This window comes from Poecilia reticulata, chromosome 22 (assembly GCF_904066995.2).
Source record: "Poecilia reticulata chromosome 22, P_reticulata-male-v2, whole genome shotgun sequence".
NCBI classification, from domain to species: Eukaryota; Metazoa; Chordata; class Actinopteri; order Cyprinodontiformes; family Poeciliidae; genus Poecilia; species Poecilia reticulata.
This window is the reverse complement of record NC_088851.1, coordinates 5,087,379-5,153,907: the sequence shown is the minus strand read 5'-3', so window position 1 is coordinate 5,153,907 and position 66,529 is coordinate 5,087,379. Positions and strand designations below refer to the sequence as shown.

The following is a 66,529-nucleotide window of genomic DNA, read 5'->3' as shown; positions in this document are numbered from 1 at the left end:
AATACAACCAAACAAAAAAAAACAATTATCTTACACAAATAAATGAGTGAGGTTCCAAGTAATCAGTTCTATATTGACTTTTGTTACAACCGGCAATATTTGTTATTTTATAGTTTATTTTCTAGTAGAAAACTATGTAAAGAAAAAAAAATCATAATCTGAAATCATCTTAAACCTGTCAGAATTCAGACGGGAAATCGATCGATTAGAATTGGATCTTTGATCAGTTTTTTGTTTTTTCTTTTGATTCAGCCAAAGTTGCAGTTTTGTGTCCTGCAATGAGAGAGCTTTTATTTAGCTGCTGTTGTGTATTGGAGCCAGACAAGGAATACGCGGCGCGTTGCCCCAGAAGGCCTTCCTTTCATAGTCATGGCTGAGAGGAGAATTGGAGCCACAGGACGCTCACTAATGGCTCGGTGGGCTGTCCTTTTTCCTAACAATTCTCTCACCTTGAGCCTGAAGAATCAGCAGCAGCCATTCTGGTTCCTACATGCTAAGCGGAGACACATTCTGCCTCCTAACTGTGTTTGTTTTAAACATGAAAAATAAAAAAAATCACCAATCACGTTTTTTCAGAATCGACTAATGTAGAATCTCCAGCTTTCAAAATGTTCAAAAATAAAATTCATGCTTGATAAATAGTTTTCATTCTGATTTTTACTAACGGAAATCTGAAAAGTGCTTTGTGCTTTTGGATTAACCGTGGATTCCTCCACTTCCTGGTGTTACACCTTAAACAGTCCCCTCCTGCAGTCAGTTCTTTAAATCTCAGCACAAATAAATAAAGATAGTCAATGATATAAACAGAATATATGTATATATTTGTAAGCTAAAATGACCTAGTCAAAGTCAGACATACATCCACGTTAAAGTTTGTGGCACATCTGGAATCCAGTCTGAGCTTGAGATATTTCACAAGGACGTACAAGGCGATGGCCGACGCAAAAAAACAAACTTCCACAAAAGGTTGTGCAAAATATTAACTCATAACATCCTCCCAATAATATGAAAGACAAATTGTTTAAAAAAAAAAAAAAAAAACTTAAAAAACCTGAGGCCTTGCGAGTTTCTTCCTTTAAACTCTTGTGTATCTGAAAATAAGAATATGTATTTGTGGATTTTTATGCAACATTTCTATGATGTATCATTTAACACACATGATAACAGTGGAGGATTTGAGGACGTTCTCCCTGTGGGATGACAGAGGAGTGACAGCTGCAGTGTGGAGAAACTCGGTCGTAGTTCACAGGTGATTGATCGGAACAAAGGCATAAAGAAACGCCGTCATCATTATTATCTCTGGCCCTTTTCTCACCCTTCCGACACATTCAGCTATCACAGTGCTGAGCCTTTCCTGTCCCCTCACATCCATCACTAATGAGGTTTTTTCTTTTTTTTTTAAGGTCATTTGCATGAATCCAGAGAAACTGGCCTCTGGGCCTGAGTGGCTCGCTTCAGGTTCCTGCTGGGCCTCAGCCTCCACATCCGCTCTGAAGGGGAGTCCGGCAGAAAGCCACATATCCTCCGTCTGGCTGCAGTACGCATCCAGATACCGCAGCTGGCGCATGCTCGTGTGGTTCCCACTTTGTTTATTAAATTATCATAGTTTACAAAATCATGCAAAGTTGGCACATTTAATGCAACTTTTAGAGCAACTTTGCATTAAAAGTGTCATTATTTACCAAATGACACTTCAAGACAACAGTCATAAACATTCATAAAGACTTCTTTATGTTCATGACAGGTGTTATGTTATGTTTATGACAGTGTCATGTCAGTCTTATGCACACCCCTTCAAATAAAGTGTTACCGTTAAATCTAATCTTTAATTCACCTCATTTTCTCATTTAAGTTTTTGATATTTTAGCTTGTGTTGTCTACAACTTTCCCTTCCGTTATGCATATGAGTCTTCGTTTGTCGCGCCTCATATATGTGCGCAAAACTTTGTCAATATTCCGCTAATGCTGAAATTACACAGTTTTACCATTGGGGTGTTTCTGTTAAATAAGAAACAATGAAAATGACACGCGAGGAAGCTTGTTCACGCAATAAGTCATTAAAAAACATGCCGTGCCGTAATTCTGCTACTACTTCCTGTCATCGTCTTCTTCATTATTTCCACCAGTAGCAACATCCTGTTGTTAATCATATGATGCGAAAAAGTGTTTTCATTGCAGTTTTATGAGATGCACTAACTTCGATAGGGCTGAAAAACCACCTCATTGTAGTGCAACAAATTTTTATTCAAAAACATGAGGTTTTTTTTAAATTGCCGTGTTTCGCAAAAACGTTTTTTCACGCTCACTTGAGTTAATTTTTGCCTTTTCCAAAAGGAACAGGAGATGGAGGCAAACCCACTTTTTACTTATGTTAGTTCTTACTCAAGTTTTTCTCATTTGATGTAATTTATCATTTTCCCATGTCTGCTTGTTTTGTTTTAAACTATTTTAGAAGTATGTAAAATTTCTTTAAAAACTAAACTTTGCTTTTTAGTTATTGAATCGTCCAGCTATCCAACGGATGCTAACACAAACTGAAAACGTGACTGAGTGCGCCTGCCCTTCAAAGTAAAGCTTTGCAATTTTTCATAACAGAGCACATTTTTCATGTTTTTGTTCCTCATGTTTTGAACTTGACACTGTTTCTATGAATTCTGTCAAATCATTAAATACCAGCCTTGCATCTTTTTTTCTTGAAAGTTTTGTTACAAACATCTGAGATTTACAACAAAAGGAACTCCTCGGGATTTGTTAAAACATGTCCGAAGAGGCCAAGTCTAAGTGAAAACAAGTCTTAATAGGCAATCAGCATGCCAGTGAAGATCTATGAGATATTTTAACGCTCGCTGTTGTGATTTAAACACTGCGATGTCTTTTCATCTTCTGATTGTGAGGCTTAATTGTGGGATTGAAAAGAAGTCACATTCGAATGCTGGCTTTCTTTTCAGGGCTCCTTTCTTAATGAATAGTAGAAAGGCTAAGGCTCTTTCCTTAGTTTTAGAGATCTAAGGAAAGAGTTGTTTTTAAAAGCGGACAGATATTGATTGTTTTGCTGTTGTGATCTGGAATTACGAGATTCCAGGTTTCAGATATGTGGACTAAAGAGATAAATAAATCAACTCATTTCTTGACTGAAACTAGCCTGTTTCGCATATCACTGAGCAGATTGAGTGCTATTTTCATTTTAATGTAAAGCTCCATCCCCTCCCAGCACTGTACCTGACCCTTTAGGCTACTGTGTGAGCTGGGTGACCACTGCGTCCTCTGACTGTTTGCGTTAACAACTGACCACAACGATACCAACTTAATGAGGAATTAACTTTCTCAGTGAGCGGGAGGCAGGTCTGTCCTGGGAACGCTGCTGGAGCGTATTCAAGATGTCTGACACTTCAGCTGAAGTTAAAGCACTGAGCAGAAGAAAATGCTTAGTCACAAACAGTAAAAGTGGAACAATTTTATTAGCTATTCAATAGAGGAAAAATAAATAAAGAGTGGAAAATGGGAGTCTGAAATTGCTTAACACATTTTTTAAAGGGGCGGTGTTATATAAAATCGACTTGTTTGAGCTTTATGTCATGCTATCATGTAATTAATTTGTCAAAAACATACCTGGAATGTCACCTTGATTCTTTCATGCCTGTTTGAGAAAGTTTTTAATCTCCCATGGCAACCATACAGCTTTGCAAAGCGCCTGGGTGGACCTAGCTCCGCCTTTGAGGACGAAGCTCCTCCTCCGAGCTGCAATTTCCAAGCTTCTGAGCTTCTTCCTCACAGAGCATCGGCTCCTTCAGACTAGCCAGCAACTAGCAAACACATTATATTTTTCCAACGTTATAAGTGAAATAATCTACCAATGAAACTGTTTTTTTTTTTTTACATCACTATTAAGGAATTATTGACTTAAAATAAGCTAATATATCTTGATGAAAAGTTACTTATAAGTTAGCTTTGCCTTATTTTAAGTCTATTTAGACGTTTACATTAGAAATTAGACAAAAAAATATTTGGCTAGATTTTGTTTTTTCAGTGTTTACTTGGTCTTTATGCAGTGTTTCAGTGGTTGATGATGATGGGAAATTTTTTAGAGATGCATAAAAACAAACAACAAAGCATAAAAGCAGAACTACATCCAATGATGGTTCAGATTAAAGTATGGAATGGAGTGGCTGAATAAATTCAGACTCATTCAATGCAATGAAAAATGCACTGACAAAAAAAGAAAACAGGTGATCCAACCTTTTAAAGAAAATTTGTTAATCAAATTACGTTTATCCAAGTGAATATTTCAAGTTTATTAAGTGGTCATATTAAAAAAATATAGTAAAATTAAGTTTGACAAAGTTAATTCCATTACATGTAACAAATTAGCTCCATTTTTTAAGTGCTCTATTCTGTTTTTTCAGTGTGCATGTTTGAATTCTCGCTTCAGTCTCCAGATGCTTGAACCTACTATAGAGACTGGAACCGATCTCAAAACTTAAGTCACGAGTGCCGATACAGACACCAGCCACACTTTTCAGATATTTACTGTAAAACGTTTGGAAAATGACAGACCGTTTTGCGTCCATGTACTCTGTGTGTTGCACACACATAAAATGAGCTTTAAACATGATAAACAAGGACAAATTCAAGGAGTTTGAATATTTTTGCACTCCTGCAAAAATATTCTCCTGAATTTTGAACCTGGAAAGATTTTATGGATCCTCGAGAAGAAAAACCAAACAAAAAAATCTTGTTTAAAAAAAAAACTTAGAAGATTTTGAGGTTGTAGTCCTGTAAAGCGGGCCCCTGCAGGGGGGCCACTTCCCAGGTGCTTTGAGGGCTCTGTGGAGACCCCCCCCCCCTCCATCCCGTTTTCCTCGGTTTAATGGAGGTGAGAATTGGCGGGTTGGACTTTAACACTTGACCTCTGTTTACACTTCCTGTGGGTGTCGGAGCTTTTTGTCCATAAAGCGCAGCTCGCGAGGCTCAGCCGCATTGAAAGGAGACAGAGAGTGGCGTAGCAACCTGGCGCTGAGCGCTGAATGCACCGCCGCTCCTGGCCTCTGGTTACTGGAAGAGGCCATTTCCTCTCTTCACATTCTCTGTTTGCTTATATTGCGGCCACACTTCCTCGACCCCCCAGGCCTTTTACTGGAGCAGACCAGAGGTTCTGTTAGCTTCTGTCTGGTTTTAACTGGGCTTTAATGGATCTTATAAGCACTGGTTTTCACAAATAAAGGAACTGAGAATCTGATTTCAGAAGCTTATTTTAAACTTTTTTTTAATTTTATTATTTTTTAATATTTATATCTGCTGAAGAAAATGTATTATGTGTAAGGAACCAGTCATTTAATCTCTGCTGTCAGATTTTAAAATGTTACAATTCAAAACATTTTTTAAAATAAAGTGAATGGATAAGTAGGTTTTCTTCTAAGTTATGTTGACATTTGTGAGAAATGCTATTAAAAAAAGCTCTACATTTTATTTTAATTTAAGTTTATTTATGTTTATGTCTGTACTGTGTGAGCTCTGGAAATCAAAGTCAAAACTTTTGTCTGGATACACAATGTTGCCCTATAAAGCTGATTTCTTTTTCTGAAAATGGAAGTTTTCCAACAACAAAAATCAGGAAAATATATATATTACTGGTTCTTTTAGTTACTATTTTGTGGAAATTTACTACAGTTATTCCACTTAAAAAAACTGAAAAATGACAAAATACAGACACGAACTTACCAGTTTTAGACCGTTTTAGACAGTTTACAGAGGAGTGGCCACTTCCTGGTTGATTTTGGTAGCTAATGTGCTAGCTGTAGCCTTTTCTTAGTTGCTAAGAAACCACACATCAATTTGAAATAATCCTGTTGAAAGGGTTTTTATTTTGATTAAGAAAATGATCTGTGTTCTAGGTAGAACAGTATTCAGATAAAACATTGTCATCCTTATCTGGAAATCATTTCCTGTTTATAAAGTCACGGCTACAAGAGGCAGTGCTAGTGATTATTGAATCTTTCTTTAGCTTTTTCCAGCCTGTGTACTTATTGATGCTTCTCTTGGCAGGTACTCAGTAGTTAAATATATATTTAGTCTCAGCTGGAAATCCCTGGTTAAATAAATAACAATGGTTTTACTTTTTTAATTGCGTTTCTGCGATGGAGTTGTGCAGCTGCAGCAGTCTGCAGTGTCTTTCTCACAGCATAATAAAGAAGCTGCATGGAGGCATAATGAGCTGCTTCAGAGGACACAGGCTCAGGCAGGAATGGGATTCTTAGGTGACAGGGTTGCATGCTGGGACTTGCAGGCTACAGTAGGTCGTCTCTTCCCTAGTATGGACATATATATACATATACTGTATACTTCTGATCATTATAACGACCAGTCATGTTTGGACATGAGCCGAGAAAGTTCTCTTCAAGCGGCCTGTGGTCTCCGTAAACTCATATGCACAGAATGTATGATGACTTTCGAGTTGAATTTTCACAGTGAGAGAAAGAGAGAATATCAAGTAAAAGTTCATAGAAAGGTATTGCTGGTAAGGTTGGACACTCCTATTCATTTTATGGTATTTTGACTTCAATTTGGAAGGATGAGATGTCAGCCAAAAATACAACAACTTAGATTCGGCCATTACATGTAAAAATGATTTATATGTCATAAAAACAAAGAAATAGTACTTTGGATAGAAACTTTTATTGTTAAGTCTGACCTTTCTTGATATTAGTTACGGGTTTTGATATTTTAATAATGAAATCTGGACCGGTCTTCTGTATAGAAACTCTAGATCCTTCTGGTATCTTGGTTGCCTCTTGCGACCTAAAACCTCACGCTTGCCTACAGACTTTTTGTAAGATTTTGTGGGATTAAAGTCTGAAGACAGGCTAGCTAGGCCATTCCATGACCTCAGTGAGTGTCTTCTTGATTGCCTTGGGTAGGAAGACATGTCCTCAACCTATCTTTGGCTAATGGAAGTAAGACTTTTCTCCGAAACTGACGGAACATTGAAGGGAGATGAGAATCGAGTGGTATTGAGCAGAAGACTGATGCTGTTACCTTCCCACAAAGTTTCCTGCTAATGGTCTTGGAGCCTTTTCTACCCTTCTGCCCCTGAATGTAACATAGGAAAGACCAGGCCTACGCTGACAGAGGTTGGACAGAAAGAGCTGGACGCATAGCCAAGAATAAACGGGAGGAACTGTGTTTGTTTATTTGATCGATTGCACGCAATAGACACCCAGTCAACACAAGACCATCAGAAAGATGCTTGTTAAGAAAGTCCCAACAGTTTATGAAATTTTTTTGCTTTGTTTTGAAAATGGAAAGAAGAAAAAAGAAAAGAAGAGCACACCTAAATGATTTAGTGAAGATGTTGAACTAAAAACCAAACTCTTTGGCTTTGTATTTTTGCCAACCTGCAGCAAAGAAGTCACAAACATTTAGAACATTTTTGCAACATTTACAAGAAATGTTTGTCAATGAAAGTCTGCTATTGTGCGTATGGCTAGGGAGCCAGATACTTTTTTAAACGCTGATGGATTGCACAATTTAAATTTTACAATACTTTTTGTTTCTGGGCTTTCAGGTGAGATCCTTTCTCTCTCTCTCTGTTTCCACTTTCAAATCTAAAAATCCTTGTTATTGTTTGCAACTGGGAAAACGTACAAAACCAGCGTTGAATCAAATGTTTAGTTCCTTTACGTAATTCACTCCTGTGTTTTCTGTCTCATGGAATTACACCAGCAAGTTCTTTTTTATTTTATTGGCTTAAAATCTGTTTCTTAATTGTCCACATTGTACGTTCATGTTCACGCAGCTTTGAAGTCTGTGTTCCGGCCTCCATTCAGTCGTGTAACGACAGAGCTCCAGGACCGCCGGTTTACAGTGGCCCGGCGCGACCGTGGCGATTTGCATCTGCCCGCGTGAATCTGACACGGACGACAATGAGGGCAGATCAAAGCGGCCGTCTCCCTGGAGAAATGCCAAACAAAGACACATATGCTGACTTTGTGGGCCATGATGGACTGAGTGCAATAATTAACGTGGGCAGCCCATCTAAAGGCACGTTACACCTCACTTTCCTGTCTTTTAAGCTATGCAAAGAGAGAGGGACACAATGGTTAATTTAGTGTGTTTACGAGAGCTCGGCTGACGCTTCAAACAAGACCACACACAGGATGGCAGGGAGACCCCAGACCAGGTGAACGACTGACCGCTGCCATCTGGTGGAAGGAACGGTTGGAGCAATTTAAAGGGGCGGTATTGTGTAAAATCGACTTTCTTGAGATTTACTTTGTTATAATGTTATTTCCTCATCAAAAACATACCCACAGTGTTGTCTTGATTCTTTCAAGCTTGTCTGAGAAACCCTTTAATCTCTCATGGCAACCATTCAGCTGTGCAAAACGCCTGGTTGGACCTAGCTCCACCTCCAAGATGCTAGGCGTACAATGATAAAAAAAAGAAATGTTAAGGGGTTATTAGAGGATTGCTGTTATCATGACTTCCTGAAGGTGGAGCTTCAGAAATATTGGGAGTTTTTAAAGAGACATTCTATTTCAAGGCGTTACAGTGGGAAGTCAAAATTCTTTAAAGTCATATTAGACATTTATAGCATTTTAAAATAGAATCCAAAGTTAACATGGTTACGTGATTATGCTCTAAAATGACCCCATGTGTTTGGAAAACAAATACTACTGTCCCTTTAAGTGATAAAAATTTTAACGGATGCCTCGCATTTCTTAGCCAACTGTATCTATGGAATTTGTTCCAACAGGGCTGGCCCAAGGCAAAGCAAACTAAGCAGGAGACACAGTGACACAAGTAGTGAACTTTATAAGAGCCAAACGTCTGAATCACCGCCTGTTTAAGTCTTTTCTGGAGGAGTGTTGGTCGGAACATGCAGACATGCCGGATCACACCGAGGTGAGATGGTTAAGCCGAGGAAAAGTACTGCACAGGTTTATCGAGCTGCGGGAGGAAATATGTCAGTTTCTGGAAAGCAAAATTAAAACCACAGCAGAGCTCCGGGAGCAGAAGTTTTTGTGTGAGCTGGTTCTGTGTGACATCTCAGGCCATCTCGATGCGCTGAACCTGCAGCTTCAGGGGCGGAAACGCATCATCACAGAGACTCGTACGCTGCAGTGAGAGCTTTTAAAAGTAAACTGTGTCTGTTGGAAAATCAGATGCTACACGGAAACCTTGGCCATTTTCCCTGCTGCCAAACCATAAAAACGCAGCTCTCTAACGCCGTGCTCCTGTGCACACAGTTCGCTGAAAAATTCGGTGCACTCTGCGCTGAGTTTAGCCGGTGAATTGCCGACTTTGACGTGGAAAACGCATCAACCAGCCTCCGAATGGACCTGATTGAACTCCAGTCTATATTTTCATTCACAAGCAATTCTATGTTGTTAGTAGGGAACATACACATGAAAAAAACTTAAATATGTCTATAGTTGGAGGACTCATTTCTGGCTCCTACTCTTATCTACAGATAAAACTCACGTGACATGGCGTTCGAGCTTCAGCCTGTCACGTGATACGCTCTGGGATTCACCTTGCTGACATCAGCTGCCTTGGGCCTACGCAGCATACACGGTGACGTGGTTAGATAAGTAAACCGTCCTATGACGTCACAGAGGCTGTTGTATATACATACGGAAGATCTCCAACTTCCTTCACCAAATGAGAGCCACAGGTACATTGGATATTTAAGAACATTTTGCCAGTAAATGTCTGAGAGAATGAGTTTGTTTTTCAGAGCTACAAACTGGATTGGAGCTGGGCTAGGGCTCCCCAATGTCAGTCAACCATAACTGAAAGTTAGCTATCAGGTAGGGACCATCAGGGACAACTGGACTCTGCAGAAAACCGGATTACTTGCCTCTCACCTTAACGGCTCCATAATGGGACTGGTGGAGAAAACCAGTAGATTTTGTACAGGAGTGCCGTTGTCTGCAATAGAGCTTGTGAGATCACTACATTTACCAACTGAGGTAAAGTCAACTTCAACACAAACTGAACACGATGAGTTTCGGTATGGCAGTATGCCGTTACTTCCGTTGCCAGACTTCGGGGCAGTGAGATCCAGAAGTCCACAGCTACACCGTCTGGATTCACCAACACATGACAGACCAAGTCGAAGTGTAACAATAAATGATGCTGTGGAGATAATTCCACCCTCTGGTGAAAGAAATGTATTTAAAATTATTAAAACACAAGGCAATGTCGCTTGGTAATGATATCAGAGCAAGTATGTGGATGTGTTGACTCATTATCTGTTGTTGTAGAACGTAATGACCCAAAATCATCATCTTCCTCTTGTACACACAGAAACTGTTTTCTCAAATCTCCAAGATAGTTGAAATTTACATAAAAAATTATTTTTAGTGATATTAAACTGAGTTCTCGTTTGGATAAAAGAGCATAATCAATTTGAATTTAATCAAATCTGGTTATTTTCTGTTCTCATGACTTTTCAAGCTTCATTGTTCATTGAAAAGTCAACACATGAACCAATGATTTGTCCTTTTTGTGCTCTTAGCTAAGAGCACTTAGCACAAATGGAAGTAAAGATCATATTTTTTGTGCTTTTTGACTGCGTCACCGTTCAGTAGCGACGCACCATTAGCCTAGCCATTGCCTTCCCTTCCTGTTCCTGTGAAACAAAATCTCGCTTACAGCACAGTCTGGGCTTTCTCTCTTTCACTCGGATTGTCTCCAGTAGATTATATACTGGGCCAATCAGCAAACAGAAGGAGAAGTGAATGATGACGATTTTCTGCGCTGTTTTTCAATTGTAGCCTGCCTTTGAAGCGGAGGAAGTGAACGAAGCCGTTCAGTTCGTGTGCCACGCTTCCAAATATTCAATTAACATTACCAGCCTCCTCGTTCGGCTCAGTACTTCTCTGTTCTCAGTTTGCTTACAATGCAGGCCATTTCTGTAAAGCTCCATAACATGAAACTAACACACTAAAGCAGCAACTGGGCAAAATGTTAAACTCCAACAAAGTCCATGCCTTAAGGAAACAATCGTTTCTCAAAAGCCTAGAGACCAGACCCTCCGTACGAAGTAAAGCGTTATCAGGATAACGCATCGTCAAAATTATCAATAAGTAGACGCAATGTGCAAGTGATAAGAATGCTCTTTATTCACGTTTCAGCTGTGATTGGGATTCAGATTAATCTTAAGGTAACAGAAAACAGATTACAGGAAAAAAAATACAGTTACATCTTCTCTATGATTTTATCTATGACTGACTCTTAAAAAGTAGTTTTTATGCTACAGAAATTTTATTTAGATCTACCTCTTGTTAGCATGTTCTGTACTGATATGCTCCGGTTTGAGTGGACATGTCCAGTCTGCTAATATCAAATGGGCTTTATGGGGTCACCAAAGGCACCAAGGTGTGGGACCAGACAAACGTAGCCTGAAGACACCTTATGATGGATAATAACTTTGGACCTCTCAGATTCTGGTTCTGGTCTGCTCTGCATCCCCAGAACCAAACAAGGAGAAGCAGCACTCAGCTTCTATGCACAACAAATTTGGAACAAACTTCCAGAAAACTGTAAAACAGCTGAAACACTGAGTGCCTTTAAATCTTGACTAAAAACCCACCTGTTTAGAGTTATATTTGAAACGTCATCAATTACGAATTTAGTGATGGCACTTGACTTAATGTAATATTTTGATCGTTGATTCTATGTTACATGACTGTGTTTTTGTGTTTGTTATGATGTAAAGCACTTTGAAATGCCTTGCTTCTGAAATGTGCTGTACAAATAAAATTTGATTTGATGAGGCTTTAAACCGTATTAATATTAATGTTGCACATAATTTTATCAACAACTGCATTCCTAATGTCCACAACGGATGGTTTCTGGGTGAAAGCGAGAGCTTCAACCTCTTTTGGTTATAAGCTTATAAATCACACCAGTGCTTTCTCTGTTATGACATGCCTACAGTGGGAAGGTGTCAGTCTTATCTTATATATCACTTTTTACTTTAACTCCCACTCATGTCCTGCAGATTTTTTCAGTTTTTTTTTTCTTTTTTCTTTTGGACTGATATGATACAGCTGTCATGGTGGAAGGGACTGATCTGCAGTTGAAGAATAGAGAAAAGAACAAGGAGAACGAAAGTGAACCAGTCACATTGTTTAAAGGGTTTCAGTAGATCTTCTTGTCATATTGCTTAGAATGTGAGGGCTTACCAGTATTTCTCAAGACCCTTGCCAAAAATTTTTAAAAAATCTGATTTTTTTCATACTGTGCATAAATTCTACATGCCTAATGGGTGTAGAATTAGGCATCGAGATCTCAACCTGAACAACATCAAAATGGACTCTGTACGTTTTTGTTTCAGCTAATGAAATAGGGAGCTAATGCGTTATAATGATCTCACATTTCATTTTTTTTTGTTTTGCTTTGTTTTCAACTTCTACTCTAACATAATTTTGAAGCAACCATCTGCTCATGGTCTTTAACATAACTTACAGTTGGCATTTTTTTTATATATTCATTCCTGTTTCTTTTCTTGTACCTCTTACTTGTTCTGAGTGTTTTAACAAAGTTGGTTTCAATATGAGGTTTTGAGACATATTGCTGAATATCTGTACAAACTAGTAGATATTTAGAGATGACAGAGAATTGCTAATGTGTTTGGACCAAAATTAAAGTTTTGACCAGAAAAGGGGATTTCTAGAAACTTTATGAGTGTGCCTGTGTGGAATAGAGATGAATTATAAACAATGTATTCAAGAGATGCTGCGACCTTAAACAGGCTGATCATGCTCAAAAACTTTTCTGTGTGGCTGAATATGAACAGTAGGTCAAAACTGAACTATTTATTCTTTTCAATTATTTATTTAGCGGCGCTTCAGGCAAAAGTTTGAGTCGAACGCAGAAATCTTTATTCTGTGAAGGCTACTGGAAGCTAGCTGCTAATATTCCTTTGCTAGCTAGCTTTTTTTTCTATCAAGGAAGCCGACTAATGCAAGTTTGTCACTAGTTGGCTGTATGAAGTTCATATATTTCAATACCTGTCAAGTCTCCCATTTTGGCCGGGAAGCTAACGTTTTTCTTTTACCCCCCTCTACCGCTGTGCTCCCGTATTAATAATTTCCTGGAAATATCTCATATTGTGCCCCCTACCGCCTCCATGTTACTTGCGCCACCCCCACCTCCTGTTAGTCTCTCTCCCTCCTCGCTCTTACTTTAGTCTCTTCCTCCTTTCTGACAGTAGCACAGGATGGCGACATTTCCTGTATCCTGAAGTCCAAAACTTGACAGGTATGAATTTCTGTAGAGAGATAAGTCTTAATTTCCATTAAAATCTCTTACATTTGAGTTGGTGAAAAGTGCAGAAACCCAGTCAAGTCACCTTTGATTCGGGCATCTACATAGTGCTTAGTTTGAATCTTCTTCTTCTTTGAAATTAGTTTACTTTTAATCCCATTACTGCTGGGATTCAGAAAAAAAGATGAAAAAACGACGTTGAGGAAGCTAAATGTACAATTCAGAAGATACGAATTGTAGGGAATACCACGGAGAGGTCCAATGTGTCGATAAAACGGAAAATTAAGGCAAACCTAGAAAAGCAGACGCATCATTAAGTGAGAAATGCCTACAGCTGGACAGAGTTGAGGCAGAAAAAGAGAAGCTAGGCCAAGACAGCTTTGCTTTGAAGAGAAAAAATGTTCTCATTACTTAGAAGTTGACAGGAATTGGCAGGTTGTCCAGAAACTAAAATAGACTAAGGACGCAACAAAGAAGTTGAAGCAGATTGTGTCTTCGAGGAGAAAGGAACTTTCTAAAATCCTGAGTGAGGTTGACATGCTCCTTAAATCAAACGAAAAAGTCAGGCTCTCAGAGGAGAAGAACCTGACGAAGGAAGAGTGAGGAGACCCCTGTCAACGAAGAGAGCCAGGAACAAACAGAGTTAACAAAGAGCTGTTCATAGAGTCAGGCATACTATTTCGGACAATGTACAAATCAGGAAAGCTCAGGTGCTGGCTGCCACCTGGGATCTTTTGATTTCTCTGTATGTAGACACCAGGGTAATATTGCCTGGTGTCACCTAAAAGTTCCAGGAGGAACCAGCAAGTCAGCACCTAGTAGGTTGTGCTGTAGCCTGGCGAACACAAACAACCGCTGGCCAGAAGAAGACTTGGGTGAAGAATTCATCAATTGCACCCTGCATCGGTCTTCAGCATTGTAAAACTGAATGAGCTATGACTATATAAATATATTACTAATGATACTTTATATAAAGTTTTGGTTCAACAAATTGTGTTTAATTTTGTAATGGAAAAAAAACCCTCACCAGCAGCTTTTTCCACAAGCTTTGGATAAATATCGTTATTGGTATCTGTTATTGGCCAAATGAGTCTCTCTCTCTTCGAGAGGCTTCGCCATCATGCTTAACTCACAGGCAGAAGGGAGCACGCTGCCCGATACAAATAATGATTCGTAAAACATTTTATGAAGCTTCGAGGCAGACAAATATTTCTATATGAATTTTAATAATCGAGGTACTCAAATCATTTCAGAAATCATTACTCAATTAAACAGTATCAGCATTTTCATCCGTTTTTGAGGAATGAGTTTTTGTTGTTTTTTTTACATAATACATTAATAAATTGTAATTTTACTAGAAGTCACGTTATTTCTGGAAATCTATCACTAAGCAAAAAACCCATTTTTATTCTAATTCTATGTTCGTCTCAGCTCCAGTGGGTTGACTTCATGACAGACTCACTCAGGTTCACCATATTTATTCTAGTAAAAGAGGAAATCAAGTTGGTGGCTAACATCAACCCAGCAGCTTCTGCATGTAGACATTGAATAAAGTACGATAAATAAGCTAAAAGCAGCAGCTTCCAGTGAGCTGTTGGCAGGAGTTAACAATTGTAAAATTAAGCACAGCTAAAATGCACAGCATCAATAATGTAAGATAATAATATAAGAATAATAATGTAATAATATAATGTAAGAAACATAATACAAAACAGCAAAATTACTCATGAAACACTTTATATGATTAACTTAGTCTAAAGTATGTTAAAATACAGAGGTGGGACTCGAGGCACATGACTTGAACTCGAGTCAGACTCCAGTCATAAAAATTAAGACTTGAGACTTGACTTGAAAAAATGTTCAAAGACACCAATGACTTGGGACTTGAGTTGAAACTGTTTACTTGAAAAGACTTGATATTTTAGTCAAAAGTTTGAAACACGTATTATTTATAAAGTGGCCCCATCACTCAGTCGTATAAACGGGCGCAGACCGCCCCTCTTGTTTTTCCACACTCCGTATGTATGTGTGCGTAGGCTGCAGCACAGCCAATCAAATTAATAGAATTTTTTTTTTTTTTTAAACGGGGGTGGGAACGAGAGACGAACAATTCTCGTAGCGAGTAATTTCTTTTGGGTACATCATCAGTTATGGAGTATCTAACTATAAAAACGGAGTGCAACCTGCAAGAAGAGGATCTCAGATGGAGATTCAGCTTCAATAATGTTAAGTTCGGCATGTGAAGTTGCACAAAGAACGGTAAGCGGTACTTTTACTATGAGATAGCTAACTTTAGCTAACGTCGTGTTAACAACAACTCTGGGCTACGTTGGTGATACCGCTTAGCTTTCACGTGAATGCCATGTTTAGTCCTGCTGTGTATATCCGCATCTGACAGTAGCATTTCCCATTTTCTCAAATCCAAAACTTGACAGGTATGGGGTGTATTTGAAGACATCTATGTTGGGAAATTATATTGACAAAATAGATTGTTTACTGCAGTCAGTGCATTAAGTTGACTGTTTTTCAGTTATAACTCTTCAAATGGTGGCGTGATGGTCACATGTTGCACAGAACCCATTTCTAAGTGGTATAAATTTACTGGGAAAACAAATCAAAATCCAGTCATTTTGCTATCCTTAAGAAATTTCTGTAAAAATAAAAATAAATCTACAATTGTATGGACCCTGAACATAACACCAAGTGATTTTGGGTCTTATTTGTGATTCTGACCAGCTTGATTCACGCAACATGTTTTTTATCAATACTGAGATGTGAAATTGGCTGTAGATTTAACCTCACTTGGACTGACAGATATTTATTTTACCATCGCATCCAAATTCAAAACCACTGCTTTATTTGCAATGAGTGCATTATGTGTTTGATTTTAAAAAGAACTTACAGCTTATTATTTACATTTAGCATAATCGGAACATTGTTTAAAAAAAACGACTTGGAAGGACTTGAAATTACAAACTCCCAACTTGAGACTTGACTCAACTTTTGCCTGACTTGACTTGAGACTTTACGTGACCGTCTTTACTTGAGACTTGACTCAGACTTTAGGACAAAGACTTGAGACTTGCAAAACACTGACTTGGTCCCACCTCTGTTAAAATGTAATACTTGTGAAGAAAACACTGAGCTGATCCCACTGGTTGACCCCAGACAGTGAACTGTGACTGGGGGAATAGTCACAGCATACTTCAGCATTCCTGTTTTGTACATTGTGATAAAAATGTGTCCAACTCTGTGACTAGCTCTTTGGAGAATCATTTGTTCCAGGCTCTCTTAGTTGGCAGGGATCTCCTGTTTTTGTCTCCTCTTCCTTCGTCAGGTTCTCCTCTGAGAGCCTGACGTTTTTGTTTGATTTAAGGAACATGTCAACCTCACTCAGGATTTTAGAAAGTTCCTTTCTCCTTGAAGACGCGTCCTGCTTCAACTTCTTTCTTGCGTCCTTAGTCTGTTTCAGTTTCTGGATTTCCCGTTGAAGGTTATCTACCAATTTCTGCCAACTTATCAATCAGAGAAATGTATTTCTTCAAAGAGAGGTTGTCTTGGCCTAGCCTCTTGTTTTCTGGCTTCACTCTAGGCATTTCTCTCTCATTCACATTGTGGATGTGCAATATTGTGATGTTGTAGTATGGAGTGAAAATTCTATTTATGTGGAAAGAATTCTGCCAGATGATCAGCCCGGGTGAAACAGAGGCCTTTCTAAATGACATGGGCATAGTTGATTGAATTACTTTTCGCTCGGGCCACTCTATTAAGAATTTTAGTCTTTCGTGGAGAACATGAATCATTCTTAAGACAAATTCGAGACGCAGTGGCTGTTGACACATTAAATCAATACGCGAGATCTTGAAGTTGGTTTCAATCTGAGACGCATAAGTATCATAATAAATTGCTCAAATTTGGAGAGAGCTGACAACGATGACATGCTGATGTATGGTTCACAAAGCTGAAAATTTTGCATTAAAGCTGAAACGCTGGACAGTCCAGTGTAAAACGTAAGTTTTCTAATTCTGGAAGGTTTCTGGAGTAAATTCAGTCACTGAGACTTTCTCCTTAAGGTTGCTGATTTCAGTTGTGTAGCCTTTCACAGCTTTGTGAGGTCGACTACGGTTAGAGCCGTCTGCAAATATTTAGTTATTAAAAATTAGGTTCAGAAAAAAAAAAGTATTTCCTACCTTTGAATCGTAGCTCGAGCTAAAAATGACGAGTTGCAATGGAATGCATTGAGCTGCAACATGCTGCCACCTGCTGGTAGTCCGACTTTACTACGCATCTTTCAATGAAAAAAAATGATAAAATGGCAACAAACTTAAATTTATAAAAGCCCACGAATCAAAACAAACAATAGAAATGTTTAAGAACATAAACATAATTCAGTCTTAATTCATGACTAGAAAGATTCATTTAATTGTTTTTTTAATATAATAATAATTGTGTTTGCCCTGGTGTGTTTTATAATACATTACTGTGTGTAATATTTCGTCCACGTGGGGGCAGTGTTGGAAATAGTAATTTCTCCTACCTAGACCTTTAAACTCGATCAAATTAACCAAACAGTCATGATTTTAGACTGGTGAAAAAAAATAACTATGTGGACATTAACAATAACAATCTGAAAAAGCTGTACTGAAAAGTGTATATCGTGCGCAAAAGTGCACTTTTACAAATACAAAGTACAAATAGATGAATATTGTAGTAACTTATAGACTTGATAAACTGTTCCAAAAAAAACCCACACACAAAATAAAACAATAAATGCATCCTATTACGTGTAACAAGTAAAAACTATTATCCACAAAGTAACAAACCCTGTTCATTCAGAAATACAATTCAAAACATTATTCAGTCGATCAAACAAATTCCTTTCTTCAGAAGAGGGCGCTGGCCCCAAAAAGGTTGAGAAACACTGATCTAGATGAAATAGAATGATTTGGATTTGCTTGTGTTGCTCAAGAGACATCTGCCAACCTAGTGAAAAACTACAGAGAGAGACTATGGTCAGTTGTAGTTCTGTTTTTTTGGTGGGTTTTTTATGTATTGTTTGTATTGTGGCAACCTTTATTCTTTTTAAAATTGTGACTTGATATTTTCTTGTCAATAAATATTTGTTATCATTATTATTGTTAATTTGTCTGTATTGTTTTGTAACATATTGTATTTATACTGTACTTTGAGGCACTACAGATGAAAATGACATTTAAAGCTAACTCTGGCTTACTACAGTATGTGACTTGCATTGTAAATTTTGAAATAAATAACCATCAGCGACATTATTGACCATTACCATCAGCGACATTATTGACCATTACCATCAGCGACATTATTGACCATTAAATATAAAGAGGTGTGACAGTTTTGGCCTTGTCATTCTTCAGTTTTCTAGTTACAATTAAGAATGTCAATAAAAATCTACCAAATCAACTTTGTGGAGATTTTGGTCTTTGTACTTTAGGAAGCAGTACAAATAAAAACAGTTTTCATGATGATTAGCTTCATGGAAACATTCAGAGTTTTGTGTGATTTCATCAGGGGGGGCTAATAATTTAGACCACTGACTGTGCGACTCACAATTTTGAACGTGTTTGAATACTAATAACTCTGGAGAGTTTTGAACCAATACAAGTTACAACAACATGCAATTTCCCTTTAACAAAGTATTTTGAATTGAATTGTTCTGATTAGAGAAGATCTAAAATAAACTCTTCTGGACACAAGTTCTTGTTTCAAAAAATCCACTGAGAAACAAAAAAAAACACGTCACTAAAAGTCCAAAATAAACATTAAATGCAATGAAAATGCGTTTTAACTTTTGACTGCAACCGTTTTGTTCTTCATATTTATTAAAAAAAGACACAAACAGCTAGAAAGTCCGCCACAGTGGCTCTCAGAAATAAGAGAGCCACCATGATTGCTGGAGACTCGGAGCCTGAGTCATCAGCAATCTGCATAGATAAAGAACTGCTTATGTAAGGCTTTTAAACCACTGAGTGGACTTTCAGCTTCAATCACCAATCAACACATTAGCGCAAAAGCACCAGGCCCTGCCCCGCTGTTGTAAACTTACTGTCCCGTGAGACTGAAAGCGGTTTCTGTTTGTTTACCCTTCAGAGGAGATTAGATTGTGTTCACGTGTTTGAAACTGTGACCCCTTTCAACAACAGAGACGGCAACGGAAATAATACGAAACTGCATTGCTTAAAAATTGTTGTATTTTAATCTGTTTTTTTTGTTTTGTACAAGAAAGACCCAGAAACTGGAAGATTGTGTTCATTCCCTTTTAAAAGTTAACATTAATTTTGCCGCACATTTATTGAAGAAAACAGCGTAATCTCCATTGAAAAGTGATAAAATGCTCATTTCCCCTTGTTTCTTCACAGCGTCTTTTATAAAACACACCCACGACCCTTTTTAAGATTCCTCATTTCACTCCATTAACATTAACCTCCTCCTACTCCGGCTCCTTTTAACTAACCCCCAACAAAATTCCGGCCTCCCGTCTTCGTCCCCTGCTTGTCTTTTGTCTCTTCTTCTGCAGCATTCCTCTCCAGAGGAAGGAGTTCCTTCTCTCTGCTGAAACCCATCTGTCGGCCTGGCCTGTGAGCAGACGTTTGGTCTGCCCGTTTGGTGCTGTCCTGGGGCTGACAGCACCAATACAACTACATTTAGGGAATGAAACAATGAAATTGGTGTAAGAATGTCCATAGACTTTATTTGGATTGATTTTGATCAATATTTTTCCTTAAAATAAATCCTACATAGTCAGTAAACATTACCGACTGATCATTAAGCGAATGATTTCACAAGAAAGCAGGCATACCGTCAGAGCGGCGGGTCTGTGTCTTACATATGGCAAACTTTTTCTGCATGAGATGAGATCAAAATTGTATTGACAGCTATATTTTTTGCATGACTTTTAATTCTTTGTGTCACATCTGCGTCATAGCAGCATTTCGGGGCAGTGTAAGCTTTTCTTTTGTTTATTTTCTTTCTTTTAAATGTGTTCCAGAGCAAGGTCCAGAGTCGCATATTCATGAAAAATACCTCCTTAGTGAAAACACTGCTGTCAGCCCAACTATAGAATGGTAAAAACCAGCACCTTGTTCTACGCTTTTGTGCAAAACAGAGAAATGACTAGATTGCTTGCTGAAGGCGTGGATTCCGCTGAAGTTTTCGACGACGGGATTTGATTTTGCTAATGTTTGGCCGTGACGTGTAATGTGCTAGCTCAGTTGTGAAGGAAGCTATGCTACGAAATTAACAGGAAATTGTGTGTGCTGTTAATAACCCAACTCCTGTGTAGTGCTACGACACCAGCAAAAAAATAAATGTCTTAAACATTCGCTAAAACTACAACGATAAGAAGACTATAATCCCAAAACAGTGAAGAAACTCGACATCGTTCACAATCCCAAATGGATTAGTAAAGCTAGAGGAACTGCGTAGGTAGGCAACATTCAGGCTAGCCTGAATGCTAACCTGACCTATAATGCTAATCACATAATTCATAACAACAAAATGGTGGATTACATGTTGGTCTTGTAATGTATTAGTTTTATAATCCATCGTAATATGAAAACAAAGCTTGAGTTTGAGTGTAAGACAAGTCAGTAAAGTTTGATATTTTTAAAGGGAAAATCAAATATTTTCTGTTTTTGCACCTTAGGTGTAACTTAAGCCCAAGTCTAAAACCAACCAAAAGAACCTAAAAAGGCACATTTCGGAATGTTTTGTTAAAAATAATCTGGATACATCTGTCAAGTGGGTCTTCTGATAACTTAAGTGGGAAAGTTACCATAAACACATTTCTGTCTTAGTGTTTTTCTTGCACTCCGTGCTTCAGTTCACACTGGGAGCTTTAGAGACAAACCTCTGATTGAAAAGCAGCAACAGTTCCTGTGTAATCATTACAGAAACCACGTGTGGCTCCAGAGTTGTGGTTATTGGGAGGAGCCGCTTGTTTAGCCAGAAACATTCTCACACCAACCTCTCTGTAAATCCACAACATGCATCTGCGTACAGGCTAAACAGACAAGATCCAACGTGTTACAATAGACCTTTTCCTCCACTGCTAAATTGTTTGTGACTGACTTACATTTGCTACAAACAACTTTTAAAAAATGTAAAGTTAAGGCTATAAAAAAAAGAGAACTAACTCAGAAGTAAGTATCTGTCATGTGAAGAAACTATTATTATATCATTTGTGTTTCTACTTTCAACTGAGTAAAACTGTAATAGTTGAACCAGTTTGGGTCTTACCAGTTTGCTACTCGTACTACAAAAATTAAACAAGTTTGACTCATATTACATAGCAAGAGGATGAGGCATCTAGAAGTCTCTACTAGTTTCTCATTTTAACTCATAGAAAGTCTGGACAAAAGTGCCAACGGTTGCTAAGGACAATTAAGAGTTTTTGAACTGGCATGGGAAAATATTGAACTAGTTAGACCAAATGTCTTGGTGTAGCTACAGACTAATACATAAAAATAAAGACAGAGGAATTGAATTTTTACTCAAGCGGCTTGCCGTACTGCCCCATATATTCTGGCCCAGCTAGGACCTTTTCCCCTTAAGACCTACAGTACATCTGGCCTGGTGTCGAGCCTTTGGAGATTGACTGTCGTATCTCTGATTTCCTTGCATGTGATGGTCAGGAGCTTTGTAATGTAGCTGATGTCTTGTTGATCAACCGATTGAGGTGGTGCCGATGTTAATGCTGCTGCTGCACCAACACATTTCCATGTAAGCTGAGTGCAAACGGTCATTCAAGTGACCAATCAGGACCTCATCGACAGTTTATTCCTTCACAGTTTACCAGTCAGTTGTTTCAAAAGGCAACCTAACCCTCAATAAAAACGCTTTCTTTAAAAAAAAAATCTCAGATTTGTAGGAATCAGGGACAGATTTAAAAGTTGTGAAACACAAACCCTTGAGGCCTGGAGTTGGAGAAACCTGCTCTCATTGGGTTTATTGACACTGGATGTTTATACCTAAAAGTCAGATTTCCCAGGCTTAATGTGAGAACTTAACTTGAGCCAGTACAAAGAGTCGGCTGTTGACATGTGAATATGATAATACTGCTCCACTCCCTGTAGTCTCAAAGCTAATTACTGCTGTAAACTTCAGTGATTAAATCAACTCCGGCAGGAATGATTCATGAACTTCTAAAATCCTTTCACACAATAAAAGTTCTGCTGACGATTGATTTTTACAAAACTGAACACAAATGGCAGTTCCAACATATGAAGGCACATGAAATAAAAAAATATATATATGGCAAACAGCAACAGTAAAACTGCTGGGTTAGGTAGCATAACATAATGACTTTAAGATAGAAGACGTGAAACTAGCTGTATTTATTTTGCTAAGAAGTTCTACTATCAGCAGCAAACTAATTAAAGCAACATATCTCTACGCTGTTCGACCTGCTTGTGCAAAAACTCTTGTATTTATTTACCTATTTATTTATATGCACATAGTCTCTTACTTAAGAAACCTGTGTATCCACGGAGACGACAGTGCTACACTGTGGATTAAAATGAGTTGAAACTGAGAAACATAATCCTGTAATTTAGCTTCGCCCGTCTTAATTCCAACTCTGATGAGGTTTTGTGTCCCTGCTTCACCACAGCATGATGTCTTTCACATTACGCTTCCTGGTAAATACTTTTAAGACGAAAATATCTCTAAACAATGCCTGGAACGGTTCATGTCCGGGCAACATTTTGTTGATTGTTGTTTCAAAGTGAAGGATTTTGTCAGGAGACCCACTGAGAAGGATATAATAATAATGTATAGCATTCATGCATCTATCCCTGCTTGTCCATGCATGTTCCTGTCTGCAGCAGTCGTTGGCTGGGAGACGGAAACATAACGTAGCTCCAGTTTTGAGGAGGTTTTCTCCGTTACGGCGTCGCCTTCTCATTCCCCACCTTTTGTTTCCTCTTTTCACATGTGGGATGTGGATCCTGAGTCACATGCTCTTACTTCGGCATGGATCTTTATTCAACTTTATTTACATCTACCAAGCCAATAACATGTTCAAGAACGAGTGTTCTAACTCACAGCCAGACGTTGGCAGAATTTATTGGGATTACTAATTCAAACAGCAATGGATTAAGGCGTTAGGTTTGGAATTTTGCCTGTCGTCTCTTTTAGAAATGTAAATGCATTATAGAGGCACAAATGAGAAAGTTATCTTCCTGAGAAATATTTATGGCATTACTCATGTCAACCGTGCAAGAGAAGTTGCAGAATCACATCTAAGAGTTTCCCACAAACCTCAGGCAGAATACCCTTTGAACTAATAACCTCTGTCTGGTTTTGTTTTTTGGACAGCTTACATAGTCTGGTTGAACTGGTTACATGTGAGCATTTCTGTAAATCACTTCTACAATTTTCTGTTCTTTGGACATACACGGTGTCCATCTCAAACCCTATTTCTACAGTTGTAATAAAAAAGTGGAGCTTAATTCACCACAATAAAGAACACTGACGCTTAGACTAGAGCAGAGCACAACACAACACTGGATGCACAAATAAATTTTAAATGAATCTGATAAACACAAAAAAGAAACAACTGCATAGTTCATTAAATAAAAAAAAACCTTTATCCTGGAATAATATAACCTTACTTTATCTGAATTGAGCAAGTCTTAAGAAAGCAAAGCCTAGAGTAGCCCAGCCTAGTAAGGCAGGATTGTGGAACAGAAGTGCTCAGAGATATTTATGGAACTGGAATGGTGACAACAACTATTTAGTCTTTGCGCTGGCGGCCATTTAGGACTCAGACAATGAAGTCACAATGCAGACACTAACAGTGTCTTTCAATTGATGATGCAAAATGTCCATCGTTTTTTTTTATACAACTACATTAGAAACACAATCACTCCATTTAAAAAATACACACATTCTTGTTTGTTTTATTATGTCCGCAAGTTATTACTTAAAAAAATAATTCAAAGAAAGTTTAGTCAAACAATTTTTATATACCCTAAATTTCCATTTCAATTTCCACAAGATTCTAACAAAAGTTTCACAAAAGAACATTAAAAAAAACATTGCGTCACATCCTCATCCGGTGGGAGAACAACAGGAAAGAGGCGTTTTGGGCTCCAATTGGCTAACTGGATGTTACAGCGTTTCTGATTGGATGAAACTTTGCCGCTTCTGCAGTTCTATTTTGAACATAAATACGAGCAGCCACAAGCTTTCTCAGAGAACAGGGGGCTGTCAGAGAGATAACACTGTGTCGTTCATCTCTCTGGCACAGGTAGTAATTATGTGGCTCTAGATATTTTTTACAAGGCCGAATGAACGTTTTTGTCTGCGCGGAGCCACCGGGTCACCTACCACCGGTGTTTCGGAGACGCATTTTTGAAAATGTGTTCTTAAATTCACGCTAGCTGGCTGGTTAGCTTCCGGGATAGCGTGTACTTAGGAGTGTTTTTACTCATTGGCATCGTCTGGTCTCAAAGCTCAGGCTAAAATTTACCCCCAAACTGTTATCTCCGGGATTTATCCAGGTTAAGAAGCAGGGAAGATGGAGCCCCGTTTCGGCAGTGCTAACCCGCAAAGCGTCGCTTTCAAAAGCAGGCCCGATGGGATCCCCGGGCTTTCCTCGCTTAATCTGCCCGACGTCAGCGGAAGGAGTTCGCACTGCAGGAATCTGTTCTCCCCCGGACCAGCGACTGTGTTGTCTCCGGTCACCAATTTGGCTCTGGACATGAACAATTTAGCAGGCCTTGGAAGGTACCATTTATTTATTTATTTATTTTATATAGTTACAAAATCATTTTAAAAAAATATGCAGAATATAGATTTGTCTTTGTTTGACTCCCTCACACTCTCAGCCAATCTGATACCCCGAAAAGGAGAAAGCATCCCCCCCTGGAGAAGGTTCCATCTTTCGCCTCAGACGTCTCATCTGATGCTGGTGAGCTTTTTTTATTGATAGTATTAGATCTTATGCCTCGGGGTCTGATGTTAATTCATTGCTGCTAATTTCATCCCCTTGCTTCATGAACAGCAGCTCATTTTATGTTGCGTTTTTGAGCTTTCTGAATAAATTTGAGATTCCCATCTTCCCAGGCCTTGGCTTAGATCTTCCTAGTCCTGTGGATGGGGAAGTGGAAGACGCGTAAGTTTCTTTTTTTTTGTTTTTGTTTTTTTCCTGTCCTCCTGTCTGTCCTAATCAGTAGTCTGTTACTGCTTCCCCCCCCCTCCCTCCCCCCACTTCTCTAACCATGTGCTTGGGTTCAGTTTAGCAAAGCTTAATTTTTAATTTATAGGATTATTGTTCCACTAATCTGACTGCAGTTGGAGTCTTGTCGGCATAGCAACTTTATTTTCAGAGATAAAATAAATCGGAATCACCAAATTTTTTCTCACCTTGACTGGGTCTGTCTTAAATATATATATAAATTTTTCTATATAAAAAATGAGTGTTTTTTTGTTCATAGATGATCAAAACACTAACGACTAACGGCATGTGTCTATGAGAATATAACTCATAAGAGTGGAAATGACTTCTTTTGTTTTTTTATTTTGGCAGTAGTACCTTTGAAGATTTTTTACCATTAACTCAAACATGTCTATTTTTTTATCTCCAGATTTTAATTCAACTCTTGCATGATAAAAAAACGTTGTGATTCCTAAATTTTAGTGTATTGAATTTTTTTATTTCTTTTGACCAGAGAAGCTGATTTTAAATTTTTTTTTAATCTTCTGTAGTTTTATTTCTGGTAGACAAAACGTCCTGACAGTGGTCGATTCTTATAATTCTTGATGACACATTGTTGGTATTTGGCAAAAAGCCATATTTGGACTGTATTATCGGTGCGTAAACCCAAACACGGCTCTCTGTGGCGCGTGTCTGCTTCATTGTTATCTCGAGCAGTTGGCTGATCTTGGGTGGCCTCCTGACTCTGTTTGAGACATCTGCTGCTCTCTGATGGAAGTTCTTCACAGCAGCTAAGAGGCTGGGTGCTAAAGGCCTCATTGACCTCCTTTCCCAGCTGTTGGGTTGGTAGGAAACCTCCAGGATTGGGGAGGAGGGTGTTCTCTGCTCTAATGTTTGAACGGGGTGTCCAAAGTGTGATTCTGAAAGGATTTTGTTTGGCCTCTCACCGCAGGACAAGAATGACTTAAAAAAAAATTAAACTTTGGTCCACAAATTAAACAATTTAAGCAGCGGTATGTAATGTTTATTAAAAAAAAAAAACATTTGTTAAAATTATGTTGTGACAGTTTTAGACAAATAATCTGAATAAAATCAAGCTCCTCTCCACCTTCTCCCTGTGCTCCAAGTATTAGCTTCAGAAATACACCGCTCAGTTAGAAACAACCAATCAGAGTTCAGGGGAGGGTCTTGATGCTGTCAATGACTCTGGTGCTCCCACTTGCTCTCTATGTAGCAGCTGGTTCACCACGAATGCTAAAGCTAGTTAGCGTAGCCAGCACTGATGACTGTAAGGCCATGTTTGCTTTTCCACCATTAGCACATCTGGTTGGAGTCGTGTTGCTGCCCCCCACATTCAGGAGGATGATTGGCAGTGCCAAGACCCTCCTCCTGACTGATTAGTTGTTTTTGACTGTGAACTCTGCATTTTTACAGAATGCAATAGTAGCACTGAAATTTTTTTATTTTTATTTTCTTCACATATTTCACACCATACTCTCGCAACATGGTGACAGTTTTAATAAAAATGAAATGTGGAAAAAACCTTTTAAAGGCAATTAATTGCCTAATTAATTGCAATTCCCAGGCCTTGGCTTGGGGGCATTCCCAAGCCAAGGGAAGGCCCTTATAGATATGGCCTTCCAAACCATATGAATATGGTTTATCCATAAAGCCCATGGTTTATCCAAACCATAAAGCCCTCCTTTATGGTTTGAATTTTTTATAAACTGCTAAACGGTTCCTTTAAACCAGCATTAAACCCATCTGTTTAGAGTTGCTTTTGAACCATAATAACATTGACTAACACATTTGATGTGTGTTGATGGTTTTTGATGATGGCACTTGACAAAATATGTATGTTTCTCAAATTGGTGGCTGCAGGATGGGTTTTTTATTACCGTTTTAGTGTGCTTAAAAAAACTAGATTTAACAATATGCGGATTAAAAAAAATTTAACATCTAGAATAAAATTTTTTAAAATGAACCTTTATGGTCTGCCAGTAGTTTAATTTCTCCAGTTCTGGCAGTAGGGCATTAGGTTTGAGCACCGCTGTGTTGGAGAGCCGACACCCATCCCCGTTGGGTTTTGGCACACTCTTCAGCCGTGGTGTTTCAGTAAGTGAATGAAAGAAGAGGGGGTGTTTGTCTGTTTTTTTTTTTTTTTTTTTGCGTCTGTGCTACAGAAATGAGGGCGACCCCTATAGAACAACTGCTTTCCCGTCCTCTAGAGCTGGATGAATGGGACACGCTCCCCCCATCAGCTAACAAAGAGCTCCTCCAGCTACAGGCTGAGCAGCACTGGCAGCTGCTAGATTAGCTGATCTCTGCATCACTTCTCCTGCTCCCCCCTCCAAAACCCTCTCCTCTCTCTCAGCTGCACTCTTGGCTCTCAGCTCTGCTTGTTTAGCATACAGGTGGGCATTATTCCAACACAAAGCACCACCTCTTACCTCTATGATTCACTCAACTTCCTCAAATCTCCCCGACGCTTCAGAGGTTGAGCAGGTGTGGTGGTCCTTTTGATCGGCGGCAACCAATCCAGACGCAGGATTTCCTTTTTAATTACAGCGGAAAATCTTGTTGAACGCCTGACGGTTTTCTTTTTGTGTTGCTGCAGATTTGAAAAATCCATTCAGCAGTCACGGCGAGTTTTCAACGAGTAAGTTTTTGTGTTTGTTTCAGTCATGTGTTTGTTTATTGCAATTTTGAATGGGTGCAAGATCTGATTTTCCATTTTTTGTTTTTCTTTAAAAACCAAAATCAAATTTTTTTTTCTCCGCCCATCCAGCCCGAATTACAAATAGGACTGTTCCAGAAATTGTGATGAATAATAATTAAAAAAAAATCTAAAATATGACAACCAAAAACGATAAAAGAGAAATGAGGAAAACATGCAACAGAAACTGTAAATAAAATGGATTTTGTCTCTAAACAAAATCCCTTCAAAAAAATATTAAGAATGGAAATTGAGCTAATTTTAATTTATTCATGCTAAATGACTAGTAGTTTATTGCAAAAGCCTTGGTCATGTATAACAAAGTCTTAGGATTTTTCAGGCTTGTTTCCCTGCTGAATTGCATCAATTAAATTAAGTAAATTAAGCCATTTACAGTAAATTTGGAGCTATATGGGGTATCTACATGTAAAAGTAGGGAATTGTTGACTAAATATGATCTGTATTAATTCAAATTCCATTTTTTCCCCTTTATAGGAAGATGCCAATTAGAAGAATCAACTCATTGCCAGTAAGTTTCTTTTTTTTTCCATCACTGTGTATTTTGACTAATTTCTCTTGCATTGCTATTAAATGAAATGTTAATATCTAAAACAATAAAGATTTTAATTTATTTATGTAAGATAAAATGAAAAGATATAACAGTAAAGCAGAACAATACTTTAAAGGGGCAGTATTATGTAAAATTGACAGCATGTTCTAAAAACATACCTGGAATGTTGCTTTGTTTCATGCATGTTTGAGAAATAATTTGATCTCGCATGGCAACCATTCAGCTGTTCAAATCGGCTGGTTGGACCTTCACAGTGTGACGTCGCCACTCGGCTCCTTCAGATTAGCAAGCAGCAATTGGCAAACACCTGGTTAAACTGAGCATGTAAAGTTTTTATAGAAGTGTTGCATGTTATTGTTTCCATCCTGAAATTTCACTCGCGCAAACAGTGCTGGACGATTCTTTTACATGCCATCCAGAACTGTGGTAGAACAGTTTCATTAACAAAATAATTAGTTTGGGGTTGGGGTTAGTTTTGTTTTCAAGCTCAATGTTTATTTTGCAATTATTAAAGTTTTTTTTCTGAATCAAAACACCAAATTCTGCCGCACATCTAGGATGTGTTCACTGCAGCCTGAAGTGACCCAATTCCGATTTTTTTTGCCGGGCCGTTCACACTGCCAGTAAATGCGACCTGTATGCGTTCTGCAGTGTAAACGGGCAAACGACCTGAAAGTGTCCCGCATGCGCACTAGAGGGCGCAATAGCGTCAGCGTTCTCACAGTTCTGCCAACCGCCATAAAAAGAAGAAGAGCTCAGTGTTTGCGGAAGTAAACATGGAGGCTAACGGTGGAGCTTATCTTACATATTTGAAGTTGTTGTCCGGCCGGAGCAGCATATTAACAACTTAATCCTCATATAGTCCGTCATGGTTGTTGTTTTTCTTCCCGCTTGCGCGTATCAGGACGCAGAATAGTGAGATTTGTTGAGAATCAGTGACGTTCAGTTCGGATGAATGCGACCTGAACGTTAGGTCGCATTTGAATCGGATACGTATCGGATATGGGTCACATTCGAAAAAGAATCCGACCTGTGCTGTTCACACTGCCATGTAAAGATCGGATACAGGTCGCATTACATCAAAAAAATCGGAATTGGGTCACTTCAGGCTGCAGTGTGAACGCACCCCTACATATTAAAGTTGTCAGAGTCAAGCTAGCATAACTAACCTACTTCCCTCTCCCTCGCTATTTTTTAATTCAATCTTTTTCCTGACCTTGTTATCTAGTTGCTGGAGTTGGTAGCAAAGCACTGTGTCCCTTTTTCATTTGTCACACGTAACACTAAGATTTAGCGTGTTGTGCTGACAACATGACGGCTAAAACTAATTGTAGCCGTCACTGCAGAGCAGTTTTATGCTAGGGGGGCGTTGCGTTGCAGCATGTCTGTAGAAACTACTTAACAAAGCACTGATAAAAGTGACAAAGGATTAATGGAAGCCATGTTGTGATGACTTCCTGAAGGTGGAGTTTCAGAAAGAACAGGAGCTTCTTAAAGAAACGGTCCCACTGTCAAGGCATTAAATTAGGAAGTCAAAATTTCTTTGAAGTCATATTTGATATGTATAGCATTTTTATAAAAACTAAAGATAACATAGTTACTTGATTGGAACAATAAAGCGGCTCTATGTGTTTGGGAAACGCATAATACTGCCCATTTAAGTGGGGTTTCCATCAGTGTTTGGCTAACTGGTTCCCATTACAGCCCCAGCTCCTTGGCTTCAGTCCGGCTCTGAAAGGACAGGAGACGGATTCCAATCGCTACGGAATATTTGGCCAGCAGCCTCAACAAATGAAGCCCTCCGTCTCTCAGTTTGACAACAAGGAGAACATGCCAGAGGTCGGTGGATCATTTCTCCCTCCAAAGCATCTAGAAATACTGTTACCATGGCGATAGCATTGCATCTTTCAGGTTAAATTTGACTCCATTTCATTTAGAATCTCCAAAGTCATTGTTTAAATCTTCTCTGCTTCAAGTGGATTAATGTGGATAAAGACTATAATACCCAGGCTATTAGCTGAAACACATGGATATCGCTGTGAATAGAACTCGCTTCTCTTTTACAGATGCCTTTGGTAGATATTCCTCAAATTTAAAATGTGTTATTCTTTTCTCTCCTCTTGTTTTTTTTTTTTTACTCTTAGGAGTTCTTTGAATTCAAGAAACCATCCAAGCCCGCGTCTCGGTGTCGCGGGCGCTCCTTCAACGGAGGACATTTAAAGGACGCCTTCGCCGCCCGTCCTAGCTCTGCTCCAGCTCTCATGGTGAGAAAATGTTCGAAGAATCCGTCCACGTTTGTTCTGGAGCTTTTAGAAAGAAACAATTTGTCGTCTTTTTTGTTTCTCATTCGCAGATCTCTTCTCCTCCGCCGATCCAGCAGCTTGAATACGATTCAAGCCCCATTTTCCTGAGGCGCTCCTCCCTGACCTCCTCTCTGAACGACGACGAAGACGACGGCTTTTTGGACGTACTCGATGACGACATGGTGGTAAGATGCCGTTCAAACGTAAATGCATTTAGATTTTTTTCTCTTTTTATGAAATGAATAAGGATTTCATGAAGGGTTTCTTGCAGGATGACTCTGGGATGCCAACAGGAATGGCGAGCTTGCTCACTGCACCGCTTATGGCTGACAATACAGGAGAGGACTCTGTAAGTTATTAAAATATGCACCAGTGTCGACAAAGAGATGTGAAATGAAGACTGGTTTTTGGAAATGATCCGTTTCTCCCTAGCCCATCGTCCGGTGTCGGCCACGGAACCTGTTTCGCTCTCCCTCCATGCCCAGCCCGGTGTCCCGCCCCGCCATGAAGCGTCCCGACTGCCCTGCAGATGAAAACACTCCTGTGAGGGTGAAGAGGCGGCGGAGCGTCGCAGGAACACCTTTCACCAAGCTGGACCAAAGTCCAGAATCTCCAAGAAAGGTGAGTCGCTGTGCCTAAAGGGGAAGAACCGTAAACTATGAAAAACCTTTCAAGTTTTTCATAGTTTCTATAGTTTCCCGATGCCCACCATATGCAAGAACTTTAGTTGCTCGCAAGTTATTCTGAGCTTCAGCAGAATTTGAGTGTAAAAATGTTTAATGTATTCTGTCCTGGTGCTGTAAAGATGTTTTGGGTAACATTTTTCAGTCTGTTTTCTATTGATGTTAGCAAATGCTATGATGTCACCACATTTGCTGTGGAACTGTTAAACAAGGTCATGACTTCCAGCTAATTTAGTTTTGTGAATCCTCCACTTTCCTCACTGTAATTTTTGTAGTTCAGTTGTGCTGAAGTTGCAAGTGGACAAGTCACAATGTTTGGTTCAGTGTGTAATAATCCACAGCATCAGAGCCTCTTCAAAGTGTTCTGGCTGAGTTTTATTTTTCGGAGTAATGTACCCAAATCCTTTTCCATTCTACTTCCAGAATTGTTCGCTGCTCCAGCGGTCCAAGTCCTTCTGTCACACAGAGATCGAGAAGCTTCTGGACAAGTCGGACGGCTCCAGTGAGCTGATCGGAGACTTCACTAAGGTTAGAGACTGAAGCCCCTCTGCTCTCGTTGTTGTTTAAAGAAGGAAACAACTTTTCCAATCCAATTACTTTTTGTCTTTTTAAGCCTTTCGTTCTTCCAACGGTGGATGGAAAACATCAAGACCTCAAGTACATTACCTCAGAAATGGTGAGTACTCTCATCCTGCCTAACATCTCCATGTACTCGTTGCATGGATACATTTTGTTTTCATAACTTTATTGGCCTTTCTGTCGACTTGTAGATGGTGGCAGCTCTCACCGGCCAGTTTGATCACCTCGTAGATCAGGTCATCGTCATAGACTGCCGCTACCCCTACGAGTTTGAAGGTGGACACATCAAAGTAAGTCAACCCATTGAACAGAATAAATAAATGAACTTTCTCTTCAGTTTTAACCTGATGAGGTAGAAACATGTATAAAGGTGATTTCTTTGCATTCTGAGCTGTCCCTGTTCCGTCTCAGGGGGCTTTGAACCTCCACCAAGAAGACCAAGTGGAGGATTTCCTCCTCAAGACCCCCATCATCCCCTCCTGCCCAGAGAAGCGAGTCGTCATCGTCTTCCACTGCGAGTTCTCGTCGGAGCGCGGCCCTCGAATGTGCCGCTTCGTCAGGGAACGGGACCGCGCCGTCAACGTGTATCCCAATCTCCACTACCCCGAACTTTACATCCTCAAGGGCGGATACAAAGACTTCTTCCCTTTTTTCCAGGTAGTTCAGCTACAGATTCTCTTCATGCTGATGACATGGAGTTCTAGGCCAAAACATTTCCTGATTCTTCATTCCTGTAGTCTCAACTTAATGTATTTAAAATTAAGGTCTTACAATGTTTTTATCAAAGGGTAAAAAAAGCTCACCGTTTAATGTTTCAAGGTCTTAAATTTTGTCTTTACGACTGGTTTAATCTTGTTTATATATTTTTTTTCTCATGAGAATTTAATGTCGGGTAAAAGTTTAGGTTTCACTCTTACATCTTCATTTTGTTCAAGACGGCTAACGCTAACTAGCTTTTTTTGTGTGTCCATGGCTTATCGCCAGTTACCTGGACAAAGTTTGTATTTTTATCATAATTTACAACAGCCGTACTTATCAATTTTACTTAGCGGTACGTTCAGAGGTTAAAGCTGAGGTGTGTGTTTGTTTAAATGTGTGTTCTTGTCCCGGCAAGACCCAGTGTGAGCCCCAGTCCTACCGGCCGATGCACCACGAAGACTTCAAGGACGACCTGAGGAAATGCCGCCTGAAAAGTCGAACCTGGGCCGGAGAGCGCAGCAAGCGGGACATGTACTGCCGCCTGAAGAAATGGTGACGAGCGCCTCCTCTCATCCTCCATCCCAACCTGCCTCTTAGTATAAATGGACTCAGCAGGACCTCCCCATGCAGCCCACCGCCTCAGCCCACCCACTAGAAAGGCCTTTTTTGGATAACACCAACAGAAAGGGGCTTTTTCTTTTATTTCCCCCAATTTGTTTTTTTAATTTTTAGCAAATCCACCAAGTTTTGTTTACGTATTTATGCTACATTTCCAGATGGGGAAAGACTTGAAAGGAAAGAAGCTTCCTCCTTCACAAAATGCTGAAGTTCTGCAAAGTGACTGTTTTAAGAAAACCACTTGGACCTATAGCCCATGTTTACCTGTTGTTGTTTTTCTTTTTCTTTTCATGTACATGTATAGAAAAATTTGATTGATCTGAAGCACAAATCAGTTACTTTGCAATAATACAACTGAACCAAATGATAAATCACGTCTTTTATTATTTTCTGTCATTTTAAGCACTTAATTTAACACCATGAGGTGCGTTTTTTTATACTCCTTTGTAATGCACATTGTTTTTATGGTTTGGCCCTGTTTTTCTTTTCTTTTTTTCTTTTTTTTCATATTGTCATTGTAGCATCTTGTCCAGAATTTCCAAAAATGCTAATTGGATTTTGTAATGGCATGCAAAAAAGATGAAGTCAGATATTTTCTCTCCTCTCCTTCCTGACCAATTGCAATACTTGTTCATTTTTCTCAGTGAAAATACCAAAGCAAACCAAACTACCTGTTTTACTGCACTGTTCAAGTTTTTTCTTATGCTGCAGGTCGGCAAGGTGAAAAGATCTTTGATTTGTATCTTTTTTTTTTTTTTTCTTCTTTTTTTTTTTGTCTTTGCTGTGACTCCTCAATTTTCAAAGATAAAACGGTCTTGCCCCGTTTCTGAACCTGTGAGTGTCAGTCGGGTGGCTTCAGTATTTTGGTGCAGGCTTGTGGTGGAGCTGCTGAAATAAAGATCCTATATGAATTCAGATGGGTTGTATTGAAGCCTTTCTGTAAAATGTGGAAACGGGACTTGATATTCACAACTCTGGTTAGGTCTCATGCATTCTAGGATATCGGCTTTTTAAATTTTTATTTCATTAATGCATCATAATTTTAAAGATGGACTAGTTTTTTTTTTTTCTTTAATTTCCCCCTTTTGTTTTAAGCAATTCATATTAAAGTGATAAATTTTTTTTGGTATTTTATCCCCCAACCTGGCTGCTCAGTGGCGCAGTTGGTAGAGCTGTTGCCTTGCAGCAAGAAGGTTCTGGGTTTGATTCCCAGCCCCGATCTTTCTGCATGGAGTTTGCATGTTCTCCCTGTGCATGGTGGTTTTCTCCGGGTTCTCCGGTTTCCTCCCACAGTCCAAAAACATGACTGTCAGGTTAATTGGCCTCTCCAAATTAACCCTAGGTGTGAGTGTGTGTGTGTGTTTGTGCGCATGGTTGTGTGTCCTGTGTGTCTCTGTGTTGCCCTGCGAGGGACTGGCGACCTGTCCAGGTGACCCCGCCTCTCGCCCGGAACATTAGCTGGAGATGGGAACCAGCAACCCTCCTGACCCCACTAAGGGACAAGGGTGTAAAGAAAATGGATGGATATCCCCCAACCTGCTCAGTTTGGGATTTCTCCAGTTGAATTTCAATTGGCGAACAGAAGGAAGTCCTGAATGACGACGTTGTGTTTATATATTATTTTTGTCTGCCTGTGGTTTTAGCAATGGCAGCAGGGGGAATGAACGAAGCAGTTCAGTCCATGTGTTTTTTTTTTTCCGTTTCGTTTTTGTGAAAGCCCAGACCCAGTGTGAACCCCGATGCACCGATGGCCTCAGTCCTATCGGTGCATCGGCCGATGGGACTGGGACCGTCCTCAAGGACGACCTGAGGAAATTTCGCCTGAAGTTGCACCTGGGCCGGAGAGCACAGCAAGCGGGGGCATGTACTGCCGTCTCGAGACATGGTGATGACTTCCTCTAAAATGTGGAATCAGGTGTAACCCAGTGTTAAAAACACAAGTAAGAATGAATAAATATTAATTTCATATCTTATTCTACAATAGGATGGCATCAGTTGCCAACAGCTATTGGTTGCTTCTGCTTACAACCTGCAAAATTAGATGGAGAAACTTAGAAATCAAAGGTTTTTGCTATGGACGGATTGAAACTTGCATCATGTAGCATCAGTCAGGTGTTTTTTTTGTGGTGCCATAATAAAAAAAAAATCTGCATTTTGTGGCAAAAGGTTTGGACTCCCTGAAACAGGGTGTATGTATGAACACATTGACATTAAAGAAAGTCACCAAAACATTCAAACTTGTATGACGGATTCTTGTTTTTGAAAAATAATTGCAGTTATTTTCCACAAAAGAACAAAAACACATATAAAAGTCACACTGTGAGGAGTGTATGTAAACTGATCACCGATGTAAAAGATAGGTTTGTGAATTATTTACAGTGTGAATGCTAGTAGCTGCTTCCCACAGCTAAAAGCTTTCATGATTCAGAAACCTTCAGGAAAAATGTTTCTTTAATAGAGGAAACTAAATTCTTTCCGTAGGATAAAAACCAGTTCAGATTCAAATTACCTTCAGGTTTTTTTGTTTTCACCACAGGTTTCTCTGGACGGCTCCATAAACCTGCAGAGCGAGCTTTCGGTACGCAGAGACACTTGTGTCCATGTTTGAACTCTAATGGCACATCTGCTCCTTTGTTTGCTCCTCTCCTCTGCTTGGCGGGACCTGCTGGTTTTCCTGCTCACATAGCTGCTCTTATTTTTTTTCAAATTTTCCCTCCAGCAGCCAGGCGTGGGGAGTGGCCTCTTTGCTTCGGCACGTGTTCGCTCCCTCCTCCAACACACACACACACACACACACATTCCTTTCTTTGGAGGCAGACTCCGGCTGCATGACGGGCCTTGACAAGAGTTTTAACAGTTCTCTGGAAAAGAAAAAAAGAAAAAGAAAGAAATAAATACTCAGAGCTACTACGTGTCGTTGGAAACGTGACCCATCCGTTGCAAAAACACAGAATCTTTCAAAGTGTTTTTTGGTCCACTTTCTATCTTAGTGCACCTGAAATGAGACAAAAGCTTTTCAGCAAGACCAGAGCTTGTTTTAAGTCAATCATTTAAAAAATGTACTACTTCCACTGGCAGATTATTTCATCTATAATATTGGAAAAATGTCATAAGTAAAACAATTTGCCAGTGGATTGAGTATTTTTCAACATTATGGAATTATTGACTTTAGAACAAGTTACCTTTAAATTAGTTTTGTCTTATTTCAAGTGTACTAAGATATTTGCCCTAGAAATGAGATAAAAATACTTAACTTACATAAGTTTTTTTGTTTTTCCAGTGGAGAGCAAGTGTTAGAAAAACACATAGTGAGGCCTAATTGTCTAATCAAACAAGAACTGATCAAAACAGCACACAGTCACTCATTACAAGAAAAAATATCAAAACATATACAAATAAATCGACCCAATGAAGTAAATAAGTTTTTAAAGACACATTAAATTCTCCAATGGATGAAAATGCTTCAAGCTCAGTGGAGGATTATTACTTTGAAATCAATTAATTTGAGCAAATTCTGATCAATTCTGGCATTTTTAAAGGGAAAGCCAGTACAGTTTTGTACATAAAAACAACCCAGTGTAGTTTCTGATCAGGTTTGACAATATGCAGCTTGACTGCAGCCATAAAAAGCTTCTAGTAAAACCCAAAGCTGGACCACTCTCCCTATAAAAAATGACAAAGTTTACTTGAATTGGCTGTTTTACTGGCACTGGCTTGACTTAAAACACTTTTAACATTTTTGATAAAGTTGAGGTGAGCGTATTTCTTGGTCTATCACAAGAAGTTCTGGTGTGTTTTGGACCATTGTCCTGTGTCAACCAGCTAGCGGCTAAGTTAGGGTGAAAAATTTAGAGCACCTGATGACCCACAGCATGATTCTATCACCCACATACTTTGCTGTTGGAAGCCTTATTGTAGTTCCTCAAAACTTACTTTATCATTTTAGGCACAAAGCTTAACCTAGCCGTTGTCTTCCTATGTAATTCTGCTTGATTCTCATCTCCCTTCAGTATAACGTCTGGGATTTCTCCCATTGAGAAATGGAATTTCTCCAACATTTCTCCAGTTGAATTTCAACCAGACCAATCAGTGAACAGAAAGAGAAGTTGTGAACTGTGATATTGTTTTGTTGCACTGTTTTATTATTGTACTCTGCATATAGGCTTGAGACAATTTTTGTTGTTGTTGTTCGCTGGATTGGAAGCGTGGCCAACACGAAGACGTTCAGGCCGCACTGGCCACGCTTCCAATCACTGAGCAAATAAAGTTGTAGTAAGAGGGATGTATTGCTCACACAGGAAGTGAGCATTTCAAACATCATGGCCAAACGTTAGCGATGAGGTCAAATCAAATCCAGCCATTTAAAACCTCCACGGCTCCAGCAAGCAATCACTTCTCAGTAGTAGAGGGTTTGATTTTTAGTTACCTGGATTTGTATCATGGATTTGTTATTTAATGTATATGTTAATTTTAAATTTTTTGACATTAGCAGAATATCAACATGCATATTTGTGATGGAAATGCAGCTAATGACCTGATGTCTGTTCTTAAATGTGTTTAAATTAGCTGTGATGTGTTGCTTCTTGGGATATATCATCCTATTTAAAGTTGTCACAAAGGTTCTATTCAATTGATTCTGTATGTTGTCACCCTTCTGAAATAATGGCCTTAGTCTTTTTTTTTGTGCCAAATTATAATTTAGGGGAATTTTTTTTTTACTTTTGTCAAAAATGACTGATGCAATTATTTTAGGAAGGTGATGATATACATGTATGTAGAACAGAAGCTGTCCTTTGCATGTATATCTGCACTTTGAGGTCCCACAGAAAAAACTGAAATGATGCAAGGCTGAACCTGGCACCAAACGTCCTCAGCCTTTCTGCGACCTGTAACCACCGTGTTGCTGAGGCGTTGACAGTAAACTGACAAACCAACCAGTAAATCAACCAGCCTTGCAACCCGACCAGCAGAGCATGCAGCCCATGCAGCCCATGCATGGGTGTGGCCCGTGGGTGTGTGGGAATGAACTTTGCTTCTGAGGGTTTTTCAGGAACCGCCACTTTCTGCACATCGTCTCTTTTGCGATTGACGATATCGTCACATGCCGAGGATGTTTTTATTCCACCTTGTCAAGAATGCACACAGCAGACCAAAAAAAAAAAAAAAAAAAAACAGTCGTCCGCCCGTCGTGCTGTTTCAAACTGGCGCGCCTCGTCCTCATTGGTCCGGCCCTTCCCTTCACCACATCCTGTTCTTCTTACTCAGCTGGTGTGGTTCATCACATGGAAATGTGACTCACAGTTCAAAACAATGAAACTGGTTCCGTGTTTTTTCTTGTGGGAGCCAGACACACAGACTGCACAGCTCTCACGCTTGTTGCCTTTGCAAGTCGATGAGACCCCAGATTGAGGAGCGGATCACGTCAAACAGCTGAAGCCGGGTCAGGCAGAGCGACTGGACTTCACTTTCACATTGAATGTTCAGGGAAATATCTGGTTCATTATTAGCTGCAGTGATTGTCTTTTAAGCTGAGGGAAAATGTGCATGATTACCCAGAAGGTGTCAGAGATGCTCTTCACCCACGCATGTTCTGTTTCATGCAACATGACGATGCGGCTTCTTAAGAGCGGCGATTGTGATTGAAGCCCAAATGGTGGTTTGCCAAAACCCATGTGTTTGAGTTTTCGTCCCAAACCATGTGACAATCAAGAAGATTGTTTTGCCACATTACAGCAAAATGTAATTTTTTTGGCAACTTGTAAAATGTCAGGTGTTGTAAATTAACACTACGCCTCTCTGAACACAACACATACGGTGAGACATGGTATAGGTAGCACATAGGCTGACACCGTACATCAAAGTCACATGACCCTACTTTTATTACATGGAATAAAGTCATTTTTTAAAAGACATTTCAAATTAGCTGCGGTCCTCACTACTAAACAATAATAATTTTTTCTGAATTGAATACATGTATTGTCCTGTTCCAGTCTGGGTGAATGAGACACAAGTAAACCACCAGGAACACAACATCCTCAGGACTTCTGCATTTCAGTGGTTGTGGGTTCGTCAGGAAAGAAGATGAGAAGACGACCGCAATGGAGAAATGAATGTGTTCTTTCCTTTTTTTTTGCTGTCACAGCAGTTTAACCTCTAACGCACGCACACACACACACACACACACACACACACACACACACACACACACACACACACACACACACACACACACACACACACACACACACACACACACACACACACACACACACACACACAAATGCAGGGCCTCTCAGGCTGAAGAAGCAGCAGCTGCTTGATAACCAGTTGTCTCTGCTTGTCTTCTGGTGACACTAAGCCTGAAACCTCCAGTAGACTTTCTTACATTTTAGAATTTATTTTGTGTAATATGTAGAAAAACTCAATACAGATATAAATATATAAATGTTTGACTGTATGTGCACATGTACAGTTTTAATCCGTTTAATAAACAATAGACAAAACTAGAAAAAAAAGTCTCGAGCACCCTCTGCTGGTTAAAACATCGAATTGCAACAACCCCGGTCAAGTGATCACCTGACCAACGCGGAAGTAAAGATCCCGAGGATGCAAAGTGGCTCTTTGAAATGGTTCCTAGGATCCGAGCGGTGTTTCAGAGGGTTCTGAAAGACGTTTTAGTAAAATGGTGCGGTGCTTCCTCATCCACACCGTGTGCCCAGTCGGCGCTTTGACCGCCGGGGAAAGTCGGGTGCTTTACTCCCGGCTCTTCGGTCCAGACGAGGCGGTTCTGTCCAAACAACAACGCGAGTTCACCCCGGAGGAGAGGAGACTCCTGCAGAAGGAGAAGGTTTCTGTGGTGGCCAGGTGAGAACGCTGGGAGTAGTTATTGATTATTAATCCCAAACAAGAGTGTCACCGTCAGAGTGGTGAAAACGACATGAAAGAGCAGGAATGTATTTGTTCTGTTTTGTGGTAACAACACAAACTGACATGTCTAATCCAGGTCTGGAATCCTTACATGATTGGTTATTCGCCAACATTTAAACATATTCAAAATTCAGGGTTTTTTTTCTTCTGTTCATTAAATGCATCAAACACTAAAGCTATGTAGCGTGAGGAGTGACAGATTACAATAAAGAACTTATGAAGTAATTTAAATGTCATTAATTTATAAAAACGGAAAATACAGAAATAATTTATTAGAAATAAAATTAATATTTGTGCTCCATATTATTAATGTGTTGATTTCACTTCAATATTTTTATGATTTGATCAATTATTTAATGTTCCCGTGTAGGGGCGAACATTTATAGTATCATTACCGTAAGATAAATTTCTTACAAGATTTTTGATTCATAATTTGTCATGATAAATTCCAGTTAATGGAAAAAAAAAAAAAGGACCAAAAATATTTTTGTTTATTTTGTCCACAGTTTTTTTTCCTCAAGAGCTTCACAGGATGCGAAAAAAATCAGATTAAATGAAGTCTCTATATTCATGTGCTGAATCACATCATGAGTTAATTTAGACTGTCAACTTCACCCTTCAAACTCGGTGGGCGGGACTAGGGCTGCTTCTACACAGACCTTGACGCCTGATTGGTTACTTCTAGCAGCAAACCTCTTCCTCGCTTGTGGAAGAATTTGAACAATATCTTTGCTGGAAAAGTGTAGAAAAACACATTGGATCCACCTTCAAAGAACCTGCAGCACGTATTTGCATAAGGGGGAGAAGAGACAAGGTCGCATCCAAAAACAAAACCAGAAATCTGTAGTATTGGGTACGAAAACCGTAATCGGTGCATTTCTATTCTGCTGATGCTGCAGCACACCCAAACTGTGTCTCCCTTAGTTTGAAGTTTTACTCATGTGTTTGATTACCTAAAACTTAAAATAACTTCTATTATTCATTGTACGTGGAGCCAATCCCCAGTGGATCTTTACAAAACACAAATGGATTCAAAGTCAATTCCATACATTCGAACTTGCTGCAAAATAATGCAGTTAAGTTTAGTTTATTATTCGAGTCACTGACTCCTGCAACAATCCCGCATGTAGAAGAAATTGTTTATTCACATTTTTATTTATTCAACAGTATTGTGCCTGCTCATGGTTTTTTCCTGGATCCTGCTAATATTCTGAGGCACATATTTAAAAAAGGAAAAAATGAAAAAGAGAGAAATTCCTGCCAAGCAGCATCAAGGCTGGAGGAGGCCGTCGGTCTCCTCGTTCGTCTCATGTCTGTCCAGTTGCAGCAAACGTTGGAGAACACTCTCTCTGGCTGCTCGAAGCCGCTCTGATTACCTGATCAAATGTTACTGTCTGTTATTTTTGAACAAGTTGGCGTTCTCTTCGACTTGCTCATGAAATCAGTAACATCGGAAAATTTAGAGGGAACGAACAAACAGAGAACAAGTCTTTGTCATGTGACCATGCAGAATTATTTTGACATTAACTTTTTTTTTTTTTTTTTACATCTTTCATTTATCTGGTAAAAATTACAATTTCAAGTTTTTATTCTTGACATTGTCACTACAAAATAAGCATAGCACTTTAATACTAAATATATTTTAAATCACATTTAGGGGATGCTTTTCTTTTTTGCACCTTCCTTCTTCACCTTCAGTGAAAAACATATAACTTTGAAATGTAGAGGGCAGTGTATCACACTATCTGGCCAGTAGAGGGCAGTGTATCACACTATCTGGCCAGTAGAGGGCAGTGTATCACACTGACTGGCCAGTAGGGGGCAGTGTATCACACTGGCTGGCCAGTAGGGGGCAGTGTATCACACTGGCTGGCCAGTAGGGGGCAGTGTATCACACTGGTTAGCCAGTAGGGGGCAGTGTATCACACTGGCTGGCCAGTAGAGGGTAGTGTATTACACTAGTTAGCCAGTAGGGGGCAGTGTATCACACTGGCTGGCCAGTGTGATACACGCCAGTAGGGGGCAGTGTTTAGGGTCCAATGATCTCCAGCTACTGTAAACGCACATAAAAAAGCATTTTTTGCATTTTATGTTAAAGTTTGTAAAGAAACTTTTAAAGAGAAACATTTATTTTGCTATTTTGAGCCACAATTTGAAATGTCTAACTAACTGTGATGCCGTTTCTCCTACGAAGGCGGGTCCGAAGTGCCGTCTCCCTGTCGCGGGAGGCTAGTGGTCGGCAGCTGGTGGACGCGGTGCCGGGCGACGAGGCTTTGGTCCTGCAGGACGCAGACAGCGGGGTGGTGCGTCTGAGAGCGGGCGAACCTTTCTCTGAGGAAATGAGCGTTCTGTGGCTGGGGGTCCAGAGCCTGGGCTTCACGCTGGTCTGTGAGCCTCACGACAACCTGCTGCTGGCCGAGGGCGTCTTAAGAAACCTGACCAGGCACTGTCTGGACAACCTGCACATGCTGGGGCAAGGCAGCGAGGTGAGCAGGAGGCAGGGTTATTACTAACCACGTAATAAAGAATAGTTTGTCAAATTTGGACAAGATTCAAATGTGGTCCTGAACAGAAAGTCTTGAAACTTTTTATACAGAATGTTTTCTGATCATCTCCACCACCAGCAGGACGGCGCGGTACTTCTCTATGTCTTACTGTCAGCCCAGATTCATATTCCATGTAGTTTGTAGTTGTAACAAACTTAATGGAGATGAAACAATCTGTTGATCTCCAATTTTTCCTCCTTTCAGTGTTTCAAGCCAACACTTTAACTTTTAATTTCTCCTCATGTTCAACCATTTTTTTAGTCTACTAGATGTTACGTTACCTCTTTTCATGAACTAATAACTGATCTATTCATCGATTGCAGTTTTCTGGCTGATCACCGATCTTTAAAAATCCTGACCCACCAAATCCAGCTGAAAACCTTTTTTTTTTGTCTGTAAAATCGCTAAATATAGCAACAATATATATTTTATATGTCTGAAAAATGGCTAAATATAGTCGCTGAGTTGAAACAGTGGGGCTGATGTTCAGACGTCTGCAACGGTTGATCAAAAAGAAGGGATTCAGTGTGAAGTCATTAAGATACTTTTTAAGAATTTTGTTTTAAATACATAAGTGAATTTTACTCAAACTCCAGTTAACCACATAATTCAAATGTTGAAAGAACGGTGGGAAGCTTGAGCGTTGGACAGAAAACCCTTTTTTTTTCCTGAGATCTGTCACTCAGCGTTGAGATGAAACTTAAATAAATCTCTGACCATAAAGGAAATCTTATCCTGCTTGACCAATCCATCCCTCCTGTAATGTCTGGTGGTGGTGGCAGCATCATTCTGTGGGGATGTTTGACGATATCAGATCCTAAAAATGTTACTCGCTTTCAGAAACATAAATGAATTCTTCTCCTGTAGAAAAAACAAACTTCCTCTCCGTTAGCAAATCTAGAATTGTCACCGTAGCAACCGTTCTCCTCCAGGTCCTGCTGAAGAGCAGCCGGATCGACGTACTGCTCAGCCGCCTGCTTCCTCACGGCCAGCTCCTCTTCCTCAACCATCGCTTCACTCAGAGTCTGGAGAAGGAGGCGGCGTCTTCCATGGCCAAATGAGGCCAACAGCTGCATCACCTCCACCTGCCAGCTGGAGCTCGATAACCGATAACCAAGACTTAGCACCAGAGTTTACTTTTGGTAACGTGTGTGTGTGTGTGTGTGTGTGTGTGTGTTTGAGAAGCGGGCCAGCTGTCTCTCTGCTGCTGTTAGAGAGTGGTAGACGTGTAAACACAGGTTGAGGATCATCTCCCTCCGTCACCTTCACTGGCCACTTCACTGTGTGGGAGGCTTCGCTTTCTATCCTGTTTGTCAAATTCAAGAGCGGAAAAGTTAAAAAAATAAAAAATAAATAAAAATGGTGGTATCTTAAGTGCAGCTGAGTGAAGACTGGATTCACCAAACTCAATGTGTCATGATGTGGCCAGTAGGGGGAGCTGGTTTCCTGCTTCCTGCTGAGGGAGAAGAAGAAAGTTGACCAGTTGGTGTGTTTGAGTCGTGTGATGATAATAAGTAAAAATATTGCGCATGCTGTACTATAATCAGTACAGAACAGAAAATGTGCTGCTTGAGTTTTTGTTGAACTGACACTGTAGGTCTGAAAAATCCAACTTTACTAATGAGACATTCTTTCTATGCCAACATCATTTCAAAAGTGTAAATGGTCTCGTTTTCTTGTATCTAAAATAAAATCTTTGTCTTGTATTTACTGTGAAGCTGGTTTTGAGTCTTTAACGTTTTGTTGTACTCCAGAAAACCAGAGGACATCATCAAGCCATTTTCTTTATTTGGTTTCTAATCTTAATTTAACTATATATATATATATATATATATATAACTGTTTGAATTGTTCTCATGTGTAAAAAAAATCCAAAATGATTTATCTCCAGGATTGTGAAACAACTCGCCGTTGAAATCAGGTTATTTTACAGTTGGAAATCCATTTACAGTTTTTAATTTTTTTATTGCTTAAGTACAATCTTAAGGGCCGTTTTTTCTTTTAAAAACGACACAATTAGCACAGCAGCACCTTGGATTATTTGCATAATGGAACACTTTGGTTAAAACTGCAATTTCTTACAACAAGCCAGTTTTCTTCTGAAAACATCCGTCACATGCTCTGGTTCAGTTAAACTCTCCTGTGTTTATCTTAAAACACTTGAAGCATTAAAGGTGAAAACATAATTTCACCAAACCACATGACACAGATCAGCTGAAACATTGTTTCTCTTCATGTCACGGTTTTTTGTTTTTGTTTTTTTTAATTACTGAAGTTAAGAAACAAAAATGGATCACACTGATCATGATTTACCTTATGTTTACCTTAAAATGTCTCTATTTTCTGACATTGTCTGTCTACTGATCCTGTTGGACCATTTAGAGATCAATGAGACAAACGCCATCATTTTAATTTACACATCACCTGCTGTAAATATACATTTTATGTTTTCATATTGGAAAAACATATTTGAAAAAGAGGAATATTTATCCTGAATGAAGTAGAAATACTGTAGTAAAGAAATTCAAAAAGTCATTTTTAAAATGACAGAATTTGCATACATTTCGTCTGAAGACATTTTAAAATACACATTATTTGTTTTTATTGGAGCCCTGTCTTGGAAAACTACTTTTTATCTTTACTTGAGTATAATTTTTAGACACTCTGCTCCCCATTAATTGAGACAGTTTTAATTGTAGTGTCTCAGCAATAGTAAGAAACTGTAAATGAGTTAAATACTCAGTGCTGCCACTAGGGGGCAGCATCAAGCCAGTCATGACAGGCGTAGCGCCCTGTTCCCACTAATAAAACACAGACTGACGCCAGAGCAGAAATCCTTCCTGTTGCAAATATCCCAAATCCTTCTGCCTTGAAACTATTTCAAACAAGATGGCTGACACCAAACAACCAGCATTTAAAATTGCTTCTGCATGTGTGTGTGTAATTATGTGTAATTAGTGATACACAGAAACAGGAAGATGATCCTTGGCTTCAAGCAGCTGTTTGATAAAATTGCATGAGTTAATGTCAAGTGGAGATTAAAATGTCCGGGTCTGGCTGTAGATTTGTTCCGTGCATTGCTCTTTCATCGGCTGTGATTGTAAATACAAGCTTGTTGGCAGGATTATTAATAAGGGTTACCAAAAAAAATAAAAAATCTGTTTATAAATAAATAAACAAACAAACAGAACAGGTTATTAAAAGCTGATAAGTATGAAATCCCATGGACGGTTTTACTCTATAAACATGATTAGTGTTATAAAGGGCTAAAAAAAAAGATTATGTAAGTTTTTCTATTATAAAATATGCAGGAATAATTCCCTAAATTATATCCAAGGTTCCCTGAGGTTCAAGTTCTTTTGGGTAAAAAAAAAGCTTTCTGCATATAATGAAATGGAAACCAACCCTTCTTGAGCTTTAGTGGCACAGGAGGACTGCAATTAGCTGCAGTACAAAAGCAATCAGAAGCAATTGCAAACTTTGCAAATCGTTTTCTTAATAGCCTTACACACACACACACACACACACACACACACACACAAAGGAAAAAATAAACTAACCAGATGGTGAGCTGGCTCAAGACTATCAAAGGCAGCAAAGGTTAAACCGTGTGAAGCCCCAGAGCTGCAAGATCAAAGGTAAAATCTGTTTCCTGCTTAGTTGGTGACTGAGGCACAGGGAAGATCCTCCAGAGTCTCCTGGAGAGAAGAAAACAAATGACTGTGCAAACATTCATACTTATTTTCCTATAGCTAGTGACAATCCATGTCTTCATCAGTGGTCTTCTGCTTGTCTGAGATTGGGTCACAGAGGTAACAGGTTTCCAGCTAATTCTGCCAGAAGGGATGTTTTATATAGTTCCTCCAGCAAATACTGAGACTTGGACCCAAAGCAGGATGTACCTTGAAAACTTCCAAAGAGAGGAATCCTGATCAGATGTCCAAACCTCCTTGACTCGCTTTGTCTCTAAAAACGAGCCTTATTACTTTCCATAGGAATCTCATTTCAGACACTTGAATCCAGGATCTAGTACAATCCTGAACACGGATAGCTGGCTTGTCGTCTCATGTGGCTTTATGATAGAGTAGCTCTTATGTTAGTTCTGATTTGTTCTTTCTGTAGTCTTTGCTCCTACCTTTTTACTTTTGGTCAATTGTTATGACACATACACATGGCAACTAGTGTATGTATTGTTTTTACAACCCAGAGCATCATCTTGAATCTCAAATAATACCTGACGTAGGACAAATCCCAGAGGAGTTGAAAAGGAGGCAGTGCTGGACCAGAGCTGAGAGAGGAGGAGGAAATTCCAACCATCTCTTCAATCCATCGGCTCCAACGTCTTCTGACATACAGAGATTTACAGAAGAGCAGCAAAAGCAAATGAGGGGGATTATCCCGTTGGCATAAACAGTTGGTATTTTTGAATATATTTGCATTGTCTTCACCGCACACTTTGTTGAAAGCAAGGGAATATAAAATAACGCCTTATTTATTGCAGAAGAATACAAAACGCACACTTTTTATACAGGCGCTCACCCAAACCTGTGGGTAAATGAAACGGTCACAGAGGTTTGTTCATCTTCAGACAGCCTCCTCTGTGGACAATCTCCATCAAGGGATTTTTGGGAATTTGGACATTTTTGTAGGAATTTTGTGAAGAATCGTACAAGTGTACCTAATTTCTCACCATATCTGATGTTTCTCATCGTTGATACAAAAACCACTAGAAACATATTTCTGTAATTATATATATATATATATAGGAAACAGCAGGAAACAGCTGTTATGTTTTCTGCATCACAGAGCTCTGTGTGAAATAGTTTGTAGTTTGGCCCAGGCCGAAGAAACCTCCCTGCGAACAAGTGAGAGCCAATTTTGACACTTTGGATGAAGTAAGGAGTCTTGAGGCAGGTGACCTGGGTATACAAACTGGCATCCCACTCCCACTGGTTACAGGACAAACTCCCACCTCCATTGCCCTGGCAACACCCTTTAAAGCATCTCCTGGCATCTCACACCACCCCTCATGAAAAAGTCACAGAGGACACAGTTGTAAACAAACTTGGACCAGACAAGCAAACTCCTTGAGAGTAGAGATACGGTCCACGAGTCCACAGCCAGGGTGAATGCTTCTTTGGCGTTCAATGGCTATAAACTCTTTTCCTAAATAACCTGGCAAACCCCGTCTCTTTTTTTCTCTATTATAAGCTGCCCTCATATTCAGTCATCATCCACGCAAGCTGACCTGACCAAAGCTGACATTGTCACAGCCCATCTTAGTCACTCTGCCGGGCCCTTCTTCCTTTTGTCCTCTCCTTCCCACCTGCCTAAAGCTCCGTCAAAAGGTTTTCTTATTGAATTTGAAGACCGACCATTGAGAAAGCCAACTCCTGAAGATTTCCCCTCTTAATATTTTTTCTCCTGCCTCATTAGATGTCTCCCTGACTATTGTGTGGCTCATGGCGAGAGCACAGCGGAGAAAATGGGCTCAGCCCCAGTCGGTGATACAATATGAATTTTAATGCGAGATGACGACTTATTCACTTTAGCCTCTGTCAGGGCATGCAGCGTGAAAGACCTAAACGCCGCTGCTCCTATTCAAGTACATTAAGAATCATTTCTATTCCCTTTCATATGTACATTTTCTAGAATTTCAAATGTTCCTCTCCTCTAAAGCTGCGGCTGAACGTCTGCTAGAGAGGAAGTTTAGGAATACTCAGAGAGACAGCTAAATGCTATTCATATCAGGTGCCAGCAGTGGTTTCTGCATTAATGGTGCCTTGGGCAAGCCAGTTCTCCTGAGCCAAACAAACACCTTTTTTTGTTGTTTTTGCCACAAAGATGAGAACCTGGAGAACAGATTTCCTCTTTGAAAAGGTTTCAAGGATCAGAGTGTCACCAGATTATCCTAATCGGTGGTCGTCCTAATGCCTCAAAAGGAATAACTTTTTTAAAAAATCCAGTATACTTTTCATGTTATATACAAAGTGTTTTAAGCTGTTTAAAACACAAAAGCCTTTAAAGTCTGACAGAGAATTAAATAGAAGTGTCAAAAGTAAATGAGGTGGCTTAGCGGTGCTTGTCATCAGCTGATGGTGTCACGTTACTGAGAAATATAATCTCTGCTGTCCAGAAACTAGCATGTCATGCTAACTGCAGCAAGTGTCTTAAGTCAGATTCTTGAGATTTGTTGCTGGACTCACTGACCGTCCACATTGTCTCTTTAAAAGGATCCAGGACTAGTTGAACATGTTGGCCTAATGTTGACTGAAAATTTTTCAGTCAATTTTCCTGTTGACTGAAAAATTGCTGTTTGTGATGCGCCAAAACTAATAATTACATAATTTTTTTTTAACATCTTTTGTTATATTTTTCATTCATGGAGGTCGCCATTTGTTCTGGTGGGTTGATGACGTCATTTGGTCCATTCTGTACTGGAGTCTACACAGTAAACAACTTTACCCAAGCAATTGTTTATCATACTGCGTTTGACTGGTGTAATTTTAGATACTGCCACATTGTGTCACTGTTGGCTGTAATAAAAAAAAAAGAAAAAGAACAAAGAAAAGAAAAAAATTCAATGAATTTGGATAATTTCCCACACGACAGAAAGAAGAGCGCAGTGTAAGAGTGGAAAACAACTTGGAAGGACCTAATCTGTGACCTTGGCATTTCTCTCCATTTGTACCAACAAAACTAACGAAGGCGATCGTTACCTTAATGAGCTAAAAATAAAGGCTGTTCAGCCGCTGAAACAGGCAGAACTGGATGAAATGCTAACAGAGCTATACAGCCTTACATCCGACTGGACCAACTGCTGCTGGTGTTATGGATCAACTGGTGGCTAAATCAACTGGTTGAAACTTACGCGCAGCGCAGACATTTCTAAAACTTAGGTGCCCGTGTCGTTGCCTGATCAAAAATACTGTTAATCTAACTTAACAGTTTGAAAAAAGTAAATGAAACACCACATCTTATCTTATATTCTGTCTTCACAGGGTCCAATGAAGTGACAAACAACAGATATCCCCAGAAAAGCATTCAGCATAAACAAATCTTGGACAAAGAACAGCGTTGTTCATAAGACCAGATTGATTTGTGACGCGTCTCCCTCACATCTAAACAGCAGAAACAAACTGCTGGCATGCATCAATAGCAGTAATGTCAAGTGAAAGTGGACAATCTCTTCGGTTAGTAAGACACTGAAATAAATTTAAAAAAAGAACAAAATAAACAATTCTTTGCATGCTTCTTGTTAAGAGCATCTGTGGGCTCCTGTTGTTTGTGTCAGATCCTACCTTGATGTGACGTCACACCGTCATGCCTGTCTGTTGCGGAGGTGTTTGTGCTTTATTTTCAATGTGTATGTTCTGCTGCAAGAATAAAATATCCAAATCAGATTATAAATGTGCTCGTTAATGTACTTGTCCCGATGTGATAATTCCCAACAAGGGACTAAGAGAACTGAGAAGCAGCTTATTTACTTCCAGTATATGAAATCTTAAACATACAAATAAGTAAGACGCTCTTTACTAAATGCGTAAATGTCAAACTGTAAAGCATTTGTACACCAGCATTGCCTGGCCATTGGGAGGTGGGATGTTCCACAGTCCCTCATCCAAAGCAGCAGGATGGAACGTTCTTGTGTGCATGGTAAGTGCAGACATTATGCTACACTGTAGCCCAGAAAGGTTCACAACTAACCCGCAAATTCCTAGATTGCCGAATGTATACTGAAAGGCCAAGATGTCACTGTCCCTGTTGATGCTGAGGGCATTGCTACTTTAAGGATGAACGTGGCAAGGACATTGTTGGAGCACATAGGTAAATTACTGCAACTGATTATTTCGAATGGATAGATGTCTACATACAACATGCATTTGTTTGCAGATGACCTTTTACAATTGTGTCAGACATGTGGGGAGATAAACTGCGGGGCTGAGATAGCTGAGTGGGTAAGTCATAGCATTATGAACAGGACTGTTAATTCAGATGCCGCAGAATGCTGACAAAGCATAGCTACATTCTCACTCACATTTCCGCTTTAATAGTCATAGTGAGCTTCCTAACGGCATTTTCTTAATCTGAATTTGCAGATCGAGTGCAGTTGTCGTCTTTGGTTCCACTGTGCCTGTGTGGGTTTTCCTTGCACTGAGGGGGATTTCTTCTGCCAAGCCTGTAAAGACCAATAATTACCAGCCACACTGTTTTTCAAAGTACCCTTACATCAGTTTTGTTGTGTAGTTTTTTTTATTTTCTGCATGTTATGTCTCCAACCCCCAGTTAGCCATGGCAGATGGATGCTTGCACTCAGCCTGGTTCAGCTGAAGGGTTCTGCCTGTTAAAAGGAAGAAGGTGTCATGACATTCTCAATATTCAAATCAAATTAAAGAAGAACTTATCAGTCCCAATGGGAATGTTGCAATTCTTAAATTTAGATTTGTCAGTTATTGTAGATGGTGTTGGCTGTTGGCAGGAAATATCTCCTGTGCGTTCTCTTACAACGAATCCGAAGAAGCCTCTGACTGAAGATACTGTTTGACAGACAGTTTCCTTAGGAGAATGGTAAGGATTGTCCATAATTGTCTTGATCCTATAATGAATTTTTTATTTTGCATTAGTCATCTCCAGAGGTTCAACGGTCATCCTCCACTGAACATAACCAGCCTTCTTTAAATGGTTGTTGAGCCTTTTATGGTCCCCGATTCTGATGCTGTTGCTCCCTCCATCCTTCTTATAGACACGTCACTGTATCTCCAGACTCTTGTCCAGATGTATACAAAGGGGTCTGGTAAACAATGACAGCAAATCAATGACTCTATGCAATCTCTTGGGATCTGAATTGAAGCTATATCAATAAACTGACTTAATTTACGTTATATCTGTGTCCGCTTCATCAATCTGCACCTATATGGTTAATGGCATAACTGCATCACAGAAGTTGTCTGTGTGGTCCCTATTAAAACCCTATAGCAGGAATGTATGACCCCTGCATAGGTAGGCCTGACAGCTGCACGGATTCACTATCAAGATGCGTAAATACAATTTAACTTTGGTTGTTGCCTCCTCTATCAATCGTAAATGCACCGTCTATGACGGGGTCTTTACCATACTGTCTATGCGTAGAAATGCACGGTTTTCTACAGAGTTAGCGGTAGAATTTTAGTAGCTCAAACCTGGATTAGCCTTTGACAGTCGGGGTCCGTATGCAGATGCCTGTAAACGTTAGGTGGCTGTGTAGTTGCCTGTTCAAAACATGACGAACGTAAATAAACGGATTTGAAAATGTCTCTCAGATCTCTTCAAAACATGTGAATTAATATTCAATATTATATTGAAAGGTCACCATATATATGACACTTCAGGAGGAAACTGTACTACACAGTCAGAATGGGTACTGTCACCCAGCATTGTTAGAGTAATGACGATTATTTTACATCTTAGTCCTCTATTGACCTGTTTTGCAAATTTATCAATACATGTAAACGGTTCTGGTGCAAACTCATTCCTTGCTCATTTAATGGAAGCCAAATTATTCCGTTTGCACCTTAAGACATGGGCTGCAGACGCTGTGCAGCTTGGAAATTTGACAATATTCTTACAAGTAAGGTTTGCCTGGCAAACATGTTAAACGATATTACCTCCAAAACGTTGCCAGTAAGTGAATATTATTTAGCCAATAAAATGAAATGATCCAAAATGTGAAACAGAAGACAGCGCTTACTGAACTCGAACCAGTGGCTGCTGAGTTTCAAGACCACCGTTTCTTCCCCTACAGTATGACGGCAGACAGATTTCTGGTTATCCTACCTGTTATTGATTCTCGTCAAATGGAAAGCCAGTGCTTTCAGAAGCAGACCTGGATTAACTGGTGACACTTTCAGAATCTCAGTCTGAATGAGGATTCTGACCTGTTTATAATGTAAAAGTATCTGAGACAATTGTTCTTGCAGCGTTGCCTCTTATGGTTGAGTATTAGAGTCACTTGATGAAAAGAAGAAAGACGTTTAGTTAAATTACGAGAAAATATATCAACAATAAGGATGAATTCACACTGCTACGTAGCTCTGCGGTAGCCATGTCTTCCGTAAATATACTAGGAAATCACCTATAACATGTTACTGAAACAGTGTTAAAAAAGATTTTGCAATTGTTTCTGTGGATATATAATTGAAATATCATACAATATGAGGGAGATGTGAAGAATAACATAGCCAGTCGATCTTTTTAAACATTTTATTTTAAATCCCATGGCTCTTCAACATTCATGTCGGCTTTCGTGGATTATTCTTTGCTCTGAGATGTTTATGGCATCTCAAGATCTATTTCGATCTTCCTATGACGAGTTTCACGAGTTTGACGCAGTCACCTACAATTTAGAAACATCTGCGGTGCGCATAGATTTCAACCAGTTAATGTAGCCACCAGTTGATCCATAACCCCGGACACAGAGCTGTAGAAGTACTTACCGGATCACGCAGTCCGACCAGAGGTAAGTGTCATTTAATTTATGGAGCTTCATAAACAACCGGCTTCTACGGCCAACTGTCCTCCTCACCTTCATCACCTTCATCACCTCTTGTTATTTCTATACATTCAGAGGTTCATTTTCAAAAGAACTAATAACAATACTCATCGCTGTTTTGGCTGGAGAGAGTCAAGCAGTTGGACGTTACACGTCATTTACCCAGAATGCATTGCAGCGTGAACAACATGGGGACTTTCCTGCGACAATATTTTATTAAAATTTATAAAAACTAAACACCTGAATTGTTTTTACATCTAAAGTAAATATTTTGTTACAACTAAATGTGGATCCATTTAAAAGTACTTGGATGACGTTGCCATTGGGACAAATAAAAAATATTTCAATTAATTGAAAGAATTTTGGTTAATGTCTTTCCAATGTACATTTTTTATATTTTGAATGAAAGATGATCAGATGTAGACTAGGACAAAAGAAAACACACCTCTAATGCAGACTTCCTCACCTTTAACCTCCAGTGTTTCACTGCTATGCTAGGTTTTTCTCTTAGTGCTTACGCTCCAATAGGTGCTGCAGCACTTTGTGATCTATGAATTTGTTTTTCTTTGCTGCTTGGTAGAAGGGAGACCACCCGCACTCACTAAGGTACACTGACATATCCAGAGAGTAAGAGTTCAGACGTGATAAATTATTAGTTTTTCTGCAATAACTCCTGTAATTGCCGGAGTTTCCTCGCACACATAAACAAAAACAGAAGCCTGAGGAGAATTACATTTCACCATTTACCAGTCCATTGTGCAGCCGAAGAGCGGGATTGAGAAATCACATTAAATTTCCAATTTCAAGGTATTTATTTGATGTTACCTCCCAAGCGGCCACGATCGCTCTCGTTCTCCTACAGACGACGCAAAAGGCAGGCTGCGTTTTGTCGGCATTAGATTATCACATCACTCCAGATATCTGTATTAATTGCAACAGAAGCAAATTATTCTTTAATTAAGCTCCCTCTGTGGTCGGACCCCTCCGAAGGTTTGTCGGTTTTGCTCATTACCAAAGACGAGCGACGTTGTCTGTAGGGAGACGTGCAACTAAAAACAACTTCATGCTGAGAAACAAACTCGAGGGGCTTCATTTTGAGATTTTTCTTCCTTAATCTTTGTGTTGCGCTCCCTAAAAATTGATCTGTTGATCTTTACATAAGCTAAGTGAGGAAGCAGTGCGGCCTTGTAAAGGCCACATGCGTCTCACGTTGACTCTGAGGGGATTAGTAGTGAGATATTTTTGCTCCCATATTATTTCAATCAGAATTGAAAATGCTTTTAGATTGTTGTCCCTGAAATTAAAATAAAAAAAAAAATCACAAAAATAAATCAGAATACCCTGGAAGCCAGGGCTGAAAAACATATCACGATACAAGCATTTTCTGTCAGACAATATCAATAATTATTTTTTCTGTTTTCTTTATGCCTGAACCTAACCCTCATGCCTTCATTTGCCCTTGACCTTTAACCAAGGGCGAAGGAACAAGTTTATCATGGGGGGGAACATATCGGAAACTTGAAAGATCTGTAAATAGCTTGAGCAAAAATGTCAAACAATGGTGTCATCAACGTGTCACTCTAATCTGACCCCTTGTAACGCGTAAACCTGTTACTATTTACAATACAATAATCAGATTAAAATTACGTATCCAAGTTAAGTATTTGTGATTATTTTTAGTAAACACATATTGTTGCTTTCTTCTTTTTCCTTGGGGAGATAGGTTTCATATGTAACACCAGCGACACAAACGTAAACGATGGAGGGAAAAGAGATGCACATTTTCTAGCTGATGGATGAATTTTTCATTGAGTGATCAAATTACTCTTTCAAAGTAACTATGTCATCCATGGCAATAAACTAACTACACTATAAATCATATATGTGTAGACCTGTCACAATAACAAATTTTGATTTTTGATAAACAATATTATTGTTGTTTGAGAAACATTATATTTTTTTATCAATAAGAATTTTTGTTGCTACGCTGTTAATCTGTTGCTTAGAGATGATCGCGTTATCTGGTAACCAAGTTCCACAAAGTTCCATAAAGTAAACGTCTGAGAGAGAGCAGAAGAAATCCTATGTTTTTTGAACAATAACAATTTTTGCTGCTAATCTGTTGCTAAGAGATGGTTGTGTTTACTGGTAACCAAGAGCAACGAAGTGAACTTCAGATATTTACTTTTGCGAAATTTGCCAACGGTAAATGTCTTGTATCTAATCAGGTAAGCGTTATTTCGAAAGAGCTTTTGTTTTATAAACTACTTATTAATTTGGTTTTAAGAGATAAGCGGGGTTTTTCTGGTAACGAACTGCCGCGAAGTATAAATCGAGATTTTTACTTTTGTGTTGAATGTGTGTTTAATATAGCCTATTTGCCATTAATGACAAAAAAATTACTTTTCTGCAAAATTGACCAACTGCACAATTCTTGTTAGTGTAAAATAAGTGGTATTTCAAAAGATCGGGAGAAACATTATATTTTTTTTATCAATAAGAATTTTTTGTTGCTACGCTGTTAATCTGTTGCTTAGAGATGATCGCGTTTTCTGGTAACCAAGTTCCACAAAGTTCCATAAAGTAAACGTCTGAGAGAGAGCAGAAGAAATCCTATGTTTTTTGAACAATAACAATTTTTTGTTGCTAATCTGTTGCTAAGAGATGAGTGTGTTTACTAGTAACCAAGTGCCACGAAGTGAACTTCAGATATTTACTTTTTCAAAAGTAAAAATCAAAAAGCAGAGCAAAAACATTTCTAATGTAACTATTGCCCACATTAAAAGTATGCTTTTTCCTAAAATAAGCTTTTTAGCTATTTTGTTTATTTATTAACCATGTTTAGCACACTGAATGGAGGAAGTCAATGTAAGACAACATGCTAGTTATAGCCCACATGCTACTGGCTGCATTTAGGCTAATATTACCATTATTCGATCTTGATATTGCCTAATGTTTTGTGATACCAAGTATAGGCTACAGAACAAAGACAGAAATATTTACAGAAAGAGATGTTTAAGCAGAATCATTGCAAAGGCAGAAATGAGAAAAAAAACACCATTTATCTTAAACTCCTAGAACTGGCTTTAATTCTTGAGTTAAAGGAATTCTATTAAAAAACAAACACCTGCTTTACAAGCAGACTTAAAATTTTCCTTTCTGTGAGCAACCTATGTATCATCTGTATCATCGACCGGTCTCTGTATCGGGACCACTCTGAGGACGAGGCAGCTAGCTGGAGGAGCAGCCAAACCTTGTTTCCTGCTCAACGTGCCCATTGTGGAATTGCCAAAAAAAAAACGGCACGTCATTTTGGGCATATTTGCAATGCAAACACAGCTAGTGCTTGAAATCGGTTCTTGCGACTTGTTGCGTTGAATCTGAACATTGTCATCTCGATCTCACATAAGATATGAGCACAAGCAGTTTCTTGTGTCACCAAGAACATTCTGTTGTCCGTATGTTACCAGCAGACATCCACTTTGAGTTCGTCTCGATTAGGCGCGGACTTCCGAGGACTGAAGTACGTCTGTGTAGGTTGGGGGATCAACAGGAAACTACATGTTACTCAAGTTGTTAGTTTACCAGAGTGAGCCAGTTAGCTGATGCTAGCAGCAAGAAGTGGAGCCCAGGATACAGTACGTTTCTGAATCAGAACTCAGTGAAATGATAAAATTTCTACAGTGTATTATCTACTGATATTCATCACATCTGTCACTATATAGGTTGTTATTGTTTTGTTGCCCAACCCTATGAAAATAGCGTGAACTATTTTACAAAAAATTTATCTTCGTATGTACAAAGCTAGTAGAGACGTCCAAAACATTTGGTTTTATTGACTCAGTGGGGCTGAATATAAATCTAGCTAAAATTTTCATTTTTTAAAAATATTTGTAATCAATCTTCAGAACCCTGTGTAATTTTCCTTTGATATATTCTATGGTACTCTGTCACAAATAATCCCAATAAACCACATTAAACTTTGATTGTTAACATGGCAGCATTTGAAAAGTTCATCTCGACTCCTTTTGCTGTGGCTCGCGAAACAAGCCTTTTATTTATTTATTTTTATCAAGCTGCAGTCCATCTGGTAATCTGTGGCTCGGCCTGTGGTAGCCGTTTTAATGGTAATTAAGATAATCGAGGAGAGGTTATGGCTCCTCTGTGATGAGAAACATAATGTGGGATCATAACTTCAACAGCTCTGAGCAAATATTCTCAGAACCAGTGCAGAGCACCGGCTGTAAAACCTTACAGCCGCCTCAATAAATTTACATCGGGAGACTGGGCTGACTCCTTTACAACAGAATTACACAGAGGATGTGTGTCACTATATTTTCCTCACACTCACCAGCTTGGCCAGCGGCCCACATCGTTTCCTCACACTGATCTGGTTTAAGATGATATCTCTGGATTATCTCATCAAAGTGAATACCATACTGTTTTATATTACATTCCACTTAAGATTCTTCTAGCGGCATCTAACAACGTTAGGGAAGTTCAGTGCAGCTGTTTGATAAAACGGCGTAGAAGACATTATGTATTCATGTTGCGATCCCTTTTCTCAACCCCGGTTTGAAGGCTAGAAGAATCTATTGTGGAGTGCTTTGTGTATTTTGAAAGTAGGGTTTTCTAATTAGAGTCTTCAATGAACAGGCAAGCTACCACTGGCAAAAGACGAAAAACAATGAAGAAATTTAATGTATGTTTCAGCAGAAAAAAATTCAATACCGTCATAACATCCCTGTCTCCAAGAAACACATTATAACAGGAATAAACGACTACAGGGATGTAGCCATGACACCTGGAGTTAAGACATTCTTTGGTGGCAAGAACAGGAGAGGGGCTGTAAGAGGAAAAGGCTCTCCGCCACTCAAGCTTATCACTTATCTCTCGCATCACGGTATGTATTAAGTTACAAACTTAATACATACCGGCAATGCAACCATACATGAAAGATTTCAACAGTAACTTACACTAACGGTGTCTATTTCTACCGTTTAATAAAGTTTTGTTTCGAACAAAAAACTTACGTTGTAGTACCTGAAAATAACATGAATGACAGGGTTTCTCCCTTTTTTCTTGTATACGTACTAAAAACAACATTTATAACTTCAAAACAGGACAGTCACTACTACATCTTTGTGCAAACTTCTGATTTTTCAGGCAAATGCAGCAGTTTTTTCTAAATGTAACCAGGATTACTTACTTATCTACTTTTCTATTGTTCGACTAAAGCATCACATGTTGGCACATCTTACACAGTTTGGAAATGTTTTTTGCTACTATACTACGCCTTTCAACTCTGCTTTGATTATCACCCAGAAAACATTCAGCCGCCGTTTTTCTTTCGCTGGTAAAGTTTCTATGAGCAGTTAGTGCGTCTTAGGAACCCATCACAACTCCCACGCTTATCAGGCAGCTGTCAGGTGCTGTTTTCACTTGTTTTCTTTTTGTATGCAGCCATTTGTAAGTGCATGTAATGTACTATTTGAAAGGAGAGTTGTTTTTGTGCTTCCATTTTGTGCGACGCATTCAAAGACGTGGCGACTGCAACAGCAGCTTCAATAAAAGCGAACAAAGAGAAAAGCAAACCTCAAGAAATCCTGAGACATTCATGACTGTCAACCAATCAAAAAGCTACAATTTGTAGTTGTAAAAGTTGATGCAGTCCAGAAACCAAAATTATTTTGCTTTTAGACTGATGTGCATCAGTGATGTGATGTGTCAAAGTAAAAACCGGTAGGTAGCAATCTTATTGATGATGGATGCACCCAAAAAAATTAATGTTTAATCAAATATTAAACAAAATATCTTGAACTAAACATTTTCTGGTCAAAGTGATGTTTGCCTCACTATCATCTTTGATTGGCAAAGGAAGTCTAATGGTCTTTATGGTGTATGTTAATCGGTAGTTAGGAAATATGTGTCATGATGGGTTCCAGTTATATAACCCACATGCAAGAACACACTCAGGAGAACAGAAATCGGTTAAATATGTTTATTTTAAACAGATGAATGAGGGAAGGTTGGTGGTCGGGAATCAGGGAGTGGAACCAGAACATCAAACTGTCGACGAGAGGAGAGTGAGTAAGTGATGGGTTCAAATCATGTAGGGATCTTCAGTACAGGGAGAGAGGGAGAGAGGTCTTACGTTCTGGGTGGTGAGTGGAAGCGTAAGACCTGCTGCAGAAGGTGCGAGATCCAGGTTCCGGAAGGCTGAGGCGGCGGTGAGCGTTGGAGGGCGGACAGGCAAGTCTTGGCTGTGGAACAACAGGGGCGCTGGCAGCAGACGGAGGTCCAGGACTTATCTTAAGCCCAGGGTTAAGGCAACCTACAGGTACAACCTGTGGCGTCTCGAAGAGAATCCGCTGGGGTACGACCGGGAGGGGTGAGTGCACGGAGCTTGGGGACGGATAGGCAATCTTGGCAGACAACGGGGAACACCATAGTAGGCAAACACTCAGGCACTGAAGTGTTGGCCAGCCGCTCCATAAATACACCACAGCAGCCAGCTGCAGATTAGACACAGGTGTGACTACGAGGTTGGCAACGCATCTCTCCAGGGGCTCAGTCAACTGGTGACACCTGGTGGACGGGGAAGGAAGCAGCAGGAAAACCAAAGAAAACAAAGGAAAACCAAAACAACGAAAAAAGAAAGAAAACAAAACAAAATGGAACTTGGGCCATGACAATATGGGGTTCCAAATATGCCAAAAAATGTGTTCAGTGTTCATAATGAAAAAACTGGCTAGCATGTCATAGCTTTTGCTGTTGTGTTATTTTTTTTTATTGTTGACCCTTCTGGGCCACTATAAAGAAAAAATAAACTATTCAACCCCATTTAAAATAAACAAACGAAGCTTAGCCTGGTGGGGGGACAAGTAAAGCCTGGTGACCCACCAGGCTTATAAACCCTGGAACATTTTCCGATCGATCAGTTCATGAAAACTGAATCTGATGATGATATTTGTTGGCACTGAATAAGAACAGAAAAAAGAAATCTGTGAGGTGGCCCACTGTTAAGCTTTAAAAGAAAACTTTGAACGTCCGTTTATTGCGACGAAGAGATCGGGTCACAAAGCTACATCTCAATTTGTCCGTTTTCTTGCTTACACAAGGTAACCGCTCATCACAGAGAGCTCCCGGGCAGATGGACGCGATGATCACGCGCTGAAAACGGATTTTATACAAGGCAGCGACGCGCAAACACAATTACGGCGATTGGTTGAATCACACAGTGAGGTAACGTGTCTCTGTCCCCGTTAAGACAGTTATTGATGCAATTGTATTATCAGCTAAGATAATTACTGACATACGAGGCTTTTGCTGAGAACAGCAGAGTGAGACAGATTTCCCTACACTCTGTGTGTGTGTGTGTGTCTTTCTAAGTGTGTGACCTACATCTTTGAATGTGTGCGTTATCAGAAAGATGTCCCGGCTGCCTCACTACGGCTGCGTTCACACAGCAAGATCCATTTTTCAAATGTGCCTGTTCATCCTACTGAACGATGTTACCGCAATCAAGTTTCTGTGTGAAGAGTTTACAACCCGCATGCGCAGAAGAATGTTGTCAGGCAACAGCGTTTTGTTTACGGGAGTAATAATTAAGATCGATCTTAAAGTTTATTCTGCAACGGGAGCCATGTTTCAAAATGATAAGACGAAGGAAGCTAATAAAGAGAAAGTGCAACTAATGGCAACAGCGTTTTGTGGAGTATTTTATGTAGCTAAGAGTGGTGGGACTGTGACGTGTTTCAGTAAAGCAGACTTTTGTCATAATTGTGGTTACAACCCATATATTTGACAAGAAAAAAAAAAAAAGGTTTTCATTATGTCTAATTAATTTTCAGCCGCAGCTGAGCGTTGAACCTTCCTGACTGCGCAGAAATGCAGTTTTAAAGAGGGAACTGCAATTAGAGGGATGGAAGTGGGTCGCCACTGGCACCAGGGATGGCAGACAGAGCTCGTCATGTCATCTCTCACTAAGCTGCAGGCACTCAGGAGCGGCCCCCGGTGTCACTCGCATCAGTCTGCATGGCTGGCAAGCCCGTCCAATTTCCCCCTTTATTGCCCAGTTTTGTTTCGCTGCGAAAGCCTACAACATGTCGAAATGCAGCTGTCATGTCGCCTGCCACCCACCGACTGCATACATATGAAGTGATTAGAGCTGCGTCCGAAACTTACACCACTCCTCTGAAGTCTCTGTCATAAATGATGTAGGCGTTTTAATTATTTTCCCGTGGGACGCCAGAAACCCCCGTTTTTCATTCGAAATGGCGGTTTTAATAATTACCCATGAGCAACGGGGTTACAGCATCCATTCCTCCCCCCCCCCCCAACTGTAAATACTTTGGAAATATCTCGCTGCAACCTCATCTGAACACATCACTGTGTAAATTTTTCTCCAGAGTCTCTTTCTTTTTCTCCCCAGCTCTGGATGGAGTGCAGGCCTCCGTGATTCAGCGCGGCTCCTTCCAAACACGATGAATGGATACAGGCGGTGTATGTAGGAGTTATGGGAGCCATAACTTCTACCAGGAAGAATCCCCGCAGACACCTTTATGTTCCCCAGCAAGGTGTATGAATGTAGAATAACTCATACAAATGTGGCCGTGTTGATTAAAGAGGAATTATTTGCTGCGCCGAGAACATGGGGAGCAAGACGTTTTTTTCCCTCTTCTCTTCGGCTAGTTAATCTTGTGCGACCGACGCTTGCCACGGGTCCATTTCTCAACGTTATTCCACCGACCTCGTCAGTTCTTCATCTGAGCTTTTTATTTGCTTTTATTCTCAAGACTGAAGCAAATTAAGAGGGATTCCAAGTAAGAAGTGGCAGATGGAAGAATGTGTTATGTGTTTTTAAATTACCTTACCTTTTTTGGGGGGGCGGGGATAACACAGAGGAGATCCTGGGAATCTTAAAAGCTTACATCCACTTAGCATGAAAGTCATACTGATGTTGCCCAAACGATTGGGCGAGCGTTCCAGAATGTTCCGTCCCATTTTCAGTCCCAAGTCTTAATTATTTAACAAACCAGAGCCACTAGCAACATTTCAGGCTTCTTACTTGAGACTCTTAAAGCAGGAATCGTTTCGCCTGTTCTTTCGAGTACGGCTTGGAGCAAACAGTAATCAACGTTAAAAAAAGAAATAGCCTTGTGGTTGTGTGGTGCGAAACATAATGAAACTCATCCGTTTTGCTGTGTCGCATTTTCGTTTGACGCCTCTCTGTTAAGCAGTTGGGAAAACGCACAGCAGTAATAAGACTTAATTGCAGCGTTCTCCTCTGGCATCAACGCTACCGATTCTTGATAACAGCCCGCGCGCCTTTGGTTTGACCGAGAGCCACAATTAACGAAACGAAGGGTAATCTCAGTCAATTCCAATCAACTTTTTTTTCTTTTTGGAAGCAATTGAGAACAGAAAGGGTTAATTATTCTTTTGAAGGATCGATTCCCCCCCCTTTTCTTGCTAGCTGTTAATTAGGGTGATTTGACTCTTCGAGGTGATGCGAGAGATAAGTGATAAGCTTGAGTGGCAGAGAGCCTTTTCCTCTTACAGCCCCTCTCCTGTTCTTGCCACCAACTCTCAGTGTCTTCGTTTTGGGAATCCAACTTTGCTCTCAGCCTGAGAACATAATGGCCACTGATTCAATCTGCCTCTCCCCTCCTATTTATGCTTGACGAAATCTCACTTGATGGGGTTATTTTCTGCTGCTCAGATACCTGCGACTTTCCACAGCTCATATCACACCGCTGTTTACTTATGACAGGAAGTCGGATTGTAATACATACTTTGTCTCTGATGTATTTTTCATGATGCGCCCCTCACGGAAAATAATGGCGTAAAAGCTTCTTTTCCCTCTTCGCCGCCGAAGGACAACTCTTCCGGCTGTCTTTGTTGTCATGTCTTGTTGATGGGCGCGTGATGGGGAATGCATAAAGTCAAGCTGAAGAAATTCACACGTCCTTGCAAGGGGGCCTTCCTTGAGGGGCCGCCCGCTGCCTGGCCATGCTTGACTACACAGGTGACAGTGGGGTTTAGCTGTGAGAGAGAAGCAGAGAAAAGCTGCGAGGCGAGCCTAATTGAAATCCCCTTCTATGTGCGAGAGAGTAGATGGAGCTGTAAAAAGGTCCTGTAATTACTGGGGCCACTAATGAGAGATAATTAGGTCATATGGCAATGGCTCTACAGGCGCTCTCCTCCTAGACATGTGGAGAGGAATTAAAAAAAAAAAAAAAAAACGGGGGAGAAAGCTATGATCTCCTGTAGCTCATCACTATTATGTGCCACAATTACAATTGACAGTTTAGAATTAGTAATAAGCTACTTTGTTGAAAAGCCTCACTTGAAGTGGTGTGGTTTAATTGGGAGAGAATAAAGTTGCTTTCTGTAGAGGAGCCATCAAGTAGGCTGGTGTAGAAGTTTCATATTGACGCTTTAAGCTAGCCGGCCCATTTTGGTGTTAACATTAAATAAGAACTTAAATAAGAAATAAATTGAAATCACATGTGAATAGAAATCATGGCAGTGATGGATGAAAACAATTAAATGTTAATCTATCAGCTATCAGAGGAGACATTTGCGCCTTATTCAGGTGTTGGAGTGACAAACCTGCTACTGGGCAGCAGCTTCGTATGCGACGCTTTGTGAAATTAGTTGTCGATTTCACAGAAGAGTTATGGATTCAACACGTTTGAATTAAACACAACTTTTTACGACTGGTGTGATTCTGTGAGAGCTCTGGTGGAGCCAGCTGCACATTGTTCAAAGAAACGAAGACAAACCATCATCCTCCTAACACGTCCTGTCATTTTGTTATTTTATTTTTTTCTGCCAGTAGTAACATTCGGCTATTGAGCACGTGACTCGTGATGTGAAAAAAGTTTTGATATGGCTGAAAAACAACCTCACTTTTTTTAAATTGTAGTGTTTCCATTGAAATAATTTATTTTCCTACTTTCAATTACAATCAATGGAAATGCAGCTACTACTAACATTTCTCTGTTCGCAGCGCAGGCAGGTTCCTGTGAGCTTCATAGTGTAACCGGTGCATTACGTACTTCGAGGGCAAACATTAGTGATTGGGCAAAATTTAATCGGAAGATTAAATTAGTTAAATTCTGGAAGATTTCAGTTTCAGAGTTTACATAATTTGTTGTGGTAGAGCCAGACTAAAGTGCAGGCTGGAAAAAGCCAGTCAGATATTAAGCTTCTAGAGACGGTCTCAACTACAATCCTTTTGAAAATTTAAGGGTAATGTTTAAAACCAGGAAACTAGAAAAAGGTTGAGTTATGCCTATTCCACCAAGATGTGTCAGATGTGTCAAGCTAAAAATGATGCCAAAGCTTCTTAAAGACTGAAAAATGTTTGTGTGAAACAGTTTCCTAAGCGACATTTTTCCAAATATTAGAGGGATGCGTACATGTTTGAGCCTTTATAATCTTGAACCTGTGATTCTGTACAGCCAAATAAATCACTTATACCTTCAAATTACAATGAAATTCAACCTCATGAGCATTTGAAAACTTTTACCAGAACTGAGTGTACAAATTTAGTTTTCTTCCGTATTTTCTCAAAGTTGAATCAAAGTTTAAAAAGCCTTACTTTGAGCACAATAACAGATCAAATATTTAGATTTTTCTCAGTGAGGTTATGAGTTATTGCTCTGAATGAATGATTCCCACACTTTGTTTTGTAGAATCCAGCTGAACCGGACCAGAACCAGACTGTACATTCTGATGCTTCTTCCTGCTGGTTGGGGAAACACATGTACTTTGTTCAGTTCCCCATCGCTTTTGCGGGGCCAACGTGAAAATCGATATTTCTTGGATTTACTTTGTGTGCAGAGCTCAGTTTGTGGAAAACATTGATTTATTCTTTGATGCTTTTCTTTTGGATAAGCACAGTGGAAAAGGATAAAGTTGCTCCGTGGCTTATAGTACGCGCCGCGGCTTTTAGCGGAGAACGTTTGATGGTTTCGTACAGATGACTGACTGTAGACAAATACCTGCATGGTTGCGTTGCTTTTTGAGAATAATTAAATGTCTAGATGTTAACAATAAAGGTCTATTACATCTGTGGAACAGGACCAGCCATGTGTGCAACTGTGAAAATGTATTTGCCACCCCTGAGGATTTGTTCTGCTTTTGAATTTTTCTGTTTCAGATGATCAAATGCATTTTAATATCAGAAAAAAATAAATACAAGAAACAATTACTTTAATTAATAGGTGAAAATAAGCTTTACAGACCAGCCTAGTTCAAACACGAAAAAATTATTGTTAAATCATGAGTTAATTATATTTAAAGGGGTGCAGGCAGTATTACATAAAATCAACTTTTTTGAAATTAATATTATTTCTTCATCAAAAACACACCTGGCATGCTGCTTTGATTTATTTGCTAGTTTAAGAAACCCTTGAATCTCCCGTTCCGTCTCACAGAGCAGCCCTGCCCTGCGACTTCCTCACTCGGCTCCTTCAGACTAGCCAGCAGCAATTAGCAAACACCTGGAGGAACTGAGTCTGCTGAGCTCATTATAGGAACCACTTCTCAGCCCAACGCTCCCGACGGAGGAGCGCTGTTGTGATGACGTGCTGAAGGCGGAGTGTTGGACAGAGTAGAAGCTTCTTAAAGGCCCAATTTCAAAGCATCACATTTCCTTTAAATCATGTTTGATATTTACAGCATTTTTATAACAACCAAACGCAACATTGGTACTTGCTTGAGTTAAAGAACTATGTACATAATACCACATTAACCATGTTTCTTTGAATACTACCAGACCTGTGGAATCAAGAACTTAAACGGAGCAGGTCTTACAGCATGAAGTAGGGTAGACAGATGTTAAAAGCAGTGAAGCATTTGAGGATATCAACAATCAAA

General features: G+C 39.6%; 2 protein-coding genes and 2 long non-coding RNA genes across 7 annotated transcripts in view; all 4 read left to right on the top strand.

Moving 5' to 3' along the window:
- LOC103458175 (uncharacterized) overlaps positions 1–2,683 on the top strand; it is a 9,814-nt gene extending 7,131 nt beyond the window's left edge. Inside the window, exon 3 of one of the 2 annotated variants that reach the window (XR_532549.3) lies at positions 1,404–2,683. This is a non-coding gene — a long non-coding RNA (uncharacterized LOC103458175). The other variant, XR_014085899.1, reaches the window with a different exon arrangement.
- A 21,731-nt stretch (positions 2,684–24,414) lies between these two features.
- Positions 24,415–34,552, top strand: cdc25b (cell division cycle 25B). 2 transcript variants are annotated; one of them, XM_081603278.1, is made up of 16 exons: positions 24,415–24,559; positions 24,813–25,038; positions 25,140–25,222; positions 25,378–25,426; positions 28,086–28,127; positions 28,680–28,713; positions 30,460–30,594; positions 30,900–31,019; positions 31,109–31,243; positions 31,330–31,407; positions 31,491–31,679; positions 32,165–32,269; positions 32,355–32,417; positions 32,512–32,610; positions 32,732–32,977; positions 33,435–34,552. In XM_081603278.1, the coding sequence occupies exons 2-16, from the start codon at positions 24,830–24,832 to the stop codon at positions 33,573–33,575; spliced, it is 1,728 nt and encodes a 575-aa protein (XP_081459404.1). In that variant the 5' UTR covers positions 24,415–24,559; positions 24,813–24,829; the 3' UTR covers positions 33,576–34,552. The 2 variants fall into 2 exon arrangements, with proteins under 2 accessions (XP_081459404.1, XP_081459403.1); XM_081603277.1 differs by having other exon boundaries at positions 24,435–25,038.
- A 5,644-nt stretch (positions 34,553–40,196) lies between these two features.
- On the top strand, positions 40,197–44,443 carry ap5s1 (adaptor related protein complex 5 subunit sigma 1). Its single transcript, XM_008398806.3, has 3 exons — positions 40,197–40,501; positions 42,759–43,050; positions 44,043–44,443. The coding sequence occupies exons 1-3, from the start codon at positions 40,320–40,322 to the stop codon at positions 44,169–44,171; spliced, it is 603 nt and encodes a 200-aa protein (XP_008397028.1). The 5' UTR covers positions 40,197–40,319; the 3' UTR covers positions 44,172–44,443.
- Positions 44,444–55,773: 11,330 nt separating this feature from the next.
- LOC103458172 (uncharacterized) lies at positions 55,774–63,768 on the top strand. Of its 2 annotated transcripts, none has more exons than XR_532548.3 (3): positions 55,774–55,866; positions 60,760–60,883; positions 62,073–63,768. It is a non-coding gene; the product is annotated as an uncharacterized LOC103458172 (long non-coding RNA). The 2 variants fall into 2 exon arrangements; XR_014085926.1 differs by lacking the exon at positions 62,073–63,768 and adding an exon at positions 61,067–61,335.
- Positions 63,769–66,529: the final 2,761 nt, after the last annotated feature.

Excerpts from the sequence above, each read along its gene's own strand:
- cdc25b (XM_081603278.1), top strand. The coding sequence starts at position 24,830 with ATGGAGCCCCGTTTCGGCAGTGCTAACCCGCAAAGCGTCGCTTTCAAA. Across the intron at positions 28,714-30,459 it reads GAAGAATCAACTCATTGCCA|CCCCAGCTCCTTGGCTTCAG; the intron begins GTAAGTTTCTTT and ends TTCCCATTACAG. Across the intron at positions 31,244-31,329 it reads TACTCGATGACGACATGGTG|GATGACTCTGGGATGCCAAC; the intron begins GTAAGATGCCGT and ends GGTTTCTTGCAG.
- ap5s1 (XM_008398806.3), top strand. The coding sequence starts at position 40,320 with ATGGTGCGGTGCTTCCTCATCCACACCGTGTGCCCAGTCGGCGCTTTG. Across the intron at positions 40,502-42,758 it reads AAGGTTTCTGTGGTGGCCAG|GCGGGTCCGAAGTGCCGTCT; the intron begins GTGAGAACGCTG and ends TCTCCTACGAAG. Across the intron at positions 43,051-44,042 it reads TGCTGGGGCAAGGCAGCGAG|GTCCTGCTGAAGAGCAGCCG; the intron begins GTGAGCAGGAGG and ends GTTCTCCTCCAG.